Source organism: Clytia hemisphaerica, unplaced genomic scaffold, assembly GCF_902728285.1.
Source record: "Clytia hemisphaerica strain Z4C2 unplaced genomic scaffold, Clytia hemisphaerica genome assembly, whole genome shotgun sequence".
NCBI lineage: Eukaryota > Metazoa > Cnidaria > Hydrozoa > Leptothecata > Clytiidae > Clytia > Clytia hemisphaerica.
This window is the reverse complement of record NW_027103533.1, coordinates 500,020-563,904: the sequence shown is the minus strand read 5'-3', so window position 1 is coordinate 563,904 and position 63,885 is coordinate 500,020. Positions and strand designations below refer to the sequence as shown.

General features: G+C 36.3%; 1 protein-coding gene and 3 long non-coding RNA genes across 4 annotated transcripts; 2 read left to right on the top strand and 2 right to left on the bottom strand.

The window, feature by feature from the left end:
• The first annotated feature begins 3,686 nt into the window (after window positions 1–3,686).
• On the top strand, window positions 3,687–5,974 carry LOC136799838 (uncharacterized). The gene is made up of 5 exons (XM_067056542.1): window positions 3,687–3,766; window positions 4,144–4,302; window positions 4,610–4,774; window positions 5,042–5,644; window positions 5,894–5,974. Exons 1-5 carry the CDS (start codon window positions 3,719–3,721, stop codon window positions 5,972–5,974), a joined length of 1,056 nt encoding a protein of 351 aa, XP_066912643.1. The 5' UTR covers window positions 3,687–3,718.
• Window positions 5,975–7,234: 1,260 nt separating this feature from the next.
• Window positions 7,235–8,204, bottom strand: LOC136799818 (uncharacterized). The gene is made up of 3 exons (XR_010845564.1): window positions 8,142–8,204; window positions 7,621–7,706; window positions 7,235–7,399 (listed from the first exon to the last, which is right to left on the bottom strand). It is a non-coding gene; the product is annotated as an uncharacterized lncRNA (long non-coding RNA).
• A 16,776-nt stretch (window positions 8,205–24,980) lies between these two features.
• LOC136799817 (uncharacterized) lies at window positions 24,981–26,989 on the top strand. Its single transcript, XR_010845563.1, has 3 exons — window positions 24,981–25,050; window positions 26,710–26,786; window positions 26,935–26,989. It is a non-coding gene; the product is annotated as an uncharacterized lncRNA (long non-coding RNA).
• On the bottom strand, window positions 26,759–31,295 carry LOC136799816 (uncharacterized). The gene is made up of 2 exons (XR_010845562.1): window positions 30,775–31,295; window positions 26,759–27,057 (listed from the first exon to the last, which is right to left on the bottom strand). It is a non-coding gene; the product is annotated as an uncharacterized lncRNA (long non-coding RNA).
• Window positions 31,296–63,885: the final 32,590 nt, after the last annotated feature.

The following is a 63,885-nucleotide window of genomic DNA, read 5'->3' as shown; positions in this document are numbered from 1 at the left end:
CGCATTTTGTCGCATTGCAATGTCTTCTTTGCAATTTGTTTTCCGTACACAGTTCTAGTAGATAGTCCGAATATTACCTTAAACTTTTTCCACGGGGCAGGCGATGATGGTCGGAATTATCTTTGATAGTCCGTATTATCTTTGGCGCATCCCAGTGGGCCTCGGAGACGGGGAGTAAAGTATTCCCCTTGTTTTATTTAGAGGGATCAATTAGTCTGCTATCTAGACAGCCAAAATTTTTAACTGATAGAGCTCTTTCAATTCTGTGATTACTTAACAAGAAACACGATTTACTTTTTAACTAAAAGCTAAAGGAGTAATTTTATTGAATCCACTAAAAAATTAAATAGAAACTTTCGCTAGGTCGAAAGTTCGCGAAATTTTTATCGGATAAACTTTCGTGAATTAGAAAAGTCACATATGAAGGAAATACTTAATAAGGAAAAGAAACTTTCACGAATGTTGTTTTTACTAGTAAAAATTCTCAATGGGGGTATTTCACTCTTTGGGCTTTTAAAAGTGATGGAATTCCGAACAATAAGCCCAAGATTGGTAAAAAACGAATGAAATGAATGTTTTCTAGGAGGAAAGCTAAAATAAAACAACATCTGTATTAGATTAGAAAGTTTTCTATTTCTGTTTTTTCTTTTCTACTATTCATTCAAATCTGGCCAGAAACGAAAATTATTTGCGAATCAAGACAATTTAAAAACTTATTTCTTACCATTCTAAAGAGAAACTATTTTAATTCACTTCCGTGACTTTAGTCTGTTGCATATATCAAATTTCTGTTGAAAATATCAGTAAACAATTTATTCCTCAAGGGGTTCACTTTCACTGGGGTTCAGATAGATTCATATCTGTATTTATATCTACAATCAGGTTTCAGATTAATTTCTTTTTCCATCGCTATCGGGTTTCAGATTAATTTCTTTTTCCATCGGGTTTCAGATTAATTTCTTTTTCCATCGGGTTTCGTGATTGAAGGCTTGAGCGTGATTGTGAATTGACATCATTTTGATAAGGGATGCGTAATTTGGACTTTTTCATTGAACTGTGTAATAAGCATATTTTTGGTTCTTTTTTCGGGATGGTGAGGATTTGAATGATTGCAAAGGGTTCCGCTAGCAAGGCCTCATGTATCTACACCTCATTTTATTTTATTTCAACCCTATTGAAGTCAGGTGTATTTTGCCCTACGCTACGAAAAAATGTTTGATACACTCACCACTGATAGTTTGATAGGATTTCTAGAGACTCTTTAAAGTGTCTAACTCAGCACCCCAAAGAGTCTTTAGAATGGGAAGACTCTTTAGGGTTTTTATGAAAAGAGTCTTTTAAAAGACTTTTTAATAATACACGTTTACATATTTATAAGAACTAGTAAATTTTGGCTGATGCTCAGTTGTTCTTAACCTTTGGAAATTTTAAGGTTTAAATGTTCTTAAGCTGTCCGTAAAGTCTTTTCTTCCATTAACAAAGGGCCAAAAGTAACTATTACAACGATAATTGTTCCAGGCTCAACAAGGGTCTTGATCAATGGTAAAACGACTTGCTTGGCGGGTCAAGTGTTCCGTCACTTGCAAAATTAAATTTCAGTTCTTTGCCATGTGTTCTATTTGGGTGTGTTTTTTGAAACAGTTTGTTAGGAACAGTCAAAGTGACAAAGTGATATATCTAATCAGACAAACACCTGTATGTAAAAAGTTCTGGTGTTTTTCCCATGGCACTTCGGTGGCAAGGTAACTATTGTTGTTTGTTTCCTTTACTAATGCGACCTTCAGAGCTTTAGCGTGGTCGGAGAAAATTCTGAATCTGAATATCAGGTGATTTGCTTCCAGAATAGATCAAGGACTCGCGAAGATGAAAAATGGCTGCTTGTCCCACGCTCGTTATGTTTCTCTTTTTTGCCTAGAGTTAATAGGATTGGCGGAATTACACCCAAAAGGTTCCCAAGAGTTTTTTTTAGAATCTGTGTTGTTTAAATATCGGTCGGTACTTTGTTATGATTTTATTGAGAATAGTTCGATTTATTAAACCTTGATTTGATTTCCAACAGTCAAAATGGTGCTTTTTAATAGGTTAGAAAAAAGTAGAGTAAAACTCAATTTTTGATAATCATCTGCGACCCAATTATTTAGGAAAGCGAAAAATAAATTGAAAATACCGATTTTATTTTTTCATAGAATATTGAAATTTGTTGGAATATATTCTTCCTATTTATTTGACTTCAATTTCTTGACTACTGTAAAGAGTATTTTGAGCCCCCTAGGAAATTTAAGGCGCATCGTTTTAAAAGTAACATATTTTTGTCTGTATTTAAAGATTGACAATCATGATCAAAGGGGCGTTGACAAAGGGATGGAGAAATGGTGCTGGACTTCATCAAGGGAAGCAAATCACTCCAAAAGGACTTGAAGTTCAAAGATGGATCATTCAGTATGCCAATTTGAATGGTGATAGGCCACCCGATACAGATAAATATTACCTACCATCATGTGTGACAAAAGAGCATCTGTTTGAGGATTTCTTAGAAGAGTGTGAATTCAAAGTGGATAGGTCAACCTTTTTACCGCATATGGAAAGATCATTGCTCACATATCATTATACCAGAGGTAGGGATAGTTAGCTCAAAATTTTAATTACAGTTGAAAATAAGGATAGCCAATTTCTCCGGGTTGTTTTATTTTGACTTTTTTATACTGCAATTTTACTGCATCAATTGTTTTCGTTGCCTCCCCAAGATAATCATGTTATGTCATGTGATTCAATGTTTTCGATTTATTTTTCGTTAATTGAACTGTATCTAAAATGTATTTAAGCATCTCAACATATGGAAGTAGGCCATGAGAGTAGTCCTAGTAGTTCTATTTTACTGTAGTTGGGTTAATACGTCTCTCGTGCTTGATTGCAGGGAGTAAAATCCTACTTTTTCAAAAAATCACCCGAAAATTGCATTTGTTTCATTCAATAAAGCTTATTAAGTAACAAGATTCATCCTCTGCTTTGAGACTGAAAGCCCTCAGCATATCATTTAAAGTGAAAAAGGCAACTAAATTAGAGGTTTTCATTCCTGAAGATTGTGCTTTTATCCCGGGACAAAGATACTTCCGGGCGTAGTTTTTCCTAAGTAAATATGTACCGGGGAGTACATTACCTACCTTGTTTTGTGATAATTTCATCAATTTTTTGGCTTTAGCTTGGCTTTCTTTTAAAATTTTTGTAAAAACTATTGTTGTTCTTACATATATTCATATTTTTGATTTCAGAATACCAGATTTACCAAATGTGAGCTTTGCTCGAAAATTAGAGATCTGAGACAAAAGGCATCAGAAAAAGACTGGAAAATCAAATACAAGGAGTTACGTATTGCACACACTAAAAAGCAGAAGTGAGTATTGTCATTGGTCATTCTTTTTTATATTACAAAGGTAAAGGTTACTTATAGAGGGCTTTTTAATTTCTATCTTGCGAAAAAATACCAAGTACTATTTTTACAGGATTACAATTTTTTTAATTTTCCACGGTAGTGTCCGCATTAAAGCTTCGTCATAAAATTTGATGAGTAGTCTTGGTGTTTATTATTTGATGTTGCTTTTAGTCAATCTCATTTATCCCAATATTTTTTCCCTCTTAGTGCTGAAAGAAGCAAGTACTACCATCACCGGAAAAAGGCGAGAAAAACCCTGAAAAGTATGGATCAATCATAATTGATGGCATGGATCAACAGAAAACGTATCTACCTCACTTTAAAACGAAGTTCAAGGTAAAAAACAATTGTACAATTTTTTGGAAGTTCTTCAAGCTTTTTCTTTATTTATGCAAAAGGCGAATAAAGCCAAAAGGTGGAATAATCATCCATGCTGGAATTTAAGGGGTTACTTTAATTTTTTTTCGAAAACTCTCTGTATCAACACTTACTTTCTTGACGATAGATTGTCAAGGGGCACAGCTTCAAATCAAGTCCTCTTCAATAAATATTACTAGAGAAGAGAATTTGAAATTAAATAATCGTAATGGTTGATTTTAGTATTTGGCTAGCTGATTCTCTAAATATGAACAAAAATGGTCAAAGTCTTTTTTGGGAATCTTTTGTATCCGACATTTGCACATAGCTAATAATGCCAAAAAATTCTGATTTAGAACATGCCAAACGACTTGCTCAAAGTTCATGTTTCCGGTGCTATAAGCCATGGGACGCAAGAAGTCTTCATGTTTTTAAACGGTGGTCAATGGAGTGGAGATTCTAACTTGACATGCAACATAATTACAGAAGTTCTACTAAGAATGACTAAAGACAAGGTAAGTCTACTACCATAAAATAGCTTTAATAAGCTGAGAGCAGCACGATTAACAAGCTGCTTATAGATTGCTCACCTGATTTTCAGATCCGGAATTTGCTTCGGACACGTTAAAGCTCTGAACTCATTCTTATAGGGCGTTAAATTATCGCGAAATTTCGCGACATCGAAATCGAATCCGCTTTAATTCAGCTTTTCTATGGTATTTACTGTAATTTATTTAGCAACTAAGGTTTGTAACTGAAAACTTGAAAGAAACCTACTCAACTTTTGACGGTTCAATTCTTATGTTTTTTAATTCTATTTAGAACACGTTGCCACCCGTTCTTTATATCCAACTGGATAATTGCTGGTCCGAAAATAAGAACCAGTTCGTCATGGCCTTCTGTGCCTTGTTGGTAGGCTGGCGTCTTGTCGATAAAGTTCGTTTATCATTCCTCATGGTTGGGCATACCCATGAAGATATCGATCAGGTTTGACTTATTCAATTTCGAACCTTTCAAAGCTTTTTAAGATAAGTGGTTTATAACTAGGCTAAACTAAGAACTTTAGATTATTTCTAATTTTCCTTTTTGGGAGGGTCTAAAAACCAAGTAAAAATAACAAAGTTTTGTCGTATGTTTGTTGTAAGATCCATTTTTCAACCTCTAGCAGCAAGCTCTGTTGATCGTATCGCGAGGGTTCTGTGTCTTTTTGTAAAAGTTTTTGTGAATAATATACCTTACTTTTTTTCATTACAGACCTTCTCAAACATATCGGGCAGCCTGAAAACGAACGATGCAAAGACCATGTCATCGCTCGTCAAGGTAATCGAGGGCACCTTCAAAAGAAAGCCCACCGTAGTGGTAAACGAACACATGGACGACTACAAGACCATGTTGGGGCCCCACATTTTCGAACCTTCTGGGCACACTGGGCCCCATGCCTTTAAGTTCGAATGGAAGAACGAAAAAGTTGTTATGAGTTCCAAAGAATGGTCTGCGTCAGGTGATTGGAGTGAAGTTGGGGAGCTGCTGGATGTGGATGATGTAGTCAATGCCATCCAAATTAATCCGCCCAGCTTCGCCAAAATATGCCTGGCAAAGATCAAATCCGTTGTGAATAGTAAGAAAACGGAGCAAGTAATGACGAAAGAAGAACGGGAGGAATGGACTCGCTTTGTGGAGAAATCGATTCAGAAGGAGAAAATGTACCAGCACCCATCACTCGACCTATCGAAATCAAAAGGGCCCTGTAGCTTGTCTGAACTTGGGACGCAATCCCCGAAGGAGAGAAAAAGAAATTTGGATGAAGAGGCTCGATTCAGCCAATTAATGGAAAAACACAACAAAAAAATTTCAAAGGTATTAAACTTATGTTCTTCATTTTTGGTGGCATGCTTATTTTTTGGCTTGATTATGCTGAACTGCCTTCTTTAAAATTAAAAATGAGAAGTATTAAGTTGCAAAAAAGTTCAATATACCTTGAATCTTGTAAGGAAATCGAAGGGGTAATGAATTATGAAAGAAATTTAACAAAATCTAAAGTGAGCAAATCCTTTAATGATTATAAATAAATAAACATTTAATCAACTTTCATTATTCTCTTTTCAGGTTTACCTTGATAGAAGAAAGAAGACTGGGGATAAGCCACCAACAAAACCTAGGAAAAAGAAGCAAAAAGTTAAAACTTAAATTTTATTTATTTTTATGTTTTTCTAGGGAAAGTAATTACTTGTTTTGTGAATTTTGCGCCAGAGGTTTTACCTATGACAATTGCTCCACTAAACTAACTCGCCAATGTTAACTAATTTTGAGTGTGTTTTTTGTAATGTTTTCCATTTTTGCTTTTGATTTTTTTGCGGGGTCTTTTGAAAGTTTTACGATACTTTTTTAGTAATTTCATCTCTTGCACTACGTCATTAGGTGTTTGTTCAAAATCAAAGTAAATGAAGGAACATGTTTTTATTTCCCATTAGATGAGTGATTGTAACAACTTTAATATTATTAGGCCACTAATTTTTTACATGTCTAGATTTTTAAGCAAAAATATTTAATGAAATTCTTGAAAAGCTCTATGATTTCATTTCCTGTTTTATTTGAGAACTTTGGATTGTTTGGAAATTTTCGACCAAATACCTATTCAAAATTTCTACTGAGATGATCCAAAATATTTGAGTGCATCCCGAAAGTTTTCTTCGTCAAAATTAATAGTAGAATTATTAATAGGAATAAGTGTTTGGCTAAAATGGCTAAAATTTTCGGATCAGAAAAGCTTAAAAACTATTGTGTGCCTCCATCCCCTCGCTTACCCCCAAAGAAGAGGATTTTAATCAATCCCAGGGAAGGGATGGGAGTAAGGGATCTTTAAATGACGGCAAGAGCCGCGAAAAAATTAGTTTTTAAAGTCAAACCTTTACAGTTGATCGTTGTAAGGTTTCTTTGCAATTACAGTAGAATCTCTCTAACTCGACACTCCGCTATTCGAAACTTTCTCTAATTAGATCAAATTTTGTGGTCCCTTTCACTATGTACCATTTTCAGAAATAACTTATTGAGTGGTATTAAGAGCATTGGCATTTCTAGTGTATTGATGTTAAACATATTAAAGCCATGGGTGCCCAATAAAATAAAATCATTAGACTACTCTCGTAATGCAGTGAACATAAATATGTAAAAACTTCAAGGAAAGTTAAAATGTTTTAATTCTAAATATTTCAAGTATGATTGTCAGTAGAGAGAATAATGAGTGTCAGTAATAAAAAAAATTAAATGTCCTGGCTGGAAAGAATTGATAAAAGGGGGTGGGGGTGGATGCTTATTATGCACCCGAGAGTAGGTATGAACAGTTCGAAAAATCTACGCTGACCCATGAATCATGAGTCACTAAGGTAAGACTAAAAGTAAGACCAAAATATAATATTCCATTCTCAAAAACGAACTCAATACAAAACGTTGGTTTGTCTCTCGTATATATTTTTCAATTATTTACAATATGTTACAAATTATTTACATAGTCATTCGGCTGTATTGAAAACACGTCGCCCAAAAATTTTTAATTCCTCAGCAAAGAAGGCTTTGTAGGCCTCCTCACTTGTTTGAAAATGCACTTCCGCGTATCTAAAGATCATACATATTAGATGAATATGGTATGTGGAGAAATAGAATTTCTTCTACCATCCAGAGATGGTAGCTTAGATATAACTTAGATATAACTCTAATTAAAATCTTGTATAGCTTTGAAAATTCAACAGGTTCTCTTACCCAATTTTTCCTAAGGCCCCCGTAGATAAATAATGGTATAAATCATTCAGTTTTAACCTTTCAATAAGAAAATTTACCTGGAAACAAATCTAACAAATCTGACAGAATGGCCAATCGCTTTGAAACCTTTAATGATTTCAGATGCATTCTCGAAATCTTTGCCCTATAAAAGATACATGATGATATACATTGGTTTGAAGTTTTCACTTCAAAATTATTCTCATTCTAATTCTTCCCTTCCCAAAATTACCATCCCTTATTTTATGAAAAAAGTGAGACTACAATCATAGAATGTTCCCGGGGCACTTGGCAAAAATTGCTGACGGATGGGTGGGTTTTTTTTAGATCCTGGAAAAGCACCGTAGAAAGGATTGACATGAGCAAAATACACTGAAGAGAGTCTTATTTAAGAAAAATCCAGCTTTCATGTCGTGAAGAGTGGAAAAATAGCTTGAAAGGGTTGGAAAATTGAAAAATGATGCACTACTGTATACAGTTCTTTTTACAAAAAGGAAAATATCTTGAAACTATAGATCTTGTCATTTAAAAACACTAATAACGCTGCAAAAATTTTTGACATCGTGTATTTAAAACTTACAGCTGGGAATCCATATATGATCAGTTGTTTTCCCATTACCTGATGGTAATGGAGCCTGGGTTGAGAGTCCTGAGGAAAAGAGAGTAAATGTAAAAATTATGAGAAAATCTGTATTTATATAGGAAAACTTCCTGAAAAAGTCGTATGTATCAAAAAACATGAAATTTTATTCACGACACTTTGATGATGAAAGAAAATAAGAGCAATTCTAGAACAAAATTCAGCCTCAACGCATAATATTCAAAATATAAGTAGTAAAACTAGGGTGAAATGAGGGAACCCCAATTACCGCAAAAAAAAACTCTCAATAAGAAAAATTTGAGGCTTGAAAGTATAAAAAGCAGAAGAAGCAGCCACCGAGGCAAAATCGTCATATAGCTGTTCACATTTGCCAGCCAGGAGAATTTTTCAAAAAATTGAACACCTCTAGTTTCCCAGAAACAGCTCAAAATTTCCAGCTGGAAAATTGTATTTTGTCCGGAACAGCTTATGGTTTATGAAAAAAAGGTTTTTACTGTCCAGGAAAAGCTAACAAAAAAGTGGAGTGTTTATTTTTTTCAAAATAGCTGTTCCCATTTGCCAGCTGGAATTGCGCAATATTACGGGAACAGCTCGATTTTTCCAGCTGAGATTGCGCAATATTATGGGAACAGCTCATATATTTCCAGCTGGAACAGCGTAATAATCTTTGGGAACAGCTCGAATATTTCCAGCTGGAATTGCGCAATATTTTGGGAACAGCTCTAATTTTTACCCAGGAACAGATCTGATTTTCCAGCTGGCAACAAACAGGAACAGCTCCAATTTTTAAGCTGATTTTCGGAACAGCTCCGAATTTCTAGCTGGCAAACAGGAACAGCTCCGAATTTCCAGCCAAGGGGCAAATAGCTAAATTTTTCATATTTTTTCTAGGAACAGCTGTATTTTTCCAGGAGAGTAATTTTTCAAATTTTCCTGGAACAGCTCAGTGATTTCCAGCCCACATAGGCCTCCGGAACAGCTAATTAAAAAAAGCTCCTCAGTGGCTGCTTTCGAAAAAGTATAAGAATAGCTAAGGCTCAAGCAAAATTTCCTCGTTCTCATAAAAAAATTGTAACCAAAAAGGATTTTAATCATGCTTTCGATTTTTAGGAAAAACATTAAATGGTTCGAACACCATGAGCCACGAAAAAGTTACTGTTTTTATTAATTAGTAATAGAAAACAATGGATGTACCATAGTTGAAAATAATAGCTTGCTCTGTCTCTGTCTCTGTCTCTATCTCTCTCCCAGTGCGATTTTTTTATCCATATGATTATAGAGAAACGTATTTTTTCTTTTTCTTAATAAGTAGAAATTTAGGACACATATAAGAAAAGTAAACAAAATTCATGATGCCACATAAAAGGTTAGTATACAGATGGTGTGTACGGGTGATTAGGCACGTGTATACCAATTGAACTCATAACAACATGGTTCCAGCCTACTTGTACCAAACTCGAAAAGATACAAAATAGATACAAAAATGGGTACTGGGTATGTGTGTGCCTTAACGGTAGAGTTTTCACCCTCCCAAAGTCTCTCTAAGGGTTACCAAAACAACAAAAAGTCAAAATCAGTCTCTCTAAGGGTCGGTTTTTTCATAAGCTCGGGTCAAAGAAAAGTGAAAAGTCAAAAAAGTAAGAAAATTTTCAAAAATTAGAGAAATTCTTTCACAAATCGAAGAAATTTTTGTAAAAAAGTCTTTCTAAGGGTCACCTTTTTAGCAATTTAGTCTCTATAGGGTCATCTTTTCAGCAAAAATCTCTCTAAGGGTTAGGGTTCGGAGGTCCGACACGCACATACCCATCATCCCTCAACCCTAGTACCCCCCCTCCCGGGATAAAACATAAAAATCATAATTCTTAATAATTCATAATTCATGATTGTTTTTTAGGAGATTTGTGGCTATAAAAATAGCCGTTTTACCAAGTCAATCTTCTCTCAGATGTTGTTGATACGTAAAGAGAAATCAGCAACCAACCGTGTTCCAGAATACCTAAATTCACCACGTGTTACAGCCATTTCGGTGTCAGCGTCGTATCCATCACCACCACCGGTCGCGAAGTAGAGCGTGGATTCGATTTTCACTGAGAATACAAGTGCACCACCCTCTAACTCGATATCCAAAATGTACCTTTTTGTAATCAAAGAATTAGGCGTTTGTATTGTCATTTCACAATGAAAGAGTCTATCTCCAATTCCAGGCATTTTGAAAAAGATGGTCAAATTTTTTCTCGTCGTTTCCACACGATTAGACAACTTTTGATAGCTTTTTGTTTTGATATTTTTGAATTATTGAATGAATTGAAAACTAATTAACCGGCTTGAGGAATACCAGTTTTTAGCAAATATATTACAGCAGGTACTGAAATGAATGAAAAATCGCATATTTTTGTTAGTTCTCAGCTGCCATTCTCAAAGTCCATGACAGCTATTATGTGAAAGTAACGCCTTCTGGATGATTGTCCGAAGGTTTCGCTCGTTCAGCGGTTCCAATACCGCTGACGTCATGAATATCATCACATCTACACTACAATTTTATTCAGCATAGACACGGATATTTGTTCTTGTGCTCCCTGGGGGAGCGAGGGAGAATAAAAAACAGCTAGGATGGAGTTCAAAGAAGTAAATATAGAAAACGAAAATCAAAAAAGCATCTTTCGACCTGTGACCTGCGTTTCGAACTAACCGCTGTCTTATAATTAGATCTTTGAATGGAATATTTTCGAGTATATTTTGTTACGTAAAATTTATATTTTTTCTACGACTTGTAAAGGTTGATTTATTATGTCAAAACAACAACAAACTTTTACAATTCACCTTAAAATAAGCTAACAAGATTTTAATGAATCCTGTTGACACCTCATTCATGATTTTTTCAGAACAATATCATATGGGAATTTTCATGATTATGAATCCTTTTTTTTTTCGATTTTGAATATCATCTCTGGAAGGGTTTTCAAATATTTCGCGAATAATCGATACTTTATAAAAAGTGAGGGGTAAAGCACTTGAAAATATTTCGTACAGTGGTAGGACCCCCAGAGTGATGGTTAAATTTAAATTTGATCTCATTTTTTATGTTTTGAGAATAAGTCCAATTGTTTTGTTCTGAGGAATTTTCAAGCATCCTAAAATTCTCTCCCAAATACTGGGTTATTATTCTACTGTTTTTAGTAGGCAGATACGTTTCGATAGCCAAAAGATCTTCTGAGACCCAGGAGTCCCTTTAATATTCCAACTTTTTTATAGTGGGGGGGCGCTTTATCCTCAGCCCACCGGTGAATATGCATAAATACGAAAATCTTTCTTATACTCTACAGCTTTTTAGTGACTTTTCGGTTGCCAAACCTATTATAGATATTCTTAACGGATACCATTTTTTTCGAAAAACGGAAACAGATTCTAAATTTATCAAAGCATCAAAACTCGTGCTCCCAGCAACCTTTTAAGATAATTTTCTAAAAAATCTGAATTTAAAAGTCGTATGAGTGATTACTTTTAGAAGAACGATCATTTAATGATTTTTCTATTACTGAGCAGTCATATAGAAGAACAAAACCCAGGGGTGGATCTCAGTTGTTGTGAATAAGATAAAACCCACAAGTTGAAAGAAGTTGGAATTTTTGTAATATTTATCATTCATTAAAGCAAATTACACCTGAGAGGTAAATCACTTCAAAAAACATGTATACAAGAGCGAAAGATTTTTGAGTTTTTTTTGGGATTTTCAGGGATTGGTAGGACTTTTAGGATTCGTTGGGATTTATTTGAATTTTTTGAATTTTTTGGGGTTTTATTGGGATTTCTTGAAATTTTGGGACTTTTGAGGTATTTTGGGAATTTTATAATTCGATCCCAGGCCTCGAAATGGCTCAAAAAGGCAACGAGGTTAAGTAATCATTCATAAGAAATAAATTCAAAATTTTTACAAAAAGTTGATATTTTTTTGATTAGCTGGTATCAAAGTGTGTTTTAACGGCTAAATTGAGGTATTTTTAGCTACAATCAAAACTTTTTAAAAATTTGATTTTTTCCTTCAAAAGCTTTAAGCAAGCTTTAAACTAGATTTTTAACAGATTTCTCATCATGCAATGCCAGATGATTGCTTACTAAAAAAAAAAATTGTTCTGTTTATTCATTTTCTCTTTGAATGAACTATGAGAAAAACGAGACAAATAAATTTTCGAGAGATTTTTTCATTACCTTGTGATAACAGGTACTAGATTTTTAACTTCTCAGCAATGCCAGAGATTGCTTATAAAAAATTGTGTTCATTTTCTCTTTGAATGAACTATGAGAAAAACGAGACAAATAAATTTTCGGAGATTTTTAGCATTACCTTGTGATAACAGGTACTTTAGAGTACACAAACCGCACAAATGCACGAGGAACTACGTCAATAAAAATCATACTGAAGGGTTGAATTACGGACTCTCGATCCAATGTACGAAAATGCTTTCAATAAAACGTTTTGTGAAAGGGGGAGAGCGAGGGAGAACAATTCTATTTTGAAAGATAAATATTTTACAGATTGTTTTTTAATAGATTTGTGGCTATAAAAATAGCCGTTTATATATCCAGTTCACAATCAGCTCACAACGTCGACTTCTTGCTCAAATTCGATATCAAATTGATCGATGCAGCTGAAATATATAGAACTTCGCCATCTAGCATTCTTCGCATTAAGTAGACGTACGCTGTGACTGTGACGGTGGTTTCAACGCGAGTCATCTCCACTATAATTCTTGTGAAGTATTGTATTCCGTGTTCGTTTCCAATATCCCAAACGAATTGATTCATTAATTCGGCCATCTTTGCTTATGAACACGGAATAATGAAGCATTAGTTTTAAAAAACGAGCTTTTATACAATTCTAGTCACGTGTATAAACAGGTGGAATGAACAAAAAATATGAATAGTAAACATATTGTTTCTAAATTGGTATATTAAACAAAACCTGTCAAGAAAAATATAATTTTAAATTAAACATTCATTATCGATGCCCAAAGTAAGCCAAAAAAAAAGTATACAAAAGGGAAGTGACGTGAGATTAAACGAACAAACTTATCAGTTTAACACCTGAAAATCTATTTTAGTAAATCTTGGCCCCTCAAAAAGATCAATAGTTATTTCATGTGTATCCCAGCTGGCACACAACGTTGTTTCAACGTCCAAATAACATTCTCAACGGAAATAGAAAAGAAGAGAAGGGAAGGGAAAGACGCCAGTTGTCGTTCGCAAAAATATTTTCTTTCGTTAATTTTTTGATTTTTTGTATTCAATTAGAAAGGCTATAGCCTGGAAGTCAACTAACACTTCCATATTGAAATATTTTGCTAAACTCAGAAAGAATCTTCGCATTACATACATGAAGAATTGTGTGGTGGTGCTTTTAAAAATTTTAAAAATTCCGTAAATTTACGTGACCCTAGTAAAAAAAGTCTAAAATATTTTCGTTTTTCAAAATTATAAATTATGGCCGACTGGCGAGCTTTGTGGAGAGACAACACTCCGTTACGGGGCCTATCCGTAGGTGAGGGTGGTGACTTTCGAGTTCAGTAAAAATCGTAAGTGGGTTCCCATGTAGTGAACATAGTAGGCCATATGACGAGCCCACAAAGGTAGGCCAGTTTTTTCACTAACCCTTGTTAAAAATAAGTGCTAAGTTTTGTTTACCGCTTAAACCTGGGCAAACACAAGGTAATAGAGACCTCTACTAAAACGCAGAAGTCAAACCAAACAAAAGAATATTTTTACACTATATACAATTTAATTTTCCAAAAGGGGTACAGGTAAGTTGAAATTTCGATAGTACTTTCGAATGTTGAGCAGTGAGAATAGAATCGTTTCGTACTCAAATTCTATCAATTTTTCATTGGGGTTTGATCTTTTCAGATTAGCCGAGATATCATATACAGACACACACAAGCTATCCAAAATTTTCATCACTGCTTCATCAGGAAAAAGTTTACTTTCCTCATGTAGCTCAAAAACACGGTTTTCGATCCCTATAACGATTTCCTCGATAAAAGAACGAAACCTTTGTATCTTTGGAATATGTTTGTATGCATACTGCAACTTATATGTTATCACGAGCGTATCCATTTTGCGAATGATTCTAGATTGGAAATTCTTTTTACCTGCAGTATTTTTCAAAAACACTCCATTGGAGTGTCTTTTCTTTTGACCGTGATTTTCTTTTCATTTGTACCAAAAAAGCCAAAACACTTTTGCATGATTTCCCATATACGGAAACACAATAATAACCCAAATGCATCCACGTGTATTTAAGCACCTGCTACACTCGTTAGATATTTTGACCCGTTAAGAGACTTTTATAAAATGTTCTCACACGTAATTTTCCCTTTTATAAGAAGTCACTGTTACTAAAACGAGGGGTATTGTAATGGTATAAAAATAACTGTATGTTCTTATAAAATATCGTAAAATGTTCATTTTTTGTCCAATTGTTCATCAAGTCTAACTCTGCGTTACGAATAGCTCTTCTTCGCTGTTATCTTTTCATCTGACCCCGTTGAATTTATGTCCCGTATCTTTACTTGCTGCATATCATGCACTTGTTTACCTCTAAAAACGATGATGGGCGGTCTCTTGTATATTTACATACAACCGTTAATGTGCCGAAAGTATAACTTTTTTTAGAACAAAAAGGTTGCGCGTTGACCATTCTTTTGATGAAAGCCTCAATGGAGAAGGGTCTTCTTAGAAAAAACACACTCACCCAGCAGGCAACAACGTCTTTTGAACGTCTAATGTACGTTTCTAGTATTCCTCAAGCCGATTGATTACATAGTATAATTCAAAACAATCAAAAACAAAAAGCTATCAAAAGCTATCTAATCTAAAAATCTAATTTACAATAAAAATCTGCACGAAATCAGCTGACAACGGGCTTGACGTCGAAGATCGTTCCACGGACTAATAGCCGAGCATCAACAAAAATTAACTGGTTGTTATTTTAAAAAGACAGCCAGAACCCCATCCTTCAGCATAATTCTTTTCATTCTACTTTATGACCCCCTTTTCTAGTTTTCCTAGTTTCTTCTGATATGTCACGTGTTTATTTTGTAAATTCTTATTGGTTGTGGTGTTTTTGAAAATGAGGTGTTTTGAGATAGTACTGGGCGTGCTTTTGTTTTGAATTTTATTTTTTCTCATTTGCGATTATAAGTTTATGTTAATGTGTCACATGACAATTTTCTTGCATTGTGATTGGTTTAGATGTTTTTGTTTAACCCTATTCCAACGAGGGGGGTTTTGCACCACCCTGTCAGTTCTTTTATTAATAGCTTCATGAAAAATTGTTGAATCTTGCTAGTTTTTTGTGACTTTTAGTAAAATTATATAAAGCAAAAGTATGCAAAAGTATTCATTCTTAATATAGTAATTTCGGTTGGTTCGAAACGCAGTTCACAGGTCACAGGTCGCAGGTCACAGGTCACAGGTCAACAAAGTACAGATCGGAATGAACCATATTTGAAAAACATTACAGACCAAAAGTATAATATTTGATAATATGTCATAACGTGATAATACAAAAATAATATATAATACAACATTTTCTCATCGCTCCAAAACTAGTGTCTACGGGGAATTAAAACCTTTGATTATTATTGATTTATATCCAATTACTCTAGATTCACCAAAAAAGCTATTATTATTGTCATTCAAACATTTTTTATTACTGGCTAAAGTGACGTGTCGATCTGACATAATAAGCTTGAATTTTGTAACATACCCAATAATATATGGAATAATGATATAATATTTTTTGAAATAGATTTACTAATTAACGGCAAATCACTCGAATCTTAAATTTATTTTTGAAAAACGCCTACCTCCCTCGAGCGCCCTATATTTTTCAACGCCCTTTCAATTTTCAACTGCAGCATACCCTTTCACACTCTGAGTAGCTTTTTGTCAATTTTTCATTAAAATAAAAACTTCAATCGTCGGTTGTGGGTCAAAAATCACTTCTCAGCTTTCGAAAAAAAACTTTCTTCGATTTCCGGAAACTTTTTTATAAGCAAAGCTTCAAGAGTCATATAAATAGAAGCTTTGCAATTCTTTACCTTTCACTAAATGAAACTTTTAAGATAAAACGCTCAGTATCGCAAATGAATTTAATGGTTATGCTTAATATACGGTTTGTGTAAACCGCAGGTTACAGGTCACAGGTTACAGGTTACATGTTACAGGTCAGTATGACAGGTTGACTCTAATCAATGTCATTGGAGAGGAAAATGTTTGGAAAACACAAAGAATTATCAAAAACATAATTCTCAAGCAATTTCATCCATATAAAACCATTTCAAACATCAAAACTTAACCATGTGCTTTTATCGATCTTTCGCAGTTTGCGCCGTGTATAACGCAGACCAGAAAATATTTGAAACCATATTATACGTATAACAGGTATATTACATATTGTAATGTTTGTAATGTTATATGATGGTTACATATAATAAAACACATCGCTCTAAAACTACCTTCTCAGAGAACTCACGAGCTTCTGATTGGTGTAATTTTATATCCAGCCATATTGTTATCATCACATTCGGTATGCTAAATAGTTTTGGTGTTTTTCTCTTGTAAGACATGATATTTTGTGATTCTGTCAATATTTTTGTCAAAAATTGTCATTAAGTCATTAAAATAACAATTGAAGGATTAATTAGTTTCATCCTTCTAAAACCACTCTCTTAGGAACCTCACAAGCTTCTGATTGGTGCCGTTTTATATCCATTCACACTATCAACATCACATTCTGTATTATAAATATTTTTCGTGTTTTTGTCTTTTCTTGCATCAGATTTTATGATTCTGTCAACATTTTTGTCAAAAATTGTCATTAAGTCATTAAAATAATAACTGAATAATTAACTAGTTCCATCCTTCTAAAACCACTCTCGTAGGGACCTTGCAAGCTTCTGTTTGGTGCCATTTTTTATCCATTCACACCATCCACATCACATTTTGCATGATAAATATTTTTCGTGCTTTTGTCTTGTTAGGCATCATATTTTATGATTTTGTCATTATTTTTGTAAGTAAGTGTCACTAGGTTGTTATTCTATTCAATTGTCATTTTATAATATCTAAATAACATGTATTACTTTTTTATAATTTGATGCGTTATGTATTGATGTTATGTTATGTATATGTTATGATCTTATTATCTTTTTTCCGGTCTGCACTTTGTTGACCTGTAACCTGTAACCTGTGACCTGTGACCTGTAACCTGTAACCTGCGACCTGTAACCTGCGGTTTACACAAACCGCTTAATATATCACGGTTTTGAATCTTATTTAGAAAAGGATTTCCGTATAACAATGTATGCAAAAGTGTTAAGGGTTCTAGCGGAAGCAAAGATGTATCTAGATGAAGAAGGCAGTGGGCAGGGGTCCCAGATAAGGAACAAATTAAGGAATATTCTTAAAGAGTAAGTTCTTATAAAAAAGCGTGCATGGAAAAACAGAAGTTGTCTCGATAGGGTACATCTATAGCTGAGCTTTCTTAACCTACATTGATATTGGCATTTAGGGTTATGAGGTTTATGTACATACTATTTACAGGGTATTTACAATATAAAAACAAAAGAAATCTTAAAAAAAAACAGCACTTGATATTTACAGATATTTATTAAGTTCATCTTCAAAGTATAGGTTTATGTCGTTTATGCTATATTCGTGCGGATTGTGATCATTTTCATTTGTCTTGCTTTTATTTATAAAGTCTATTATCTTTAGGAGCGTGTGTCTTTGTTGTTGTGTATGTGGTGTATGTGTTGGTCGATTTTGTATTGGATAGAGTTGGGGAAGTGGTGTCAATTGGTACAATGGAAGTTGTAATTGGTCTACAATGCGTTGAACTTGATCTTGGTTCATTTTTGTATTATTTACCTAAAGAGAGAAAAATTTTTGCGAAATTCAATTTCATGGTTTTGTGTGCGTAGGGTGTGCCTATCGTGAAATTGAATTCAGCGAATCACACTAAGCTCTAATTATTTTGAAGAACAAACCCCTTATTTTGAAGTTTTAATGATTGATTCAATTTTAGACCGAACATGCTCTCAACCGAGAATTTAAATTCTGTCTCATTTTTAAGTGCATGATGTCCAAGATATGCAAATAAATATAGAAAATAACTTTTTTACAGCAAACCATCAACTTCTCCAGTCTGAACAATATCTTTAAATGACGAGTTATTAAGAAATTTTACTATTCCCTATTCCTAGGTCGAATAGGGTGTGAATCTGTTTTGGTGGACCGAAACATCCTCACACCGAACTCTCGTCAAATAAATAGAATAAAAACCTGGGTAACCCAGTCTCTCGTAAATAATATTAAATAATATCAATCTATCACATTTCCATTAACGTTTTCTTTGCAACGCGAGATTGCAAAATCTATCAAGAGTGACATTTTCATTTTCAATAATCAAATCAACCAACGACTTAACGGAGCGCCCTCTCCTTGTATATATGTCATCATTGAACGTGAGCTTTTTCACATTTCTGTGAACATTCATGCGAATAACATGTGCCAAGTAACTACGTTGCTGATTTCTAATAAAAACACTAACATCTTTCGTACCACATATTTCATGTAAACGAACATTGTTCAATACCATACGAAAATCATTCTCCTTTTCGTTAACATGCTTCATACCATTACGAACCATACGCCTCAAAAACATGCGATAGGTATATGTGAAGAAAAGAATTATGCTGAAGGATGGGGTTCTCACTCTCTTTTCAAAATAACAACCAGTAAAATTTTGTTGAGGCTCGGCTGCTAGCCCGTGGAACGATCTTCGACGTCAAGGGGGGCGAACGAAAAAAAAAGGGGGAAGGAAAAAAAAGGGGGACGAGAAAGTTTGCACATCTATCGAGTTAAAAAAAATGAGATAAAAATCAGCCCGTTGTCAGCTGATTTCGTGCTGATTTTTATTGTAAAATAGACTTTTGATACCCCTGTCTCAATTTTCACTGATTTTAAGATCTTTTATGAAGAAATAGCTGTTTGGCCCATATTCAAACCTTTTAATTGAAAAAATACCTTTAAAAACGTTTGTTTGGTCAGTATCTTCGCCAAGTTTTTTTTTGTTTGATAAATGAGTGCATTTAGCATTACCCCAGACTGAGAATTGAACTCAGTTGAAACTACCAAGCTAGGGTTGTTGTTGTTGTTAAAAAATGAGTGGTGAACAAGAACAAAAAGCGTGTAGGTCAGTGAATTTCGAGAGCTAGCCCCTTTAGACATTTCTAACTTGACAAAATGGTAATCTAGCTCTGGAAAAATAGTAACCATACACGCTTTTTTAATGAGAATGATAGAGTACTTTGTACTTCCAGGGCCGAGCTTCGTTTGTTGTCATCACTAGAAAAAAGTTTAAAATTCTTCAGTTCTCGAGCCTGTGTTTATTGCTGAACCCATTGTTGACTGGTTTTCTTACATTTGGTTAGGGTCATAGAGGTGATGCAGGTGGTACACCTAATAAACTACCTAAAATTTTGGGTCTTAAAGCTGGCGGTATAATTTGAAGCTCGTTCATAGGTTCATAGCATAGTCTTTTGGATAGCTCAGAGTCTCCTCTTCGTTCACCAAATTTAATGACTATTAGTTCACTCGTTAATAAGATAAAAAACCCGTCAATATCTCTATAATTTTGGTAGTTTTTTATCTTTAAACTCCGAATTTCGGTGAAAAGACTAATTTTTGAAATCTTTTCTATTGGATCACAAAGATAAATACTGTTCTGGCAATTTAGACCAAAAATGAGGATTTCAAGTTCAAGCCTTGCAATAGGGCTTTACCCTCTTATATAGACCTTGTCGGTATATGCCGACATCGGTAGGTAAAGGGTTTAAGGGGGGAAATTGTAATCTTTTAAAATTCAGATTTTGAAATTTGAATTTTATTTATTTTTCAAATTTCAAAATTTTAAAAATGTTTGGCATTTTCGTTACTTCGATTTATTTCTATGAAAATTTTCTTTCAAGAATTATTGAATAGATTTTCCGTACTATGTTTGCGAGGTGACGGGTATGTCCGAACCAAAAATCGAAAATTGACCCTTAGAGAGAAAATTCTTTGCCATTTTTGGGACCCTTTCAGAACGTAGATCGTTTTTTTGTGACCCTTAGGGAGATTTGGTGGTCTGAAAAAGGTACCGTTATCGCGTGCACATACCTGGACCCTTATTTGCCTAAATACCCTAGCCTTTCTTGGCATTTTTAGCTACGAGTGAACTAAAAACCACCAAATTTGGTCCTGATTTACTAAATTTTGTCATCTAGCGAGTCGATGTGAAGTTTACTACCTGACAATCCCTCCATCAATCCAGTCAGGTCAGCGCAGTCTCAATATGTTCTTATTTTATCCTTATTTTCAAGCTATTTTAGGACAATTTTTGCTTTGTATCTATTCCTAGTTTTCACAAAAAAGCAAAAAAGGCCTTCCAAATCTTGGGACTGTTCTTAACTTGTTCTTAACTTTTGGCCATTTTAAGGCCTCATTGTTCTTATAAAATCGTTCTTATATAAAAAGGAATGTTTTCCAACCTACAGCGTTATAAACTCGTGCAGCAAGATAAATGAATTTTATCCCGAAAATGTGTATTTGAACTAGTGAACATGTGTGAAAAATGCGACTGTTGACTTAACGTACAACTGACACGGGTTTGAAAAAGTATTTTTGGTTGGTAAACAGAGCAGGCACATTTTCCTGCTTTCTTACTCCCACTATGAAGGAGTGTCAATTATAAAACACTCGTTCGTAGAGATAAAATGCTATTATAAAATGGCGCGATGTGAAATCAATGGCTACAGTCAAAATGAACACTCTTCCGGAAAAGCATTATCTTACAAATCTTTTCTTTTTGCGAACCGAAGGAGATTTTTGAGAGTATTTCTAAAGTTTGCACCAGATGGTATCATTTATCAAATGACCGTTCTTTGTTGTTAAGACTGAAAAGTCTATCTGCACTCGATGGAGACAAAGCTGTGTTCGACTTTGTTAGAAGACACGAAGGAGCGTGGATCGTTTCAATAGAAGTTGATAGTCGTAGATTCCTTGGTAAGCCTTGCACAAATCATGGTATTTCTTTTCTCTGCTCAAACTGTCCCAATCTCCGAAGGCTTATTTTGTGCGATACACAAGTGGATGATGTTGGACTCCAAATGATTGGAAAGTTTTGTCATTCCTTAAAACATTTGAGAATTAGAGTAAAGGAACCATGTGAGACTGGTATCAAGCTATTATTAGAAAAATGCACTAAATTACGTGAAATAATGCTCAACAAAATGGAGCTGAGAGGGATATGTTATAATACTAGGGTAACAGCTTTGTGTGTGGCACCATGTGCACGGTTTCTTCAAATTTTGTCAATCAAACGATGGAACATTGTGGACCAAGATTTAGAAAGAATCTCCGATAGTATGGATTCCTTGAGAGAACTTTGGGTGGATGGCTGTATGTACTTGACAAGCTATGGAATTTTTAAGTCAATTCCCCGTTTTAAACACTTGCATTGTTTGAACGTGGTAAACACAAGGTGCATCCAAACGGACTCAGAGCTTGCACGTCTTGCTTTAGTTTTACCTAAAGAGTTCACGCGTCTCATGTTGAGCCCAAGACCTCGACAAATCACAGATGCTGGCAAACGCAGATTTAGAGAACTCTTACCTGAATGTGATCTTCTCTCATCTTTCATCAGTTGAAGCAGATAGTTGGATTAAAAACAGTTATTTATATAACAACAAATCTACAAAAAACAACAATAATTGTGTAGTATTTTCATTTCCCTTTGTGTTTTGTGTTCTTTTGATCAGCTTAAAACGTGAGTATTAATTACTAAAATCAACGAAATATAATATACTCTTCGGTATCTAATAGACGGGGGATCTGGAATAAGCAGACACCCCCCGGCTGTGAAAAGTTATTTCAGAAACTAATTGCCAGGGGGAGGGGGGTTGGAATAAGAATGTCCCGGGTGGAAAATCACTAAATAAGGGGCCGATATACCACAATTTTAGCTAGGGCCGTAAATAGACCCGTGAACGAAAAAAAAAAAAAAAAAAAAACGAAAAAAATCACATTTTGTGAAAATTAATATTTGTCATGATTTTTTGCCTTTTTCAAGAATTGAGACTAATTTCTTTCAATCATATAATACAGGTGGATTTGAACGGTTTTGAAAAAAAAACGCGAAAATTAGTACCTATAAGACCTTCTTAAGCCATTTAAGGGTTCATGCAATGACACCATAGAAATTTAAAAAGTTTTCTAAGTTTTTTTTAGCCATACTAGCCCAAAGTTATAAGCTAGAAAAAAAACACTCATACTAAAAAAAAACAATCATTTATGAAAAAAAAAAATCGAATTAGTATTAGGAAAATCGAAAAACGATTCTTCGTTCTAATAGTGATTAATTCATTAATGGTAGATGGTAGGTTTATCAATGTGTCTAAAAAGATCCACTTCGAGCTTCGTTTGTCGTCATCGCTAGTTTCTCCTTAAAACGACAATTTCGATCTCTGTCTTCTGTCTTTTTTGCTGTAAAAAATGTATAATGTTTGTGCAAAGTTTCTTATAAAAAAGCTTGGACACACAGACAAACAAACGGCCAAGAAAGCGTGTATTGCTTCACAATTAAGAGTATAATCGGTTAATAGGTGTTCAGGCTATAGAACGTCACTTAATTAATGACAAGTTGGGTTGCAAGCTTCTCATTGGTTCTGCATTTATTTAATTTTTTTTTTACTTTTCTTGTGTTCTAAATTTTATACTTATTTTTATACGACGACCAATGAGGGGCTGGCTACCCTCAACCCTAACTAACAACTGAATGCCTTCTTCGAAAAAGCTCAATCAAAACAGATGTGACATTGCCAGCAAGATCCTGTTAAGGGAATCATTGTAAAAGTCTTTGAAAAATATTTTTAAGAGCAAAATCTAATTTAACTAGACGAATTTTGCAAAGAAGTACAGTATTTATTCGAGGAACCTTAAGACTTACGTTTATTACGATTTACCAACTTGACTTTTCAGTCGAAAATTTTAAAATATTATACTTTCGGTCAAAATTTTTTCTCCACGCCCACGCCCAATCATACAGAAAGGAAGCCTCATTCCTCCGAATAGCAATAAACAATAAACAAGATGTTTTTCTAAAGAACATCAAAGTTTTTTAAAGCCTTGGAAAGAATGCTAATAAACTACCTTGAGCCTCGAGGTATGCTTAGAATATCCTTGATTTTTAAAGAAATTTGAGCTTCAGTATGCTTATAAAAAAGAGGTTTGCTTTGGCAAATGCAAACAATAGAGCATAAAATTAGCTGGGGGCGGTGTTGAAATAGTTAAAGCCTAAAAAGAAATTATATCATTAGTGTCTCTCTTGATATAGGTTTTCAGTTTTTTGTTTTCAGCCCTTTTAAAACCCTCGCAAGGTGTTCGATTTCAAATTTTTGAAATTCGAAGCTGAGTTCGATTCTCAGCCTAGGGCTTTCTTTGCCTATGCATATTGCACACTCAAGAAGTCTCCAATTCCGTAATACCATCAATTTCGTGGTACATTCATTCTCTGGAGTTAGGTATTCGGTATTCGGGATTCGCATTCGGGATTCGATAAACGTAAATAGCTCTTAATAGAAAAAAGGTATAGACTTCAAATAAAAAAACGGATGCAAGTAGACGTGCCAGAGAATACATTCCAGTAAAAAAAAATTCAGAATGTGAGCTTAGTTGTCACGTGACTATGGGAAATTCCCTTATTCGGGATTCAATCTATTTAGGAACGTTACTTAAAATGCTTAGAAGAACTGAGGGAAAAGAGAGAGACTTCAAATAAAAAACGGATGCAAGTTTACATGCCAAAGAATAACTTCCAGTAAAAAAAATCCAGAATATGAGCTTAGTTGTCTTAGTTTGTTTTTAAAGAATAAAGTGTTTATGAAAGTTAGCACGTGAACAAAAATAGATTTCAACTCTTGATTTGGGTACCTGCTCATGCGTGTTTATATTACAATTTGATGTCATGACTTATTTCGCTTATGTTTTCTCCTACATGCAATGGGAGAAAGGCAATGGGAATTCTTGTGAAATAATCAAGCCGGCAATTTATCATTTATTTACTCTTATCTCGATGATCTAGTTTAGATTAAAATCTCCATTTAACTATTTACATTGAGGCCATACGACAAAAGTGAAAGAGTTGCACACTTTACACATGATTAAACAAAGGGTTTAAAGAGCGTGCTCTTCTCGAAATTATGAGAATGCTATAGAGGAACAGTTTTTTATTTCATTCATTCATTCACGCAATCATGTCACGGTTCAATTCTTGTGGTTTTACGGAAGGTAAATGGATCAGTATTTACAGTTTATTTAATTACTTATTTTGTAAGAATATGTGACTGTGACTAGGTAAAAATATTACCAGAGGCTCCAGCGTGATTGAATTAGTTCCTTTCAAATACTGTATGTTGAAAAATGTGAGTGTATGACAAGTAGAGGACAAGGAGATATTTAGGGTTTGGTTCGGTTTGGTTACAATTGTTTAGGATAGCCATATTCTTAGCCTCATTCTTAATTTTTTGGCCAATTTCATCATGGACATTCTTATAGAGTGTATTCTTATAAAATAAACGTGTATTCTTAGAATTCTTAAGATTTTGAGCCTCATGATTAAAAAGAATTCCTACAAAAAATAACTATGTAATTTAGTCTTTCGTGCCGTTACCCAAAATGCTATTAAAGTGATGAGAAATATTTTTTCAAATCTAGAGCATTGCAACCTTATGAAAAGACTGCCACCAGTGAGCCTGTCAGTGAACCTGCCACCCAAAAATATTGATCAGCCGTAAGTCAACAAATTCTATTATAAATGACATTGAAATATCTTTGACTATGTTCAAGTTTTTGATGCACTCTTTTCCTATCAAGACTTTCTTCAGTAATGGTAACTTTTTAAATTACAATATAAACGTCGTCACTCAGCCAGGCTGGAAGTTTGTTTCTATTTTAAGCATCAAAACATTGGGAATGTAACGTCTTAAATGACTTTTTGAACGTTTTAGTGACGTTTCGAACGTTTTCATCTCTTTTACCCGGGCTGGAGCTATCATATGGGAAAAAGCCAGCCCAGCTTGCTGGGATCTCACTTCTTTTTGCCGATATGCCGTTTCTCATATGATAGGTTTTTCTTTTTACGAAGAAATTTTAAGGATGCCGAAATCCCGGCAAGGCGGGCCAGCCTGGTTTGCCGGGCTGGATTTTTCCATGTGATAGGGCCCACCTAAGAATTATTTGACAGCTCCCTGAAGTTACACCGTAGGATTAAGGTATTTTAAAACATTTCAAAAGTTTTTTACATGATAATATTCCACTCGCGATTATCTTTATAACAACAGTACAAAATTGCAAACTTATTCGAACTTTATCAACGCAGGGTTGGTACGGCACGTCCAAAACGTAACTTAACTTTTTCCCACCAATAGCACCCATCCCTGTATAGTCACTTATATACCAAAAGAAGCGTATTTGGACGTAGAACATGTTCCCACCTGTGCCTAGTTAAAAAATTATCAATAAAAAAAACCTTTTGTGACGTCACAATGATGACGTACGTACTTAAAAGCTAGAGATCAAAATAATTTTTGCCAAAATTTTGATGACGTCAGCAATAAATGCAAAAACGTAAGTTTTGCAATAAAATGCTGACAAAAGCACTTTTCAAAAAATTTTCGATAGATATTTAAATAATATCTTTCCCTGGTCCAAATTTTATGGTATTCACTGCAATAGTTCTTGGTTCTTGAGATATTGCAATTTTAAGTTTACACTGAGTAAAAAATTGTAACTAGGCACAGGTGCACATGTTCTACATCCAAATACGCTTCTTTTGGTATATAAACAAACGACCATACCGGGAAATCAACTTTCTTCCTTTTCGACCATTTCTGGTCAACGAGTGATCCAAGAAACATCCAAATTTGACCCTGTTCTCCTTTATTCTGTCCTCTAGTGAATTGATTTGAACGTTATTCCACTGGGTACCTTTCCGTCAATTCAGTATATGACTGCTTTGATCCTTATCACCTACCCCCTATGCCACCGCCCACCCCACCCTTCTAAATCGCGCGGCGCCGAAGGCCCGCAAAAGAAAGAGAAGACTCTGAACTATTTCAAAACGAGCTGTGAACGAGCTTTTAACTTCTTCTAGTTCCGGAGATATAACGATTTAAAATTTGAACCATTCAATTTTCTAAAAAAACTTAGAAAAAAAGAGCTTGGCACTTAAAGGGTTAAGGGAACTAATTTTCGCAGTAACTAGTTTTCACAGGAACCAATTGTCGCGAGAACTAATATTCGCATTTTGGGTGTCTACTGGGAAAATTAGTTCCCGTAAAAATTAGTTCTCTTGGTACATAAGAAGCCTTGAACCTTGGGTTTTTGCTAAAAAAACTTGTACTTTCCTTGGACACTCATTAAAAAATTTATTTAAAACTTTATTTTCTAGCCAAGGAGTTACTAACACCGTTCATTGGAAAGGGGACACCAATAACGAATATTATAGACTATTAAATTATAGTCAAGGTAAATTAAATTTCTGATTACATTTTATGTATATACAAATTTCTGCAATTCGCACGGAAAAAGGCAGATTTCCGCCTTTGAGTGTCCACCCTCGAATTAACTCCTTTTGTTATCGATTAAAACATGTCAATCTGTTTTTCTTTTTCAGTAATGTGCTGGCCTCGACCACTTAATCCTCCACGTCAACCTTTGTCTTATCCTCCACCACTTCGTCCACTTAATCCTCCACGTCAACCTTTGTCTTATCCTCCACCACTTCGTCACTACCCATCTAAATGAATAATTGTAAATAATTTGTAAATAGTATTTCAATTCTCACAACCCCTTCTAACTGACTCGCTGGGACCCTTACCCACTAACCTACTGGAAAATTGGCCTAAAAATCGTTCTTGGGGGGAAAAAATTAAAGTTTTTGCCCCAAATTTCGGGGCAATCTTATCCCTGATGTGAATTTCAGTGTAGTTTTACCATTCCGCTTAAAAAAACAATACCACAAAAATCCCCCGACATTAAAAATTGGGAAATATCAATACTTCCATTAAAATTCATTCCCTCATTTCTATCCCCACAGGCTAAAAAAAACCCCAACAGGTCTGTGAGATTATTATATCACTTTTTAAAAAACTAAAATATTGTACAAATTCCATTATATTTTTTACTTTATATCATCTTTAAAAGTTTTTTTAGCATCCTACATTTAACTTTCCGAACATTCTTCGCAAGACATGGTTGAGGTTATTTTTCGATGGGACCCCTTACAGTACCACAGGAAAAGTCTACCAAAATAAGTACACCCCTGTGTAACAGACCCGGTGGGACCCCCGCGCCACTGAGAAAATGAGCTTAAAATTCGTCCCCGGTTGAGGAAATTTCCTCAAATTTCGTCCCCATTAGGAAAAATGGAGTATTACTATCTCCACTGTAAAGTTTTGGTCTGAATTTGCCGTCCCCACTGGATTTTTTGGACTGAAAACAATGGAAATAAATATCCCAGTTATAAAATTGAAAGGGATTCTTAATCCCCACTGGGATATTTGTTCTCAATTTTATTCCCGCTGACCATGAAATTTCCACCAGGTCAGTGAGACAGGGGTGTATAATTTAAGATCACTCAGCTTCATTTCTTCACTGGGGCTATTATAGAGCATATTTTTCACCGGGTTATTCACTGGGGCGTATCTGACCGGGTCACTGATTCAGGGGTGTAATACATATGAAAAAACCCGAAAGACACAAAATATCCTGGAAAATATCATATATAAATAATATTATAAATATCAATATTCTAGGTCAGTCACCTGTTTTGTTGCTACTGTACAGACCAGAATGTCAAATTTGTTAAGATCACAAATTGGGTTATTTCGGGTTAAACTTGTTTCTGATAGCTGATTTGTCGAATAAAAACATTTACTTACGAAAAAAGTTTGGTCCCATGGGTATTTGGTACTTTACTGACGGGTCTGTAATATACACTTTGACCCCCTTCCAGAATAAAAGAGCTACTAAAGCTTTTGACTTGAAATTTTAACCTATGATAGGTCTTGACCAGACGATATACAAAATTTCAAGCCAGTCGGTTACGTAGGCCGTATTTTATGGACCATTCAGTATTTTACCCGAAATGCTCACTTTCTGGAAAACCACCTGTCCAATTTCACTGAGAATTTGACATCAAGCTTCTATCATCACTACTTGTCGCTGGTTTAAATTTCAAGTCAATACCTTATTTCTATCCAGAGATATAAATTTTGGGCCTAAATTTGGCAATTAGAGCATGCATTTTTGGGCCTGTAAAATACACACATATAGCAGGTCAAAAGAATTTACCTCCATCCCCAAAATTATATGTCTTCAAAATTATATCTCTTAAGGAGTAGCAACAAAAAATTTGAGTAAAAAATATGAATGTGAAAAAAGTTTGAGGGTTGTCCTATTTTCAGCCTTTTTAAAGGATGGTGACGTCCTTGTGACGCAATGACGTCATCGATGATGGCGAAATTTTGCTCAGAGTTGACGATAAATATTTTGTTCACACTGGCAAAATTGCAAGTCGTTTGAATAAGTATTTCTAAAGTTGTCAAATATAGACCCCCAAAGATGCACGAAGGGTTAATATAATAAAGAATTTATTGAGACATTTAGCTTCTTTTTAAGTTTAATACTGCTTCAGATTTGGCTTAACATTGTTTCTTCATTTTTATCACAAAAAATCAGAAAAGCCTTTAGCCTCTAATTCCTAGATATTTTGTATTTGGTTACAAATACAGTATTTTATTTGAAATGACTTTACATGTACCCTCAAAGGGACAGCGAATAAGAAAAACACCTTGACCTTAGTTAGGTCTTCTTATTTCTCGCCCATTTTGAGCATATTATTGTTCTTATATGATAGGAATATTGCACTTTCAGCTTCATTTTTTCTCCCGTATGGTCATTTGGCATTGAGGTTCACTTTTGTTGAGGAGGGGGTGGGGGGGTGGTGGTACTCGTCTCGCTAGAGTGAGTATATGGTTTAAAAAAAAATCTGGAGTGAGTATATGGTTTAAAAAAATAAAAACCTGTAGGTAAAATAAAATGTCCTAAATATAAAAGCGAACAAAAGATGCGATTGAAATACTCACCACCCCAAAATCACTGGAGAGATTATAGAGACCCAAATGAATAGCACATAAAAATCACTTGTGGTTTTATTATTATTTCATGCGCGTGTGCTATACTCTAACATTTTCTTACTTTTAAGAAATTAATGGACCCGAAACCCTTTGCCAATTTTGCTATATTTTTATATGGAGCATACCGGTGAGGCCCTTTCCAGATCTCAAGATCTACAAGTGATATCGACTTGAAATTTTGACCAGTCATAGGCCTTGACAATATTAGACGATCTGCAAAGTTTCAATTCGGCTACCTGCCTGGTTGTTAATTTACAGATCAGTCAGTTTTGTATATGCTATGCTCATTTTCTGGACAACCAATCGTCGGATTGACTTGAAATTTTGTATGTGGGTACATTTTGTTGATATCTACCTCTGGAAAAATTTTCAAGTTAAAACCATTTGTGGATTCTGAGATATGGGATTTGGGTTAAGTATATTTTACAGACCGGCCTGTAAAGTGGCAAAAAGTGACTAATAAGTCCTAATTGACTTTTTTTAATATTTTTTGAGGAAAATAGGCATATTCAACGAGGTTTTACGATATTGGATCTTCTCCAAACCCTGCAATGGTTCTAAGTGCTATTTTAGGCTGGTCTGCAAAATACACGAATCTGGCAGGTGGCAGAAAAAATTGACACATCTAAAAATCATTTATTAAGTTGAGTTTATATGCAAAATTTCAAAGAAAATTATGAAGGTGAAAAAAAGTTCGACGGGGGTCCTTTCTTGACATTTTCAAAATTTGTTGACATCATCATGTCATGATGACGTCATTAGAAATGACAAAATTTTGTCAGAAAGTGTCAATCCACATTCCCCACACACTGGCAAAATTTCATGACAAAATTCAAAGTCCTTGAAAAGTCATTGAAGATTTTCGTTCAGGAACCTTACTCTGTGGGAGCTGACTACCCCCCCCAAAAAAAAAAAAAAAAAAAAAATAAAAAAAAATACAATTTTTTGTGAATGACAAATTTCAGAAGAATCTTGAAGATCATTCTAAAATAAATCCAAAACATAAGAGTGTCTTTTCTTTAACAGGCCCCCAGTTAACCAATGTTCACTCATTCACGCTTTTTTTGCAATTCATGCATACACGAAATCGGGGAAAAATCGTCATTTCACGCAATCACGCCAACAATATTCGCATTTCACGCATCACGCAGAGGACCAATTTTCAGACATTCACCCTAGTTTTTTTTCGCGATTCAAACATTCATGCAATCTGGGAAAATTCGCCATTTTTCAGGGGGTTAAATTCAAAAAAGGGGCATTCGAAGAGCTACTTTATCTGTTGGTAAAATACTTTATCTGTTGGTAAAATACTTTACCTGTTGGTATCGAAGTTGTCATGTGTAATTCTCATCACCCCCGTTTATGTTGTCGGAGTTGACCACCACACCCTCTTTGTATCAGTTATCTATAAAAACAACTTTTTATTCTAAACAAAATATCAAAATGTTATAACTCTTTAAAAGCAATGTATTTCTTATTAACAGAGAATGCTTATTTATTAAGCCGTTCTTTTAAATCAAAATACAATGGGGTTGTCAGAGCGACATAATTACCATTTAGTACAGAGAGTATTCTATTAAGTCGTCTCTTTAAAAAATAAAAGATCCTTCTCCTATTAAAGAGACAATTATCTCTTTTGTTAACGTGATGATAAGAGAGGAGAAGAAAAAACTAATTGGGTTAATTGTTCGTTTCCATGGCGATATAAGAGACGAATGAAGGAAAGAAATGTCTGAGCGGCACTCCTTTGTAACCAATTATAAAAACAATAGATCAAAGAGTGCGATATGTTGAGAAGTTGAAACTATCAATTCTAGAATAGATAGCTATATTTGAAAAAAAGTAGCTATTTCTCTATAAGATAATGTTCAAGGCTCCTTGGCTATTGATTTCGTCTTTTCTCTGACTCTGGGCTGATTCCCATTAAGTTTTGTTTGGGTTACCTTAAAGGAAGAATTACATTAAGTTCCCGCCAAAATTTCTTTTTTCCGCCATCCTTCAAATTAAATTCCCGCCAAATTAAACTTTTTGAACATATGATATCTTTTAACCCTATTTTTATCAGGGGGGGCTGTTTTCCACCAGGCTGGCACTCTTTTGCTAATAGCTCACTTAAAAAAAATTTTAACACTCTGAAAGTTTTTGACTTTTAATATAATCCTATTAGCAGCATGTATACCAAATTTTACTATTATACACCTACCAGATCAGGTTTTATGACTTTTTTGTGCAGGCATATCATAAAATCCAGCGAAAACCCTGTAAAATTCCAAAATTTTAAATTTATCATAACTTTTGATCTAGGCATCCAATCAATTTCAAATTTTGACAGGTTTTAGGTATCAATAATAACATTTAAAAAATATTCAAAAAAAATTCAAAAACTGCTGACGTCATCAAAAATGACGCCATTGTTTTTTGAAAAAATTTGCTCATTTTCTGCATGGATTTTAATTGTCAACTTTATTAGTATGTTGAAAACCGGCAAACATGTTGAAGATATTCATTTCGACTTTTAGAAATTTAAAACAGAATTGAAATATCTTCATTAGTTCAACTTTAATTGCTTTTTTATTGAATGGTACTTTTTCATTGGTCAGCGATAATTGTGGAACTTTGTGATGACGTCATCACATTTATGATGACGTCATCAACCCAAATTTTTTTCTATGAACTCCTTTTATGATGGAGAACATTTCTGCCAAATTTCAAGTCCATATCTTTTCTAGATCAAAAGTTATGCAAGGGTGGTGGAAAACACCCCCCCTTGAGAATACAAAATCCAAAAAAGCATGATAATAATAGGGTTAAGGTGGTTTTGCATTTTTTGCTGTTTTTACGCCATTTTAAGGATAAATTTTTCAGCAATCGCCAAATTTAGTTTTTTCGTCCATCCGCCAAATTAAGTTCCCACTAAAAAACTTTTTTGGCCATCCGCCAAATTAAATTCCTGCCAAAATTTCTTCCTTTAAGGTATTGACCATCTCGCATCTCCTAGGCTTTACTACAAGGCTTGCAAACTGTTAATTCGGATGTATAGACCTTATGTTTTTGCTGCAAAACGAAATTTCTGTAATATATTTCACTGTTCATGTATATTTTTCGTTGTTAAAGTTTATAAACCGTACCAGATAATGATATATGCGATTAAAGAGAATTAATTGCCAAATTTAATTTTGGAAATTCGATGGTTTTGATATAATAAGTTATTATTGGCGTTATTTTTTCGCCGCTTGCGTAATCAGGGGTAATGGGTCTGAATTAAATTAGAACAATATATACCGAAATAATGATTTTCTTGGGCCAAATTAACCAACCAGTGTCATTTGCAAATTGTGTCTATTTTTGACAGCGGTTCTACGTTTGAAACCCTTTTTTTCTATCCAGAAACACCCGAAAAAACCGGACTTTTACTAAAAATAGGAAAACAGGGGAGAGTAAAGTGGTCCAGGGGAGCGTAGAGCGGTTAGACGGTACAGTACCAAATCAACTAATTTCAATATTCCGAATCCCTGAAAAGAACAATTTTTCACAATTTTCGAAATTCTGAAGTAGAAAAGGTCGATTCCCGATAAATTTCTTACGCTCTCCAAAATAAGGTCCGATTTAGCTGAAATTGATCCTTAAAATCGAATAGTTGAAATTCTCAAATATGTTGGGGTTAATTAAATAACGGCATGTAGAAGTCTATAGAAGCAATCAAAAACGGGTAAACCGTGGTAAATTGTGGTTTTTAAAAAGAAACACGATATTTTTTGAATTTTTGAATATTTTTATTGAAAACATTAATTTAACTCTCGTCGTCACTTGACTCTGATGATTGTGGTGGTGTGCGGCACTTGTCTTGGTGTTGTTTCAACCGGCAGTTGAAAGCCTTTTGAGCATTTGCCACATCGATATTTGTAGACGCTTCTGTCTACGGTGTTGCTATGCTCTGATAGCCGTATTGTATAAGGGTTGCGAAGCGAGAGAGATTTGTCGTTCTAGTTTTCTCGACCAATCAAATCACAAATAAATTCTCCATTATCGAATCAAAACATCAGAATTTCGAAGTCAAAAAAGTTGTCAGGGGGTAGGGTCCAACCATTAGCGATCCAGACTCCACCTCAATTCGCAAGTTGCTAGCAAAATAAGAGACACTCTAAAAATCCCTCTAATTAATAAAGCCGCTATAGAGACAGGGTCGTAAGAGCTTTAATGCCCCAAACACACCACATAATCCACGGCGGCATAACGCCCGCCGCGCATCGCTCTTTTTTTTTCCTTCTAGTTATTCTAGTGTAAATGGTGCCTTAATAAAATCGAACGATATTCGTCGAACGATCGAACATTTTTATTCGAATCACGAATCGTCTGTCGAAATCATCAAAACATAAAAATAAAACAAAAACAAAAATGTACAAAGATGGCTTGTTGATTCTTGGGCAGTTTTGATTTATTTCTTGACAAATTCGACAAATTTGATTATCTCCGTACTTCTTTATCATAGAATATCCACTTGGTTTTGCAACGTAGCACTCCTCCCGCCCGCCCGCGCGACCTGCAAAAACCTCTCATTAATTGACCCTATTTGATACTTGGTAATTGCTGTTAAAAGTCAAGGGATGATGAGGATCCTTTCTGTCAACGTTCAAACTAATTTTTTTCCATTTAACAGCAAAATAAACATTTAAAACCGAAGAACCACTCCTTAGATTGCTTAGATGCATGCTGCCCGTGCGGCAATTTGATCAACTTCAGATTTTAAGTCCGTGTTTCGTCTTCCGGTAATTTTGTTGCTGTTCACTGTTAGGGTACACCATTTTAAAACGGCATTTCGCAGTCCTAGCTACCAAACCGAGAAAGTTTTCGTGGCTTCAAGCGAAACCATTCAAGGTCATTTTAATAAAATCATCAGTTTGAGGATGTGATTTATATTGCAAATTTATAGCAAATTTTCGCTTGGGATAGAAGTTAAAGGTACGTGCACAATATAGCAAAACTGCTTCGCTCATAAATTCCTTTGGTATAATGTGCGCGCGGTCGACTAAGTTCCTATATATTGCTCAACCATTTTCAAAATTCTAAGCTTGTGTCTGACTACATGACATCAATTTTCGTATCAATTTTTAAATCATCAGATCACTCCGATCGCAAGTGAAGGATCCTCAGTGCTTTATATTTTAAATAATGAGATTGCTCCAAAACGAAAATCTTCCAACCCGCGGACCTTATTAGGACCCCCCGTCGTTTATTAATTTGTAAAAGAGGGAAGGCTCCTTATTTTGCTCTATAAAGCCTGATTTTAGCTTATTTTTGGGTTTTTAGAATTAAAATTTCCAACCCGGAGGGGACAATTAGCCCTCCCCCTACTAAGAACCTAATAAGAGTAAGATACAGTTTGTTTGTTGGTTCTTGGTTTTAAGCCTTTTAACCATAGACATTACAGTGGTTTAATTGTGAAGACAAAATTTCAAGGTAAAGAGTTTCATATTCAAGTTAAAATTTTCATACAGTACTCAACAACAACAGACAGGCCTGTCTGAGAAAAATCAAATCAAAAACAGTCGAAAAGATGACTTTCGGAGTATGCAGGGAGTGTCAAAGACAAAGGGAAAGGGGGAAAACGCAACAAAAATATTTTCAGATGAACTTTAAATTTGGAGTTTTTCCATAAAATACACTAAAATCAAAAACTAAGAAATTTTCAAAAATGCTGACAATTCTCTTTCCAACATTGAGAAAAGATAAAAGAAAAACTGTTCCTGCCTCAGGGGCTTCATCACCACCAATTGCAATGAGAAACAAAAACGAAGAAACCATCAAAAGTTAAAAGTTTATCGATTCGACTCTTGTTAACTTGTAAATAAAACCTCGTAAGTCGTAATGAATAGGTTTCTAAATTTCGGAACATACCTTCTCCGAGATCTTCCACTCCATATGTGAAAGTTGGATTTATATTTCGAACGTCACCAATATCAATTTCACGGATGAATTTTGATAAGTCTTTATATGGTACATAGTTAGGAACATTTTTGTCTTGATTATTTGCATTGCGGATGTGCATGTACTTTTCCTTTCTCATAACATGATGACTGTAATAGACACTCTAAGATCTGATTGTGTTCTTTTTTGAAGAATAGTAATCTTTTTCCGATTCTGCTGCACATATTTCTTTAATCGATTTTTGAGTTGCGTTATAAAATTTTCTTAACAACAACACGCGAGGGGTACTTTGTGCAAATGGTATCAATCATACCATCAAGTGCTGGAGAAAAATTTTCTTCGGTAGACCCATGAATTAACGTAGCTACACGATTGGTCTCATTCCTCCGATGATACTTAGACTTTGTGCTTAATGAATCACATGTTAGATTTTTTTCCGTCTTTTGGCATCATATTCAGAAATGATTTCGACATATTTCACTTTTGCATTGTCTGTTGATGTTGTTTCATTTTCTAGAGTTTTTATTTGATCAAGCTTTCGTTTCTTTCTATGCTGAAGGGTGTTAATTCTCGTATCTAATTCTTCAAGTTCCTTCTCCATTCCTGATACTAATTTTCTTTTAGACGCGAGGTCACCAATCATTTTTTGTTTCTTTCTCAATGCTCGAGAGCGACCTTTAGGACCCATCAAGAAGCAATATGAAGACAACAAAAACGAAACACATAAATTGGAAAATTTAAACAAAAATGTCAAGAAATTATATTCCCTTATCGATTTTTCACGGAAAATTATGTTTCTAACGACAGCAAATTTTTCTTTCTATCAAAGATCAACGTTATCGGTTCTACCACTTGTAGAGTGCACTAATTCCTTTTGATTTTGAGAAAGTCAATTGGGTTTAATTTCTTACCAGATGTTGTTCTTTCTTCAGTCGCTTTTTTAATATGCTAGACAAAACTGCGAATGTCTGTAAATACCCTTCCGTCCTTGTCTTTTGTTGTCTTGAATTCAACACCAAAATAGCTATCGTGGTCCCTTATAGCTTGAAACCAGGCGTAAAAAATGGACCAGTGCAAAGGTTGCTGAAATTTTATCGCACAAGGGTTGGTGATCCTCTGCTTAATTGATAAGCAACGTTTGATTTTGTCAAGCAGGGACTCGAGTTCAAATCAAAGAAGTGGTATTGTTTGCAATTTTGTGGCAACAAGCCGATCATACGATGGATGTGCCATTGTGCATCATTTGATTTTTCCTTCAAAAAAGAGAAATAATATAAAGAGCATTTTTCAGACATGATTTTTAAAGTAATTTTTAATAGCCAGAACTACCTTAAGTGGATTAATTTTCGCGTGGATTAATTTTCGCGATTTTCGCGTATTTTGGCCATTTTGGCGAAATTTTTAGAATTGCAATTTTTGCCAAAACCCCTAGGAAAATGAAAGAAATTAGGTAAAAAACAGGCCAAATCGCGAAATTTAGTCCACGCGAAAATTTTCAATCTTCCATTCGCGAAATTTTGTCCACGCGAAAATTAATCCACTTAAGGTAACTGTTTTAACTGACAACAGGTACTCCTTGATGAATCGTAAAAGCTGTCTAAGTCGCTGCGCTAACGTTAACGACGAATAATTCAGCCGCCATGAGAAAGCTTCAGGCTACACCCTCATTATTTAGAGATTCTGTAGTATATAGGGGATGTTATATCATTATCTATATATGAATAGAAAACGTAAAATGTAGAAGCAGCAAATTTGTAAAACATAAAAAATGAAGCGACTGCTTAGGTAGAAATTTTCGTCATCTTTCGTGACTTCATCAGCATATAGCTCAACAAAAAATGATATCCTTTTTATATGGAAGCTAGAAATTTCACAAAAACGTAAATAATAAAAACAATTTAAAAGCTATAACTATGTACAATAAAATATCATAAAAATTCTATTCGATCAAAATTCCCTAGATACAATAATAAAAAAAAAAAAAATATATTCCTATGAGACTGCATAATAATACCGCAGTAAAAAATGGCTAAAATTGAAAAATTAGATATTAAAAGAAAATTCGCAAGGGAATATGCACGCAGACGTAGATTGAAGTATAAAAAACGAAAAAATCGACTAGAACTCCCTTCTGGGTTTTTTCAGAGAAATAGTCTAAAATAAATAAAACAGAAATCTAATTACATCGGATAAAACAGTAGATCACCTAAAGTGTATACAATAAGCAAATATGTCTTAAAATACAACCCCCAAAGGGTAGCCCCCTAAGGAGGTCGACACAGTTAAGTGTAGCGAAAGGCGCTCGATACTGAATACAAATGTAATCATAAAATAAAATAAAATGGAGTTTATTGGGTCACAACTTCACATTCATTAAGACCATTTGGGAGAAGTGTTTTAAGTTTGTATTGCCAAAACCTCTCCCGTTCACGGGTATCTTCAAAACTTCTACCCTGGTCGATAAGGGTAAATTCAAAATCAGAAAACCCAGAATGGCCGGGGAGATCAAAATGATTATGAAGATGTTGCTGAGAAACAATGTCAGTCTTATGCCGTTTATTGCAGGACTTATAGTTTGCAAATCTAGCCCTAAATTGAGTTGTACAGCTACCGACATACTGAATCCCACAAGTTTTGCAAGTAAGAAGATAGACAACATTAGTTGTGAGCTGCAATTCAGATGAACTCCTCTAATGTCATAGGTCTTATTCTTGTTATCTGCAAAACCTGAGGTTTTCTTGACAAAAGGACACATTTGACAGCGGTTTCCGTCACATCCTCCACTTGAGCCTCGGTTGCCGTCTGGAGATGAAATTTTTTCGCACGGACTAAAAGATCTTTGAGGCTTTTACCTCGACGAAACCCAACTATGGGGACATCACGGAAAACCTTTTTGTGATCTTTATCACCTGTCAACATGATGTGTAGTTTCCTAAGCAAAACTCCAAGGTTCTGGAACGCAGGGTGAAAACGTGACAGTAAGTGTTAGTTTATATGTTTTCTCACGTTTCTCCTGACGTAGAAGATCCTTGCGCTTTTGTCTACGCGCATCCAGAACCTTAGTTCTAACTAACTTCTGATCATACCCACGTTTGATCAGCCATGTCTCCAGTTCGTTGCAACGTAAGTCGAATTCATGGGGCTCCGAGCAGATGCGATTAAGTCTAAGAGCCTGACTGTACGGAATCGAAGTCTTGGAGTGAATGGCATGACAGGACGAAGCATCCAGATACTGGTGAGTATCTGTTGGCTTCACGTAGAGATCAGTAGCTAGTTTATCCCCCTTGCGATAAACCCTTACGTCCAAAAAATTGATGGATGTATTAGAGTATTCGAAAGTAAATTTAACACTCTTATGGGTTTCATCGCTATTTAAGTGGTCGAAGAAAAGTTTCAGAGATTCTTCACCATGCTGCCAGAGAAAGAAGATGTCATCGATATATCTCCACCAGACTAAAGGTTTAAGATTGTGTGGTGCCGAATCAAGAATCTTTTCTTCAAGATCACTCATGAAGAGAATGGCATAGTTTGGTGCCATTTTAGTACCAATCGCTGTACCTTGCTTTTGTTTAAAAACCTCACTGTTGTGTTCAAAGATGTTATTTTCTAGAACACATTTCGAAAGCTCCAAAAGACTGCTGGTAGAGATTGTTTTTTCATCCCTACTATCAAAAGCACGGCGCAGCGATTCTAGACCATCCTCATGGGGGATACTAGGATAGAGACCAACTACGTCTGCAGTGCATAAAATGGTATCAGATGGTAAATTAGGAAGAGAAGAAAGCTTTTTCAAAAAATCATTTGTGTCTTTTACAAATGATTTGACCTGTTTAGCTAAAGGCTTTAGATGAAAATCAAGAAATGCCGAAATATTCTCCGTATAATACACTTTAGGTGATCTACTGTTTTATCCGATGTAATTAGATTTCTGTTTTATTTATTTTAGACTATTTCTCTGAAAAACCCAGAAGGGAGTTCTAGTCGATTTTTTCGTTTTTTATACTTCAATCTACGTCTGCGTGCATATTCCCTTGCGAATTTTCTTTTAATATCTAATTTTTCAATTTTAGCCATTTTTTACTGCGGTATTATTATGCAGTCTCATAGGAATATATATATTTTTTTTTTTTTATTGTATCTAGGGAATTTTGATCGAATAGAATTTTTATGATATTTTATTGTACATAGTTATAGCTTTTAAATTGTTTTTATTATTTACGTTTTTGTGAAATTTCTAGCTTCCATATAAAAAGGATATCATTTTTTGTTGAGCTATATGCTGATGAAGTCACGAAAGATGACGAAAATTTCTACCTAAGCAGTCGCTTCATTTTTTATGTTTTATATATGAATAAATACACCTGTTTATGGCAAGAAATTCACATAAATGCCTAAGAGATAACTTTTCCTCTAAATACTAACTTAGGCCGATGGACGCAAAAAAGCCAGTAAATCTAGAACTGTTATTCTTTTTATGAAGCCTTACATGAAAATCTGAAACTACAGTTCTCTAAAACAATATAACACAGTAAAAGATCATGGTAAAGTGCTTTCTATAAGCCTCAAAGTAAGAGCACTTTTTCAAAATTTCAATTTTCAGAGATTTTACCACCAATTTCCATAAACTTGGTTCAATTCCAACAAGCTTTCCTTGGTACCAAAAGAAGCCTTGGACTTTGATTATTTCATAAATCAATACACTTCGCGCGTATTTTGATGTAAAACACAGACCAGAAAGAAAACAAAATACTATACTTTTTTTAAAATACAGACAGCGATTCCCAGCTAAGACAGTCAAGAGGGTTTTCGGACGCGGGATTGGCCGAATCGCGCCACTTGAGAAATCCTGCCGTGTTTATCGGCTATTGAAGTAAAATGTTTATTCAATTCCTCGCTTGTTACTTTAGGATCAGATGTTACTTGTCCGTCAATATTTAGAGATATTGTTGTGCTACTACGGTATTTTTTAATTTCGATCAATTCATATACGCCTTTCCAGATATTTTTACTGTTCTCTATATTTGTTTGAAAATACTTTTTATAATGGTTATTCTTACTTCTTCTGCAGAGATTAACAATTTGATTTCTGTAGAATTTATATCTGATGTGGAGTTGGTGTTTAATGGTAATGTCCTTCTCTCGCGTGTAAGCCTTTAAGAGTTGATCTCGTTTAGCAATAAAGGTTTTAATGCCTTTAGTTATCCAAAATTTAGCTCCCTTTTTAATTTGCTTTTTGGTGAGTTTTTGCAGAGGTGCGTGTATATCTATTAGGGTATTCATTCGATTAAAAAAGCTCTTAAAAAGAAGATCTAGATTATCCGAGTCAGAATGCAAGATGTCATTCCATTCTACCCTGTAAAAGGATTCTTTGAATTTATTGTTATGTTATGCTCTTTTTCTGAGTTGAGAAGATTAGAAAGGTCTTTTCTAGGTTTGGATTTTAGCTTCACGGAAATGAAGAGGGCAGTGCCGCCGGCACTAGCCTTTGTATTAGTAAATAATGATTTATAGCCATCTATCTCAAGCCTGTGTGGGATAGACGAATCTATAAGCCTAGATTCCGAAATTCCTAAGACTTTGAATTCGTGATTTAATGTTTCTAAGAGGTTATTATACTCACCAAAATGTTTCGGTAAAGAGCAGATATTTAAGTGAAGAAAAGAGAGGTGTGAAGATGTATTAGAAAAAGCAAAGTTAAAGTCGTCACAATCTAGATACCTACAATCAATAGTGTTTAAATTGTACTCTGAATTAGTTTCTCGAATTTCTTCTACAGTTGTTAGATCAGAAAAAGAAGGATGAAAATAGTTGAACCTGAAACTTTCGTCATCGATATCGTGACAGATACTGAAAGGGAATAGATTGCAATTGCAGTTTAAGCACGAACTAACTTGTGGTGGCTTAATCGTGAAAGGTAGATTGCACTGATGATGAAACCATTTCTGACATAAGTCACAAAAGAAGGAAGGAGCTCCTTGAGTTGAACCCGCGCATACTGTGCAAATTAGGTCCATGTCCTAGATATGAAGTTTTGCAAATGTTTTGAATTTTTCGAAAAAGACTATAGTTTAACTTTTGGGGCTCGGTTAAGAGTTTTTACAGTTTCAGAAGTTTAGCTCAACTCAGCTTAGCAGAGTTTGTTTCTTAAATTTAGATTGATAAATTTGAAGACATTGTTATATATAGAAAACACTATTCGTAGCGATGCAAATTTTCGATTTCAAATATCAGTTCTGATAGTTCATTCTCAGAGTAAAAATTGTGGACAAACCTTCATTCAGTTGTTCTTTAAAACGTACCTTCATGTTGCCGTGAACATTGGTATAGAAAAACTCCACAAAATCACTTCTTTCAAATCTATTTCGAACATCATTTAAGGTATTTATCCGGTATTTTGTCAGAGATGGTTTAACACTAATCTTCTTGGTCGATTTGCGTTTATAATAGATTTTTCCCACCAGAGAATGTTTCTTGAATCTCACGATTGTTCTTTGTTTGTTGTCTCTGATAGGGCCAATCCTATGGGTCTTGTCGAAGTTAGCATCTATTTCTGATTTCTCGATCCCTAGCTCTTTCCTTAGTGCGGCAACCACTCTCCCCTCCAGAGCCGGTATGGTTTCTTTGTTCGAAAGCGTGATTCCTTCAAGAACGAGGCAGTTTCTTCTGCTGTACTGCTGGTTTTCTTCCGCTCGTGTCTTCAGGTTCTCTACTACAGAGGTGAGTACCGCGTTTTGGTCAGTGAGCTTGCTAATTTTTAATTTCAGTGACTCGACAGTGTTTTCAAGAGATTCGACTTTTTGATAAGAAGTTCTCTCAAGTTCAAAAATTCTTTCCATTAGTCGTTTTTCAGCTGCAGTACGGGTTACTGCAGGTGATTGCGATTGTTTTTTCTTTGTTTTCCCATGATATCTTCCTTTGTGTTGATTTTTATGCTTTGCTGAATTGACGTTAAAAGTTTAAAGAATACTCATAAATGTTGTTTTTCTCCACGAATAATTCTTCTTTTCGTCTCTTTTTTTCACAGCACCTTCAGTTCTGGTTACTTCTTCTTTTTATCCAGTTTTTGTTACACTGTAACAAAATTTTAAGCTTCAAATTCCACAAGAAGAACACTTTTTTCTCTGTTTTGACGTTAGAACGTCTGTTCGTTACAAGAAGCTATTGCTATTGCGATTTGGCACCCTTCCACACGTTTAAAGCGCGCCTTCTATAGATGTAATGTTCATTTGTTCGCCTGCACCGCTTCCTTTTATTTTACGCTCTTGTATCCTTTCTCTTAAATTTTTTCATAAAACTACTATCAACATTGAATCGCGAAAAGTCACAGCGAAAGAACTGTTGTGTATCCACCAAGGGTTAAAGAGGATGTTCAGCCCCCAAATGAGAGATTGCCAAAAAAATCGAAACTTGATGATGCTCGCTGTGGTTTGTGTGGTCTTATGATGAATAACTTTCTCCTTTTTACAAGATCTTTTAAGCTGTTTGACCTTTCTTACACCAAAATTACAAAGAAGCCTTATTCCTGCCAATTTTGGGGCCTCTTTCAGCCATTGATATTTCAAGGAGAGAAAAGTAAGACCAACGGCGCCAAAGTTTAAAGATTGTGAGGTTATTTTTCTGATAAAATAAAAGGGCTTGCGGAATGAGCGTTCTGTTTTTCGCAAAGCGAAGAAATCTCAAAATGTACTACTCCATTATTAATGCAGAATTACAAAAAAAAAGAAAAACTAATAGGGCCTTACAATTAACGTTGAATTTATTGCCAGTTAGAATGTTTGAAAAGTCATTTGTACTCGATCTCAAAAACAGTTGCGGTTTTCAGTACTGCCAGTCACGAGATCATTAAGAAGTTTATCAGCGGTGACATTGATGAAAGGGAAACAGAGATGATGAAAACCAGATGGAACGTTTTCAAATTGAAATATAGAATTGATGAGAAAGACGCGATGATCATTAAACCCTGTGTAAAATGCTTTCATTCGCTCATCAAGACTCTAAAAGCGCTCTTTCGCTGATTTCTCTTCCTTTGTTGTGTTTATATTGTTTACGTTATAAGGATTTGCAAAAATGTTCAGCTTTTTGTATAATAACTCTGTAACCGTAAACCATTAGTAAAGAAAACTTTTTAAAATATTTTTTAATATAACGGTTTACACCATAAACCGATAAAAAAATGTTATTTTTGACTTTTTTCACCTGGGTAGTTTTGAAGGTTTACCGTTAGAGTCCTTATGCATAAAACTGAACATTTTAACCTGTTTTGAATAGAACTTGAGTTGGCAAAATACCGAGACATTCCTAAGTTCAAGATAAAATATTGTACCTGTCAATATTCTATGCGGGTTCCCTTGCGTTTTATTTCATCCATGCGTCCCCATAATGACTCAATAGTGCGATCGATAATTTCTTTTGAGAAACTTTCTAAGGTGCGTTGACATCTGTCGCTGAACTGCTCAAATGTTTCTTTTGAAATACATTGGTCCAAAGCGTCTTCCCGGATCTTTTTGCCGACCAAGTGGAAAACATTTTCAATAACATTTATATCAGGACTACGGGCAGGTATGCTGAACAATTCACATTTTATTTTTGCCATTGCTTCTTTGGCTTTTGCGGAGTTCTGTGATGGATCTCCATCTTGTAAGAATCGTTTACCATGCTTACCCTTACATTTTTTGAAAATTTTGTTGAATTTTTCTTTCACAAACTCAGCATAGTTCTCTCCATTCAATGTTCTACCGAAGGGCTCTACGTGTACCACTCCAGCATTGTGCGATATTGCGACAAAAAACTTAGCCACTCTTCCACCGACACCCTCCTTTTTTCCTTTGGCAGTACAGTATATGCTCAATCCTTCACTTCTAAGCCGCCAAGTTCTTGTTCGATTGGTCTTTGCGCACTCGTAAGGGTTTGTCTTGTGAGCCCAAGCAACTCCATCCAAATAGAAGCTAATGCCATTTGTCCAAAAGTCTTCCGGTAAGTTCTTTTTGCTATCCCAGCAAACTGCATTCATCATTCAGCGCCTGACTGTTCTATTGCTACACTGGGACTTCAAGATCCCGGCAGATTGTTGAATATGAGTAGAGTTGAAAACGCCTCGTTTTGATCGAAGTCTATAAATCTCGTTTTTTATTTTTCGTGCATCCCAAGTTGACAGCTTTTTCGGTCGTCCAAGATTTTTGTGTCGTTCATCGATAGGCTTTTCTGTGCATGTCGGTATAAAGTTCTTTGAGGGTACTTTGGAAATCTTTTGCAAATCTCTTTCATACTTATTCCTTTGTCTTGAAATAGGTAGCGAATATAAACCGATACATCATCAGGAATTTTTTGATATTTCATTTTTGTTTTAGTTTATTACTATAGATATAGATATATGATATAGATGTAAATAGACAAGCAGATATGTATTTTGCAGTAAGACAGTGTATCAATGTAAGGACACTACCTTTATTGATTCTTATGGCACTAAAAATCTTTCTGATACATTGATACACTGTCAAGTTAGACATGTTGAGTTATTTTTATATCAGTTTGAAATTTTTTTATCTCAAAGGTTTTTGCCAAATATTTTGTCCAACATTGTAGATGGAAAGGAAATACAAAATAAAAACAACTTTCCATGTATGCCATGTATGATTTGTAATGTTTATTATCAATATTTTGCGAACAATATTTTAAAAACAAACCTGCAAGGTGTAATAATAATAGGAAAATAATAATAATAATAGGAAATACTGTATTTCTTCGAATAAGCGTCAAAACCTTTTTGAATTTTCAAGATAATAATTGGTGTGTCACTCTTTAATTGGAAAAGCTAAAAATTACATCAATAAGTTTCCATTTCTGTTATGTTTCCACTAGCAATTCTATTCATTCTATTCAAATAGACTAGTAAAAATGTAGTAAAAATTGTTTCAATGTTTTATGAATTTAAAGAAACTAGATAAAAAAGGGATTTGAAAATTTGACTTTGTACCTTATCCTCTGCATTTTCCATGTAGAACTTTTCTTCGTGTGATGCAGTATTGCTTCTTTGACGTTGTTCCTTAAAATAGATTGATAGATAATAAACCTGTCAGTCTTAACGTTTCATCTTTTGTTATGCAAACAGAGAACCAGCAACATAGTCAAGGCAGAGAAGAGAGCTGTTCCTCAGTTTTGGATATCATACTCCCTAGTATTCATCTTCTCTCATTGAAATTTTGATTTAATGTTATCTAATTTATACAAATTCAATGGAAAAAGATTTTACCTTCCTAAAATCGTTGAATCCTCTGTTGACTTTTTGTTTATCTAATAAATTAAATAATAGGTTTAAGATTTTTGCGATATTTAATATTTCAAGGTAAAAAATCGTATCTTTCTTAATTTATTTTTCGAATCAGTGATTTCAAACATTTCAGACAAAAAGTGAGTTGAAAATGGACTTGGAAACTCAAATTTCCTGAAAAAATTTTCATAGATTTTGACAAGCTTGTGAATAATTTCATAAGAAAACATGTTTAGTTAATGGTTTAGTAGATAAATTAAGTTAGTCATTTAATTTCTGAAACATACAAGCTTCCGCCAATTTTTTGAATCTTCTTAACTCTCTGTCTTTTTCTTGACACTTTTTACAGTCTACTGACTGCCCAGCTTTCATGGCCAATATTCTTTGTGAAGGGCTAAAATGAAAGTGCAAAGTCTTTGATAGCCTCTCATGTCAAAACGTGCTTTTTCTACAGCTTTGCTTCAAGGCCATTTTTCATAACCTTTAAGCATTGCTAAAAATTATCTAAAAGAATATATAATCCAATCTTCGAATGATTCACTTGTATCTGAAAATCTACACATTGCAAGCCTGATTATGTTACATGAAAATTTGGATAACAAAAGAGCTGAAATACGGGATGTAGCACATTTTAACATTCTTACAGGAATAACAATTTAATGGCAACGCTTAACGCTTAACGCTTTTATGGAAAAAAAATATATGTCTTTCACAGAGGAATACCGTTTTTTGGTTGACCTGGTAAACAGCAATGAAAGTGATTGAGGAAGAACAAAAACGTTTCAGCATAGAAAACATACCTTATTACACGAATTGAAAAATTTCGTGTTAATAAAAACCCCCTTTAATTAAAACCAGCCACCTTTTCCTTGAAAAAGCAGAAAAATTCGTGTTAATTTTCAGATCGTACAAATTTCAAGGCCGTTGAATACTTGCCTAGTAGTATTCGTGTAATAAGGTAACCATTTAAGGAGTTGAAAACTAACAATGACAAAATTATTGTAAAAATGTTAGCAAATTAGTTGTTTTGAATAGGATATATAAATCTAATATGATTTATTTCTCAGTGCTAAATTTTAATTATTTGTATCTTTGCTAATTGTGTACTTTGGCCTAAAAATCGAAATTTCCTCTCTCGGAGTTTCAAAAATCAACAAAATTGACAAAGATTTTGAGAAAAGTCCCTCAAAGGGTCCAAACAACGACAAATCTTCTCTCTAATTTTGGGAAAAGTCCCAAAGGATCCCAAAAAAGCAAATTTTCCCTCTCTCTAAGGGTCGATTTTCGATTTTTGGCTCGGACATACCCAGGTATATGATTATAACCACTGTTTTTAGAGAAAACATGTAGATATTATATTTTTTTTTGAGTACTTATTTCATCCTACAGGACCCGCATACTTGATTATCGCTTATAGGAAAAAGTGATGGAATAACTTTATGTCTTTTTTTCTTTCCTTCATTTTCTGTGTTTTTGGCAAAAATCCTGCTCTAATAATGTTCGTAAAAACTCGTGAAGTTTGAGAAATGTAATCTTTGCGTAAACTTGTCCCCTTAACAACACCTCTGTCTCCATGCTTCCGTTAGAATTTTTCGAAAATTGAATGAAAAGACCAATAAATGCCATCCTTGCGCTTAAACAAAAGAAAGATAATTCTGCCTCTCTTTCCTTTCAATTTCCCGACATTTTGAGTATTTTGTGTCTAAGACTATAGATCTCTTTTTTTTTCGTTACAGACACTAGTTAAACAATAAACATATGTTGATTAAATCGCCGTTGTTGCTGTCCACGTTAATATTTGTTACAATATTGCTGTTAGCTTCTGGTCATTGGATTCTGCTGATTGATGTTCTAACATTGGCATTATTATTAATGGTACTTAATACACCTTAGTTCTCAAATTACAAAGCTAATGAAGAATCGCATGCATCGAAAATTGGTGAGTTCACTCAAATATTAGAACATCTTTTAGTCAGTAATAACCTATGCAAGACGTCATTCGCGCTTTTTTCTCCACGCAATTAACGTTTATTCGACTTTTTCGAATGTTTGGAGCCAAATATTCGATTTTTTAACGTCACTTAAACATTCGAAGCTCCTGCATTATAGTCAAAAAATGAATTTGCGTCGTTTTCTGAAAATAGTCAAAATAAAACTAAAAATGATTATTTAGCAAAACTAAACCAGGTGCAGATAAGAGTGTACTTCGAATAAAGGGGGTGGGGGTTATTGGAATTTTTTCCTTAAAGAGGGGCGTTTATTCGAAGTTATACGGTAATAAAGAGAATTTGAAAAGAAGTAGGGAAAAGTGACGGATACATTCCAAAAGCTTGTCATTGTTCAAGGAACTTGGATTTTATATGAAATGTTTTCAGGAAAATAGTTTAAACATTTCAAAAACATTTCATTGTTCAGAGAACTTGGATTGTATTTGAAATGCTTTCAGGAAAGTTGTTTAAACAATTCAAAAACATTTCATTGCTCAGAGAACTTGGATTGTCTTTGAAATGCTTTCATGAAAAGAAGTTTCAACGATTCAAATACAATTCATTTTTTCTTTAATTGTGAATTGTATTTGAATTGCGTTCTTCAATTTTGAAATGCATTTTAGCTATGTTAAAGGATTTTATTTTATGGAATGTGTTTGAAATGTCTGTAAGATGCTTTTGGATTTCCTGGAATTCGTAAGGGAAGGATCTTTTAAAACTCATCAAATTATTTTCAGTTTAAAAGCCTTGTATGAAATGCTCTGTGTTACCCTTATAAAGACCACTGTAATACCCTATGTTATTAAGTCCATGCTACGATGTTACTCTTTACAGTTTTAGTTTTTTATTTTTGTCATTTTACTTTGTGAAAAGTTGTATTGAGCAGATATCTTTATACTTTTTCCAGGAAGAATTTTTGAAACTACTACAAAAGTATTACAAAATCGAGTACAAATTAATTTTTGATCTGTCTTTAATTTTTCCAACATCCTCTACTTTGACATTATTGTTATGACTCGCTGGCAATAAATTCTTGGTGAAATGTAAAGGTCTTATTAGTTTGTTTTTTAAATTCTGTATTAATAACGGAGTCTTAGATTACTTATACATTTTGAAATTTCTTCACTTTGCGAAAACAGAACGCTCGTTCCGCAAGCCCTTTTATGTTGATTAAAATTGAGTAAAAGTGTCTTTCTGTTTTGGAATAAATACTTTTGTACACGTCTATCGGTTGAAAATTGAACATGGTGGCCAGGAGTCACCAGAACGTAGTCTTGTAGTTCAAACACAGCCACGTGATCGAGACTGGCAAACGCGAGACTATTTGATGCTCTCATGTCATTTCATGCTCTCTCTCTTTTTGCGAGTTGCCGACGATCTGCAAAATAAAAGACTTATGCTTATCCATTGAGTTCCTCACGAGTAAACCCTTTTTTGTTACGTGGGCATATGCAAAAATACAATGTTGTTAGTTCGATTTTAATTTCTGGTTAACAATTCAATATAAAAGGAGACAGCACTAAACTTGTATTTTCAAATATGTCAATGTAACAAAGAAGGGTCTTGACTTTTGAGGTGGAACCATTTCTCTTAAAACATTACCCAAGATTAGGGTTGATCTAAGTTTAAACTGCCAAGCTAAGGTGATATGTCTTTTTTTTCAACTCATGTTTAATTCTAACCGTTACAAACTATTTTTAACCAATCTTTTTAATGAGGGGATTTATGTCCAAACGAGTTTATGATGTTGATAAGGATCATATGGGTTTGATTAAAAAGAATGGAATTTTGCTAGTGCCCAGACCTTATAATGTTCGACCGCTGAGAAGGAGATTCCCATTATTTGATGCGTTCACACTGCTATAATTTTATTGGATATGATTATCTTTCCCCTTATTTTATTCAGTTTTAATTATATTAAGAAAATCACGTAGTGTGAATTTCCCCACTGCATTCTAAATGTAAATTTATCTTATTTATTTATACAGGGAGGGTACCATATCCAGAACTGTCAACCCAATGGTATATAAATCGTTCAAAATGTAATAAAAATAATACGATTTGCATACCGTACCAGTCACTTTCCATAGCTGCGCATAGTGATATTGGTGCACAAACAAAATCCCTCATCTGAAATGATGCTTTTCCGGAGCTTTTCCGGATTCCGGAGCTTTCTAAATCTTTTTATCAGCGACATGGTGTGTTGTGCCGAAAGAACCATAACAGAGCAAAGACTGAAAAGTCTAGTCAGACAGATTTAGACACAATAACAAACAACATAAGGTGGTAGTCTACCGCCAGATTTCAAAAGTAAAAAAATCACATTTTTTGCGATAACTCAAGAACTTCTTTACATTTCGTAATGAAATTTTAAAAATAACCAAAGACGGGGGTAAAATCAGCCAGGGGGTAAAATACTTTATTTTGCTTGTGTCAGGTTTTCTGAATAGTCGGCTTGACCTATGAAGTTAGTTTTTTTTTTAAATGACTAATATTTAGAAAAGGTCTGGCATGAGTGAAAAAAAAAATTTTTTTCCAGGGGGTAAGAAACTGAAAACAACGCTTTTTTGAGATTAAAAATCAGGAAACCAATTTTAAAACTTTTTATCCATTCATTCAATGCACAATCATGTAAGGAAACTTCCCTGAAAATTTCAAGTCTCTAGCACTTTCCAATCCTGAGATTTTTCTGACAAGGTGTTTGCAAACCCCCCGAAACGCGTTTTTGAGAAAATCAAAGAAAAAGACAAAAATGGATATCATTTTAAGCTGGAAAGCTCTTTTCAAAAAATTTCTTTACTGAATACTCATCAAACCAGTCAGGTTCCATAAGTTAAAGTAAAACATTTCACAAAAATTGATAAATTATCCAAAAATCAACAAAAACATGTTGCGCTAAAGTTATGTAAATATAGCAAACTTTGCGGTAATCTTGCGATAACATCAAATTTGGGTGAAAACAGCCACATAAGTGTGACAAAATGTTCATTGAAAGTCCAGCATGACTCTCTGTAGACATGGAAACTTTTCTAGTGCATATTCTTATTCACATAGACTTGAATTGACAATGAGCTGGCTTGATCGAAGGCGGCACCTTCGCTTCAGTTACCGCCTAGGCGGTTATGAATGGCTGGTTTCAGATGAGAATGTGTGTCTCCAGAAGTTAGGTCTAGTTCATTATAATGCACATTTTTATCTCTGTTACATCATGTTGTGCTTGGAAATATCTCAGTTACATTTAAATCCACTACAAAACATTATGTGAGCCACCAAAAGCACACTGTCTATGACTATGATGCTCAAAACAAAATGCCGACAACTTAAATGTTTTTCGCAGAAATCCAGCAACACAACCAATGTAGAGCAACTTTAAAGATTCTGTAGAGTCCATTCCTCATTTAAATAAATCATTTCAATCAAAGAGATTAAGTTTTGATCTAAAACTTGCCAATAAATCTGCAGAATCATGCTTACAGCTTGCTTTTTAGCTGGTTTTGATGTGTTACACTACTGCAGCTACCATCTTTAATTTTAAGGATTACGTAATGCCACGGAAAATAATATTTTGACGCTCGAAAAGGGCGTAAAAAGAGCTTTCTTTTGGCGTATCACATTGCTATGTTTCGGCCGAGATTGAAGAAATAAGTCCTTAGCAACGGGATTTTTTCCGTTGCTAGGGCGATTTTTCAAGCACCCAACAGGATAAAAATGCTCACTGCGGCCTGAATGATAAAGATATAGCTCTGAAATTTTCAGGAGATGTTCAGAAAGACCTAAGGATCTCAAAACACACAAAAACCAGAATTCGACAATTTTTTCGATGATTTTCCATTGCTCAGTAGACTACCACCTTAAAAGATTCTCATCAACAAAGAAACTTCTACAACGAAAATTAAAGACCTTCTTGCAATCGATGCTGTTGTACAAAGGTTTGGTGAAATTGGACCAATTGTACTTGTCCAAGACCTGATAGAAATCTACAGAGAAAGTAAAGCCGATCGAGAACTTTCAAATCCTGCTTACATGGCTTCATCTACTTTTTTAAAGAAACTTCAGAAGTATGGTGCTTTCAATTCAATCGCAATCCACAATAAAGCATACGCAATTTTGTCCAACCAACTTAATCTCGATAAGTTAACTGAAATTCTTAACACGATACCTTCAGATACGCTGACTTTTCACATCAATGATTCGATTTCAAAAAAGGTTGGAGACATATTTAAAAGTGCGATAAGATAAAGTTGGCATCATCAAAAAAAGATGGAGATCTCATCAAAGGTTGGTCATTGACTTAATTATATGGCTGATTACATTTAGCTTAAATAGCCCTGTCTTTTGTTATTATTATTATTATCATGATATTTTGACCAACCAATTTCACTATTAATTAAGAAAGTAAAGAAATCAATTTTTGTTTGAAAAATTCATAGGATATCATCTTCGTCAACGTGGTCAAACGTTTTAGTTTTTTTCTTGGTGAGAATGACACGCAATTTTTTAAAACTGTTTCAATACTTTTCTAGTGTTACGTTAAAGGGATGATCAGATGGTCTGAGATATTTTGCCTGCAGATAGCTTCTAGGATTTTAGGAAAAACCTTTAAATTTGTTGGTGTACTTATTTTCCTAACTCAAGTTATGCCACTTTGAAATTTTGAACCTTTGCTTGAAAACAATAGAAAAAAGTGTGAAAAGTCCCTGAAAAGTCCCATTTTTCGAGATTTCAAAGTGGTATAACTTGAGTTAGGAAAATAAGTACACCAAAAAATTTAGAGGTTTTTCCTAAAATCCTAGAAGCTATCTGCAGGCAAAATATCTCAGACCATCTGATTATCCCTTTAATGTCGTTAGTTCTGAAAAGCGGAACAATTCTTTACCATATGCCGTTTTGTAAATATTAGACGATTTCTTGTATTTATCAGGGAGTGTCATAATACTGTTACTAGGACTGGATAATACAAACACTTATTTCCTACATATCACTAGTAATACGGTATGTATGAGTAATATTTACTGTACATAAAACAGAGGTCGAATTGAACAAATAATGTTTCTACTGTGTGCAGGTTTGTTTGCCGGCGCTACAAGTGCGAAGTTCACAGCTTCCTTGTTGGGTGTGAAAAACAAAACATCGATTGTGACATCAAAGTACTCCTTAACCCACAAGGTAAACACATGGAAAGAAATTGAAGAATCAAACTGGAAGACCGTCAGCGAGCAGGCTGGAAAAGACATGGGAGTTGATCAACAGCTCCGTTTATGGAAAAAAGTATGTTTACAACGCTACCGTGAAACAGAAAAACTTCAATGTGAAAATAGAGGCAGACGACTTAAAGTTGATGAATTTCCTGAGCTGGCAAGAGTGCTGGAACAAATATTTCACGTAACATTCTTTCGCGTCCTTTTCTTTTATTGACGGAACCTTGGATTGACTAAAACCCACGTCTTCCTTTATACTGGTTTATCGTCCAGGAAACTCTTTTGTCTTTTTATGTAGTCGACAGTAGCTTGGTGGCAGGTGGTAGCAGAGGTTTTTCAGGAGGGGGGCGTTAAAAAGATTTTAGCACCATTTTTCTTTTTCGATATCCCATTTCAGCGCCCTTTCTTTCGTGTAGTCTAGTTTATATCATACATTTCAATCATAAAATGTCCCTACCGGGGACCCTAGGGTTAAAATCAGAACGAAAAGAAAGCTGTTTTACCCAAATGAGACAGGTCATAATTGACAATTTTTGGCCCGTTGATGCGAACAATGGTTGTACCTCCTTAGTAACTACATATGTTGGCCGGTCACTTTACTTTTCGACGGCCCTGAAAATATATAATTTTGTAAATCACGAGGGCGAATGTAAAAAAGGGTGCCCCAAAAAGGATTCTGGCTCTTCAGCTCAGTCGCTCCCACCACGCTACTGGAGTCGAATGCATTTAAACCTCAATTTATTGGCTTTACATTGTACACTTATTTTCTATTCATACAAACGGAATTGATTGTACAGTCATTTGAAATGGTTATTTTTGTTGATATAGTCTGGTGACAAAGGTATTGGAGGAGGCCTCGAAAGTCATCCCCAACTAACAAGTGAAACCATGTATCGCTCATTTGACAATGACTTGACAATGCCTGAAGCAAGGAAAATTTTGTTGACTGTTTCACCTCCAAATTTTACAATTTCGCTTTCGAACAATTACACCAACAGTTATCGCAGCAATTCGAGGCAGGTAAAGCAGCACCACCATGGTCGTGATGTTAATGCGAACATTTGCCTGAAGAAGCCATCGCGAAAAAAAGTTTCCAAAATCGTTGCCAATTTACATGGGACAACAAAGAATGTCAACTTGAGTTTAGAGCAAGCCGAATCGAAACCGGAAGATCACATAATCGATTCCGTGATGCAAAAACCCCAATTCTAGGTACAGTAATTATTTTTCTTTTTGTCTTTAATTCTCTTTCAACATTCTGTTTAAAAGGAAATCAGACTACAATCAGGGACAAAATACTTGGCACAAAAGGGAAATTCACCGGGGTGTTTTGAAACCACAATCCATTTGTAAGTGCTCTAAAGTAGGTTCGAAGGGTAGAGTTTTAACTCTGAGTTTTAACGCCAGACTTAAGACTTCCAAAAGTTCAAAAATGGTCCAGTAGGGCTTGAAATATAGCCTAGAAACCAATAAATCCCTCCCAGATCTAAATACTCGATGAAATCAAGTTGAAGGCCTAAAGATTGACATTCTCGCTCGAACTTCAATTTTCGAAAAATTGGCCAAAAGTGCCAATATATTATGACACTGATTGTAGCTCATTATTTCTCCGCCGTATTTTTGAACAATAAAGCATAAAACAAAAGAAGATTTTTTGATTTTTTCTTCTGTACATGATGAATGAAGTTGAGAGGAAATAAACGGAACCTTTCAGGTGTGTAGCAGGGGTGGTTTATAAGACGTTGCCAAATGAGCCTTTATGGGCCCAAAGTGTATTTCTTGCACCCGGAAGGGGTTAAACGAAGATACCTTTTTTTTTATTTTCAATATTTCGGCCTAGAACCATAGGAAAAGCTATTGGCATTCGCCAAAGACCAAAATTAAGCCAAAGAAATAAGGAATGAGCTACAGCAATGCTTTAATTTTGTAGTTTGTGATCTCAAATTATGTCTTCTTTCGCAGGTGAAATTCAGCCAGTCCAACTTCCGGGCAGATCGTGGAAACGGATCGAAGTGGAGGACCATTATTTTGATCAGTCACGTGACAACGCAGTATATCCCATGACGCCCCTCCTGATAGATTTACAAAAAGACAAGCTGACAGATATATCGACCGCGTGGTGACCCGTAGTGGGACGCCTATTGCCTTTGTGTACGCAGCTTTGTATAAAGGAAAAACTACAGGCAACGCTCTGAATGAGTTCTTCAGGCTGACAATCATGCCATAAATTGACTATCTTTTACGGAATACGAATACCGGGAAGATGAGGGACAGCCTGACCTTCATTGTTGACAATGGCTATGGCGAGGATTGGGACAGTCCGCTGACAAAAATGTGCTTGGTGAGGATATTGATGTCGCTCAACTTGAAGCGTATCTTGCAGTGGGCTTTTGCAGAGTATCACTCTAAGAAAAATTTCGTGGAGAGGGTACATGCCTCGGAAAACAAAGTTTTGGCAAACCATGGTCTATTCAACAGCAAACAAATCAATTCTAACGCCACTGTTGGCACTTATGAGCACAAACAAAACATCGATAAAATGGCTGCAGACGTTGTTGATGTCCTGAAGCAGGCTAAATTCAGCAAGAAATACCTTCTGGCAGTAAGAGGACCAGAAGAAAATGTCTATAATGACGAATCGAAACTGCGTCAGTTCCTCTCACTATCAGAGGAAAACAAAGCAACTTGTGGATGGACATACACGGCGGAGAAGAATAGCCCGGTAGATCAACTGACCAAAATTTGGAGCTTCCGTGGCCAACGTAGGCGTTATTTCGACGACAACATCATTGTCAACAATCTAAACGGGAAATCTATGTCATGGCTTGACAAATATTCTACAACTATCCAGAACCTTAAGTTGGTCAAGAAGCCGACCTTCGAACTCGAACCTATTCCTGATTATCTGCGCTGGTAAAAATCTGGTGGAGAAACACACTATCTCACGACCGAAGAAACCAAAGTAATCACTGAAAGAATTCCAGCGCTTCAGACCAAGGCTGGAGTGTTCCTCCCGGATCAGCTAATTCAAAAGTTCCATCAAGTTACACCATATATTTCGGATGGAATTGAGCAAGAAATTTCTCTGTCGTGTTGGACACCATTTAAAGTAACGAAAAAAGCTGTTTGATGAGCTAAATGAAAGAATGAAGAAATATCTGGATGACAGTATTGAACGGGCTAAATGGTCTGGACACCAACCTTACAGTTGATCAGCTGAAAGAAAGATGCCGGAAGAACCACCTCAGCTCCAAAGGTACCTTGAAAATAGCTGCCAAATTTCATTACTAAAAAATCTTTGAATATTGCTATGTTTTCTGAAAGCAAAAAGTTATGACTTTAGGCCGTATAATTGAAATGGCGTTTTTTATTTTTACATGAATTTTAACAGTTATTATTAACAGTTCTCTAAATTACATTCAGAGCATTTCATTCTTTTCAGGTATCAAACATCAGCTGATCGAAAGGATCGCCGAATTTGAGCGACGTTAAAATCCCGACATTAAAAAGTATCCCATCAAATTTGACAACTATCAAACAGCTTCCGATACACGTGATGAAAAAGATTTTATTCGACAAAGGAATATGCAGCCTTGGAATAAAGGATGAATTGGCACTCCGTTTGTACCTTGTCAAGAATGGTAAAGAGGCTATTGTTGATTATCACGTGCGAAAATCTTTGGAAAATACAATTTCAATTGCTGAAGAAATCATTCATCACTTGTTGACAGTTTCTTTAACTAACCCAACACAACGTCGAATGTCATTCGCGATGCCCGGGCAGGAAAAATCAAAGAATTTTGGAGGTTCTACCGAGATTACGGTAGGTCCTGTAGAGCCCGGAGTTGTATCCTCACGTGGGAAAGAGGTTGAAGTGCGAACTTTGGAAGTCGCTGAAGTCTCGGACCGCAAGGTCGAGTTGCTCCAATGGAAGGCCCTGATAGCTTATACCCGTCATTGGAACTACCTCCATACGAGTACGACGAAAAGAACGACACCCAACAGGATTGGGAAGAACACAGTTGCACTGGAAGCGCGATCTCAAGCCAAGAAGAAATCGCGACGCTCCAAGAGGCACTTGTACGAGCAGTAGAGGAGAAGAAGCAACTGTCCATGCATCTGGAACACAACCAGAAGCTCTTGAATTCAGCCGCGCAGACCATGAAGAAAGCAGGCAAGTACATGGACAAGGCCTCGCTAAAGAGTAAAGTTGGTCAATTGATAAAGGTGTTCTCCAGGAAAGGAGAAGAGGTGTGCGTCACGGAGGAGCCAACTGACCAGCCAGAAACGAAGGAAATAGTCAAGTATCTGAACGCACTACAAGCCAAGATTCAGGTGATTGAAACAAGAGAGGACCAGATCGCGAGTCGTGAGCCGACCTCACCTGGATCCCCGGAAACCCCTGAGCAAACGGAATCACCCCATCCCGATGTAGAAGAAGGAATGCTGGATGCGGATGGACGACTGGAAGTCGCCCGAGAACCAAGAAGCGAACAAGAAGAAAGCGAAACAAGTACAGAACAAGAAGGAACCGATCAGTCTACCCTGATCCCAGAGAGACCAATCCCGACACCCGAAGCCCAAGACAAAACAGCCCAGAATGTCACCCCAAACACCCGCAAGGTCCTCGCACCAGACTTACAAGACTTGGATCCTTTCAGGGACCTTTACAGAGACCTGGACGAAATAATCCAAGAAGGAGTTCACCCTGATCATCCATCAGTAATCACGGAAGCAAATGTAACCGTGAAGCTGGCCCCTGAGACCATGCAAACAGACGAGAAGAGAATAGATTTCACGAGGAAAGCCATCACACATGTACCAATCGTGATACAGTCAGAGGTAGTCGGAGACCCAGTTCCAGTCGCAAAGTGGGAGAAATCACAACATTGCCCCTCATGGGAGAAGAGGATGGAAGAAATGTGGGGACTAGTCCTAGGAGCAGATCTGACGGATTTGGATCAAGCACTAAGGGAAATGAAGGAGTCATATGACGAAAGCCACCACGAAAATGCGGAGAAAGACAAGATGGCGCTGGTTCAGCTGGCCAGGAATCAGTTAAGCGATCAGCTCACGAAGCAAAGGGAAGTGGAAACAAACCAAAAGGATATACAGCAGCACTGGACGAAGAAATACGAGGAACAAGGGAAACGTTTGCAGGAGATCATACAAGCCAACCAAAAGACGTTCCAGAATCAGCAGAAGTGGCAGGAGTACGGGCTGCGAATGAAGAAAGAAAAGGAGGAGGGAGAACAGAAGCTGGAGAAGCTGCGACAAGAAGGAGAAGCCGACAGGAAAAAGATCAAGGAACTAACCCAGCTATTGAACAAAGAAAAGACCAGGAACGAATCCATCTCGCAAGAACAGCAAGACCTGGCAGCCCAGGTAGAAAGCGCGCAAGTTACCATCGACGAGAAGCTCCGATACATACAAGAACTGCAGTCCACTATCCAACAAAGGCCAAGATCATCGGAGGACGATAAAGATACCCTCGAAAGATATGTGGCGGCGCTGAGAGAACATAAAGAGAAGATAGCGAAGCTGGAGAAGGAAAAGACAAACCTCACTAAGGCCAAGTCTGCCCACCAAATCGAAAAAATCAAGTTCAAAGCCGCCTTGGAGATATCGGAGAAACTGATCAAGGAGAAGAAGTTGGAACGGGATTACGAGAAGAACAAGAAGGCTAACTTGGCAGCTGTCACCGAACAATTCAAACGAGCCGCAAGGCTAGCGGAGGAACCAAGTTCCACGAAATCAGGCCCAAAGCCGAAGAAAACAACTAAAGAAAAAGAGAAGGCCGAGGAAACGGAAGCCTCGACCAAGAGTACCGACCCAAATGAGAAAGCAATGATCGTAGATTCATGGGACATCGAAGAAGTCGATACGAGTTCGGACGAAGACGATTCGGACAAGAGAGACTTAGACGAACCGGAAAGGTTATATCCACTATACGACGATATAGTCGCACAAGACGTCCCGGAAGACAGACCCCAACAGAGAGCATTAGATATCAAAATCAGCACAGGGGATTTACCATATTACGACGGAGGTATCACCAAAGAAGGACAATACGAAGATACTCTAAAGGCATTCCTGATACGCATCGAGGACATCGGAGCAATTAAAGCATGGACGGACGGAACAAAGGCGGTGCTTATGTCAACCATGCTGAAAGGATTTCTGAAGACGGCCTATTCAAGATGGAAGGCCCAGCAAGAGGAATCTCCCTCTTACAGAGACGTCGTGAATTGGCTGGAAACGCAGGAGGAGGCAACACCAGGACAGGCAGACCGAACAGCGAAGCTGTATGCACTCAAACAAGGAAAGCGAGGGGTAGATGAGTATGTAGCCGAAATGTATAGATTGGCAGAATCAGGACAAGGTATCGAGGATAGAGTCCTCAAGGGAATCTTCATGAACGGACTTTCGGAAGAAATCAAGACCTGGTTGTTCCTACAAGGAGCGCACCTGACCCTAACCCAGTCGGTGCAAAAAGCGCGCTTGTACGAAGCATCTAAAACGTTGGCGTCAGGTACCCCAAAACAGAGAAAGGAAGATACCACGAAGACCAACAGAAGGAGCGGTCCAGTTGGAGGATCCAGTTCCCAAATAGGAGATTTTGCCATCCCAGGATACAGAGGACCATTAGGACAAGGCGGAATTTCGAAAAAAGAAGCCAGAGGGCCAGAATATTGCCCCATCCATCGTTCCGATAGTCATGGATATGGAAAATGCAACGTGAGAAACAGAGTGGAATGGATAAAAGGGAAACCCTACGTGAAGGAAGAGTCGGCACCGTCGGGAACACCACGAATCAAACAAGAAGTAAATGAGCTCACGCAGCTGAAAGATCACTTATCGGCCACTCAGTCACAGTTAGCTGAATTGGTAGGTGCTGTAAAGGCGTCACAGAAGCTGGCATCTCCACCGAACCCAGGTCCCAGACCACAGCCACCACGGGACTCTGACCCCCCGTCTCACAATAAACAAGGACAAAAGTATGGCTTAAACGACCAAGGGCTGTTACTGTGTCACCAATGTGGAAAAGAAGGACACATCAGACGAGACTGTCCAGAAGTATGCTTTGTAGCGTCAGCAGAAGGGAGCAAACCATTACTTCCATGCCACACACCGGAAGGAATCAGATTTGAAGCCTTGTTTGACTCAGGAGCCACGATCTCATGCATTAGTGACAAGCTGGCTAAGCAAATGAAGTTGACTATTGACACGACCCGAAAACCATATGCAACCGGAGTTTCGGGCAAACCATTACAAGTCGTTGGAACGACACACGTGGTGTTCAAACCTGACGAATCAATGAAAGAGGAATGGCTTGAAGGAGCCGTAACGGTCATCAAGACTAATGCACGCACGGCTATTATCGGCTACGGAATTTTGGGATATTACTCAATCTCAGTAAAAGCCAGCCCTGTTGGTTGGACAGTGGAAACTACTAACGAAACCTTCAAGTCAAAATCAAGGCAATACTCGCTGAAGCAAGCGGAGGCAGAGGAGATTTGTGCCATTGACATAGAATGTGACCTGAAGCACGCGGTACAATATTCGGCACTGCCCCAATTGGATCTGGAAGACGGACCCATCACGTATCATCCAAGAAAACACGAGTTCTTCACGGATGACTACTTGCAAGTCTGGACCACGAAGTTTCAAACGCCCAGGTGTCTCATTCACGACCCAGTCAAGATGGAAGTCAGCGATCTGTCATTGCTCAAGAAAGGAAAGCCTTACCGGATGTCACTAGCGGAAAAGCTGGAATCGGACGAGTGGATAAAATCAAACCTCGAGGCAGGTTTCATCGAAGAATCGCATGCTCCTCATGCGGTTCAATTAATGATGGTGCCAAAAGCCACATTTCACCCGGACGGAAGACCCAAATACAGAGGGGTAGTAGACCTGACCCCAGTTAACAAATTGGCACCAGACTACCCTTACCCGCTGCCATTAATTGAAGATATCTTTGATGAAACGGTGGAGGGGAAACTATTCTCTCTTTTTGATTTTAAGAATGGATTCCACCAAGTCAGACTGGAGGAAGAATCAAAGCCACTGACGAGCTTTGTAACATATAACGGACAATATCAGTATTGTCGTTTGCCGATGGGTTACAAGAACGCCCCGGCGGAATTCCAGGCAAGAGTGGAGAAAACAGTAGATAAGATCAAGAAGAAGCTGAAAGGGAAATCTAAGGTGTACATCGATGACGGATTGCTAATTGCAGGATCGATTGAAGACATGTACCACGACGTGGAGATATTTCTACACCAGATCTATGAAGACGGATGGGACATTGAACCATCAAAATGCGTCCTAGCGGCAACCAAGCTCCAGTATCTTGGATACTCGTTATCCAGTGAAGGAAGATCTATTTCAAACCAGATCGCGACCAAAGTAGAGGAGAAAGTCCGAAAGTTGTTAGCAATCGACGTAAATAGCTCACAGAAAATTCAGACTCAAGTCAGGGGAATCCTGGGAACAATGGGATACTTTCGAAAATGGATCCCATCATTCCAGACCAAAGTCAAGCCACTGACGGACATTCTGAAGAAATCTAATAAGACACCGAAACTGTTATCAACTCACAAAGAATTGATCGAAGCCATCCTGACGGAACTCAAGAAGGCAGGACCGTTAGGGCAAGCGGAGCCAGATAAGCCCACGGACATCTATACGGACGCCTCAGACCTGGGAGTATCGTACATTGCATTACAGCCAGCAGACAACGGAGGACAGAAAATTGTGGACATGGACTCAGCCCTGTTTAAAACAAACGGGAAAAACTATGCCCCACTGGATCGGGAATTAAAAGCAGTCTCTTATGCCCACAAAAAGTTGTACAAACGAATCCCGATGTCTAAAGCAACATTTTGGACAGACCATCAGCCCCTGATTCCGTTGATCAAGAAAGCAGAATTAGGAGAACTACACGGAGTTCGAGCAGGAACATTACTCCGAATCAGACTATCCAACCCGACAGTGAAATACGTGCCAGGAAAAACAACGGTCATTGCGGACAAAATGACAAGATGGTACGAGAACACGCTGAGTCAGCCAAAAACGAAGGAAGACGAAATAAACGAACTGAAGGAAGCAATCATGAAACCTAGAAATGAATATGAGAGGAAACTATGGAAATTAGCGGGATACACAGAACCGGAGACCCGAATCCGGCCTCACCTAGGCGGGAATGCAATCCTGAACCCAAAAGCCCAACCATTCAAGAACGTTCCACGAAAGTTCATGCCACAAGGATCAAGTCAGACGGAAGACGTAGAGGCCTTACCGGGACCAATCATGACTGTTTTACTTTGGTTCGTCTTTCTCACAGGAGCACAGACCACCATGAGATTCAACGCCAAAGGATACCCAACAATCGGATTGAAAGGTAGAATAAAGATATGCCACTGGAACGAGACAGAACAACCAAATTGGGTTGCACAAACCACTCTCATCCACGTCCCTGAAGACATGCCCACTAACCTTACGTGTCAACAAGAGTCGGATGAATGTACTAATCCCAAACCCTTGAAGAACTTAAAAATCTCCCTATGGAAGGCCAAGGAAAGAACGAGCTACGAGGTGCTATGGAAATATGGAAGCCAGTGTTGGATAAACGCCCAAATATATCGCATCAAGGACCAGCTGCCCATGCCTATAGAATTACCCCTAGGATGGAGACCTATCCTGAGAACCGGAAAAGTAATGCAGAATATGTTCTGGGTGGAAAACCGCCAGATGATCAGCCTCCTACAACCACCCTCATGGACGCCAACAGAAGAGAGACCTGTGTGCAACGGACCTCTCCGATATGAGATCCAGAGCACAGAAGTACGAAAGGGATACCTGTATCAGCCAAAAGACGTAGAAGGTCAAGAAGAGGAAATCTGGGAGATGGAGGATGACCACACGCTCACTGACCTGGACAAGGAAGAGTTATTCCCTCACCTCCCGACCGTCACGAAGAATACAATTCTCTCCGTGTACCAAAAAGACACCAAGCGAATGGGACTAATGTACGAAATATACACCCGAAGGCGAAAAAGGTATGGAGCATGGGGACCAAGGAACAGCCTAGAGATAGGAGAGCTCAAATGGGCAAACGGACAATGGGAAGTTGAAAGAAGAATACTAGCCCGAACCCAATATTGGACAGGAAAACACAACTTATGGACCACTAAAGTACAAACGCCCCACGGATTGGTGGAGGCGACAGTTGGAGCTTACACTGGACTGCGAGATCCGGTGGGAATCTGGAAGACAGACCGAGAAATCCATGAATTAAACCCGGAGGAGCATGAGGTAGATGGAAAGGCAAGGTTGGCGATACGGTTAGGACGGAAATACGAGAACACGGATCAGTTATGGGAAGAGATGGAAATGGCTGAACCTGGATACACGAGGTTCGCTTACAACGGGCGTAGATGGAATTCCTACTTTGGTATAGGAAAAGGCCTAGGAATAGGAGACCCAACATGGACAGATGACCCTTGGCCCACCATATGCGGAGAAAACGGATATGAAGGAACAATATGGAAATGTCACTCGTATTGCCCGGGATCAAGACCCGAACTGAGAGAACTCTTGGCAGAAAGACTTATTACGCAAGAACCAATCGAAGTAAATCCATGGGTGAATTGTACAGGAACTACATGCCCCAATCCCTGGATGGGAAAGGAATACTGCACGCGTACCAAAGACCTGAACGCACGCATAACGGGATTCCCACACCAGGCGCACCCGATCGAAGACAAAGAAATGGAGGAAGTACCGTGTGATTCCACTTGCACAGTAGGGAAGAGACCGGGAGCCCCGATGCAGGATTATCAGGACTATTTCGAGATCCAGACCGGAACACCCAGAGTAAGACTGCGAAACCGCGGACTTGTCCTGGATTTTCCAGCCAGAAACTATCGGGACCCACCTCACGAACCAACAGAGCAAACATACCGCATAATAGAGGGACAGGTGGAGTACCTCACGTGGAAGGGCAAGTACAGCGAGGTGGTAATCTACCACGACCAATGGGCAACA

Coding starts and splice junctions, on each gene's coding strand:
- LOC136799838 (XM_067056542.1), top strand. CDS start 3,719: ATGGATCAACAGAAAACGTATCTACCTCACTTTAAAACGAAGTTCAAG. Junction 3,767..4,143: donor ACTTTAAAACGAAGTTCAAG/GTAAAAAACAAT, acceptor ATTCTGATTTAG/AACATGCCAAACGACTTGCT. Junction 4,303..4,609: donor TAAGAATGACTAAAGACAAG/GTAAGTCTACTA, acceptor AATTCTATTTAG/AACACGTTGCCACCCGTTCT.